The sequence below is a fragment of the Poecilia formosa genome, unplaced genomic scaffold (genome assembly GCF_000485575.1).
Source record: "Poecilia formosa unplaced genomic scaffold, Poecilia_formosa-5.1.2 Scaffold153, whole genome shotgun sequence".
NCBI classification, from domain to species: domain Eukaryota; kingdom Metazoa; phylum Chordata; class Actinopteri; order Cyprinodontiformes; family Poeciliidae; genus Poecilia; species Poecilia formosa.
Genome location: NW_006800092.1, coordinates 687,757 through 759,845, shown reverse-complemented (window position 1 = coordinate 759,845; position 72,089 = coordinate 687,757). Strand labels below are relative to the sequence as shown.

Genomic DNA, 72,089 nt, shown 5'->3' with positions numbered 1-72,089 from the left:
ACTGCAATGATGTTTAAAATATATACATATGAAGCAAAGCATATATGTAGATATAAAAAATAACTTCAGAGAGATTTGACTTCCTAAATTGACACTTTGAAATTGAGTTCTGTGTCTTTAAGAAGCTCCTGCTCTTTCCAAGACTCCGCCTTCAGCATGTCATCACAACAGTGCTCCTCCATTATGTTGTCTACAGCCTTTCTTAGGAGTATTGAACTGAAAAGTAGTTTGTAAAAAGTTAATTTTTCATAATACCCAGCTCAGGTTTGGGCAAAGTATTTCTTAATGAATTAATTGAATTTCTAAAAAATCAGCTGCCAATAAAATTGTGCAAACTTTTTGCTGTCTTTTAGTTAGGAGGCCTTTTCTTCCCAAATGTAAGGAACCTTTCACACCTAATGTAATGTGAATAGATCAGAAAAGTTATAATTTATGTCCATTTGGAAGAAACTAGGTACACTATTAGATGACGAGTTGAGAAATTTTGGTCAATCAGGAATCAATATGTATCCTACATCAAAATGTGCAGTTTACTACCATTTCTGATTGTCCAGATTGTTTGAATACTCAGTTCTTAAATTATGTTAAGTCTCTGTTTTGATTGGTGGATAAAATACATATAACAGGACACACCACACATAGGACAAAACAGCAGAAGTACCGCGCTGATGGCATCAACTAAAACATGATTGTGGCTTAGGTCAATACTTTCTCCGTCTCCTTATAACATCTGCCTCTTTTCCTGTCTAATCACATTGCTACCCTGTGCTACATAATGATTAAAAAGCAACCATAAGTGATAAAAATGGCCAAAAAAACAAGGAGTGTAAATTGTGCCTGTGGCAGTAGCAGCATCATTGTGAGCTGATGGGGGGTAAAAGACATCCACAGATGAAAGTAGATTTTGAACAATTCTGCAGCCCAGGGGGGCTGCTCTTTAATGAGGCAAAACTTTAACTACTGAATAATAAATAATAAAAATTGACAGTTCATTTAGCTTTCAGTGTACCTCATACAGAAACTCATTACATGCCATTACTCTTACTGTCCGTGGCATGATCAGTAACTATGGTGGAATAGAAAAATACACTGAATTAGACGGCATCGCTGAGAGGGTAGCTGTGTTATTGTGGAAGAGAGCATTTCTGCTGCCTACAACTTTGTTTTTAAAGACGGTTTTTACCAAACTACTTGAGTGGCAGCTGTGTTATATTTGTTTCAAGTTTCCAGCTCATAGATGTTAACTCAGAGATTATGGAAAAAGTCAAATTTATTCATATGATCGATTATTTGTCTGTCCTTAAAATACTTTCTAGCAAACATGTCACTTTGCACACTAGACATGGAGAGTTATTAAAGTCAGTTGAATCTGATCGTTTGTCTTTAGGGACAAACATGAATTGGATGGTTTGATATTTCACCTACATGGTGCACAGATATAACAACAATTAATTAAATGTTGTTTTGATGTATTTTCATTAATGTACTCACATATGACAACATAGCTTTGAGTTCTTCGTCACTTCTTACAGTAATTCTGTCTCCCACCTCATCTTCATCTAAACACAAAAGGGAAACACAAACAGAGAACAGTGAGTGATAGATTATAAGGCTAAGTATATTAAATTAAGCGCAGTAAAAATTGAGCCTCCACATACACACTTTGAGAGCTGATGATTATATGCAATGACTACCGCCTGCTCATATTGTTCCCTGAGGAACTGATGCAACATGACAGTTATGGCAGTCAAAATGATAATTAGAACATCAATGGAAAAAGAGGATAATATGGAAAAGTAAATCTTATCTTATGCGCCAGACTGAATTAATTATTATGAATGTGTTTTCTTTACAGAACCATGAAGAGAAATAAATAGATAAATATGCTATGGGTATGAAACGGATGTAGGTGCACTGCTGCGGTATTATGTGATCTGCTGAATGGACTTTCTGAACTTAGACAGATCGTCTTTCTGCTGTTTTATCAAGTTAATAAATGTCTGAGGAAAGTTTTAGATCAACATTTGACATACTGTCTGTATACCTGTTTGTGTTCATCATGCTGACTTTGGGCAACATTCTGCTTTTTTTTTTTTTTTAATCTATTTACAGATTTAAATGTGAATGCAAATTAACCAAACTCTTACAAACTCATACATAATATTTGCAGTTAATACATGCATATGTTGTAACAATGCCTGTATTGATCAAATTCTGAGTACTGAGTTCACATTTTTATCCTTAGGATAGAATAAAAATGCATGCTTTTCATTAAGTTATATAGTAATTCTGCACACTACGACTGGTTCCCTTCTCATTTAATTTACACAAATTCTTCTACAGTAAAACAACACAAGGTTCCGTATTTAAATATACAGATCTGAAGTTTATTGCTTTGGATACAGAGACCTGCCATTGTTCAATAATAAAAGCAGTCCTCAACAGTACAACTTGCTAAATAATTATGCACACAGTGTATTTTGTAAAAGTACAAATTAGCTGGACTCTTTTGCTGGTGTTGTTCTGCCACTCAGTGAGAGTCTGTCAGCACACTAACACTGTTAATGTATGTAAGAACTGATACCGATCCAAAACCATTATAAAACAAAAAAATAGCAATGTCACAGTAATATTCATACTGTTCGATACAGCAAGACAATAGACTTCAATGTCATTTGGTTTTCCTAACCTCTTCACAAACATGAATCTCATTTAGTGACAGATAGTTAAGCATCATGCATAGGCAGAAATATAGAAATCTGAGCTATCAAATAAACTCGAATAATTTTATGATAGTTATCTACACAGGCTGTTTCCAGAATGGAATGTTTTAGTCCTATTTGTAGTTTCCAATAGTACAAATAGAAAGAGGAACTTACATTCAAACGCCGTGACAGTGGCTTCAGGCATCACGTCTCTGATTGCGACCTAAAATGTTTGGCAGAGTGAATTACAAAGATTTTAACTAGAATAGCAGCGACTTATTATATAATGACACCTCCTGAGATTTTACAAGTCTAGAGAAAAATAAATGTACAAGAACTCGATACGCTCATATAGAACAGATATAGGTGTGTTTGGGTCTGGATTCAAATGACATAAATGTAGAGAAACTGTGATATCTATTAGCTGACTCACCAGCAAGTCGTTGAAGTTCAACACAGATGGATAGTCCACAGACGAGTCCATGTCCCCTAAAGGTGTCTTTATACGGATTACTATCGGCTCGGTGTCCATTTCCACAGGATGATTTAAAATGAGCATAAAAACGGAAGCATGAACCTCATAATCCTCCTCGGTTGTCAGGAAGCTAGCGAGCTAATTTCCTGCAGTGCTTCTCCCCAATTAAAGTGACGTGAAAATGTAAAAGACGGAGCTGACTCACGAATGTCGCGACATATCGCCTGGAAACCCTCAGACTGGAAACTAAATATGTTTTTCTTTTGGGCTCCGAAGTAAACTTTTATGTAAGAACACAGGATATGTTTTGCTAGGCAGCTAATTTTAAGGAAACAGCACGTACAGCGTTTCCGAATCAACATCCGCTCAGGGAATTTCAAAATAAGAGACGCATTTGGAATATCTAAACTTTCTGAAGTTCTCTAAGGTTTTTTAAATTAACAACATAGCTCAAATTTACCTTATCTTCAGTTTGAGATAATTAAAAGAATGTTTTGAATAATTAACCTTTTTATTCTTAAAAATACATTATTGGGAATAAATATATTACATTTCACCTCGGTTTTGGAGTTTTTAAATTAATAATTTCTGAAGTTACACATTGTACCTGAGTAAGAAACACACTGTAGCGCAGCAGTGTTAAACCGCTTTGTATGATGATCTGTGTTGAATTTTCTGACTTAATAGTGTTCCTTTTGCATTTGGTTGTGACTCAAATGGCTCAAAGTTACTCTCTTCTTCTACTTATTTCTTCTTTAGTTTTTAATGGCAGCTTGCATCCAAAATGTTGCACTACTGTCATCTCTTGGGTCAATGGTTTGGTTAATTATGCAGTAATGTATTTTATCTTAATGGTATTACCCACTGTATGGTGTATCTCTAATTTATCTCCTGGTTGTTTATCTTCTGTCCGAAAAGCATACTTGTTAGATAAACTGGACAAACTAAATGGATAAAGAAGGGTGAAACGTTTTGGTCATAACTATAACAGATAAAAACTGTTATCATAAATAAACGGCAATTCTAAAGATGTTTGTGTTGCCTAAATGTTCCTGTTTATCCAGCTGATTGATCTTTTGATGCTAAAGGAGAAAAAATATTTGTAATAAATTCAACAAGCAAATCAAGATTTTTTTTTTCTTTTTGTAAAAATTTGATCCACACTGCCATGGTAAATGCAGTTGAAAACTGCACCAGTTTTTTGCTCCTTTTTCACATCATTAACACAGCATTTGTATTTAAAGGTTTCCACTTGGCATCAGTCGTTAGAGCTTAATTGAAAGTAAAACAAAGGAGCACTTAAAACTGTTGTTGATTACGGCCTTATGATTGAGGAGCAGCGGCTCCGTGCAGCTTTGATTGCACTTCTAACAACAAGGCATCGATCTTTGGACAAAGGGAAGTCTCATCTTGTGTTAATTTACAGCGCACTGATCCCAGATCTGATACCTGACTCTGTTGACCTGGGTTATGTGTAATGATAAGAACTTGTTAAAGCCTGCTCTTTCTCCCTATTCCTCCGATCTGGCAGCGATGTGCCACTTGAAATCGTATCCCTGGAGCTTGTGTGCTCTGCCAGCCACCATGGTAGGTTGGGTTTCAAGCAGGTTACAAAACAACCTTTCCCACCCCTTGGTTGGCCTGCGGATGAACTTTTCAACCAAATGTTTTCATCTCAAGAAACCCGAAAGGAAACATCCAAATTAACTATGGCGTGCACGGTTTCTGTCTACTTACCACAGACTCAAACAGACACACAAACGTTGCGGGTCTATCGACTCTTTCTGAACTAATGTCATCACTTATACCTGTACCAGCAGCTGGGCTAAAGACCCATTGATTTCCATGTAACGCCTGAAATTATTACTTTGTCTAATTGTTACAGGAGAGTAAAGGGGAAACAAGGCAGGGCCATCAAGCGTTCTGATTAATGCCTCCACCAGCAGTGCCCTCTGATGAAAAGCACAGGATCTATATGGCACTTTGTCAAACATACTCTCCCAGGGCTTGACGTTAGGTCCTTCTGCTTTAGGGGCCAGCCAGTACGAAGCGCAGTCAGCAATCCACATTATCAGAAATCAAACTCCTGACTTAGCTCGGAGGGGAAAGTGGAAAAGGAAGGCCAGCATTCGCTGTCTGGTAATTAAGAGCCATTTTATCAGAGCTCCTCCTTTGCTCCATGCTTTTTCCGCCCGTTGCTATTGACAAGCTGCTTAGCACAAAGTGAGTTCAGTTTGACTCTAAATATATGAGGCACACTTATTTAACTTTCTCAGCAAAGAGGGAAATGCAAGTAAACAAGACAGAAATAATGCTGTCCGGCAAGGCTGCCTCTTTCGCTGTATGTTATGTTTTGTTTATGGCCAGGTAGCGTGTGTGTGTGCGCGTGTGTGCGTGCGTGTGTGTGTGTGTGTGTGTGTGTGTGTGTGTGTGTGTGTGTGTGTGTGTGTGTGTGTGTGTGTGTGTGTGTGTGTGTGTGTGTGTGTTTGTGTGTGTGTGTCAGCTGCTTCTTACTTCCTGTCCCCACTTCTCCTGCAGATGGTTATTGTTTCATTGGTCTACATCATATGTATTGGTAGACTTGTTGTGCTTATTGATGAATGAACCACTGTCTTCTTCTTTCACTGTAATGCTACTATAGAAGATCTTGAAATGCTATTTGTCTGCTCATTCAAAACCGATCGTTGCCTCACATATTAAGTCCAGCCTGATAGATTTAACTATGATATTCCCTTTCACATCATTTGTAATTATTCAAGTAAGGTACCATGAAAAATCATTTGCCCCTGCAGATTCTTCTTGTTTGATTTTTTTGTTACACTGAACCAGATCTTCAAAGTAATTTCTGACAAAGATAACTTGAGTAAATAAGACCTCCATATTATAAATTATAATAACACTGATATGGAAGAATTCTGTTATGCTCTTCTTTTACACAAGAGACATAGATTTAAGTTCAGAGAAGGCCAATACAAAATCTTAATTGTGTTTTTTGAGACTTTACCTGTGTCACTAAGTGTTGCTTTTTGAGATATTTTCATGACTCGGACAGCTTTTTCACATCACTGTGAAAACGTTTGATCCCGTTTGCCTCCCAGGAACATTTAAATGTCTCTGGTTCGACAAAAGCGCAGGATTTGATGCAAGCGATGAAAGAAAATTGTGTCCCCGCCATCTGTCTGGGGCCACGTGACGTCCCAACTCAGATATCCAAGCCCTCAAGCTGAAATAGAGATGTGTCTCCTCATCCTTGAAGCCCGAAGCTGGTTGTTTATTGGTGCTGCCAGAGTCCACGCTCAGATCGATACCATCCACCTCAGATGGGCCTTCAAAACACGAGGCTCCAAATTGAGGTCAGGATACGTAGAGGGTTATGGCACTTCACTAGATATGAATTGCCTGAGCTGTTGCGATCATTTGTTATACGTTCCTTTAAAGTTCATCTCAAAAGTTGACCTGTGATGAAGCACGGGGAGTTTGCAAGTCGCCAAGAGTTATGAGGAAATGCTCCAATTCACGGACAAGTCGGGCCTGCGAGAAATGGATTGTGTGACTAACTCTCAGGTCTCTGAGCAGCATGCTTTCCTTGACGTTTCCAGTGTTTCAAATTCACCTCAAAGATGCCCTTTATGGCTCCATGTTGTTTCTAATAAAGAGGAAATATTGGTGCCGTCCTGACCTGCTCATAGGGGCCATAGAAAATTTATGAGGTGTGTCCCCTCCGTTGAGGCTGCTTTTGAACAAAGCTTGACATAAATAACACATCTCACCAGTTAACCTGAGCTCTATTGGTTCTGTTCTCATGTTGTGGTCAACTGACTTTAATACATGTAAGACATATATGCTTCTTATTTTATAGTATGTTTTCACAAACTCGCTCTGAACTATGAATCACGGAGAACGTCTCTCTTCAGAACGGAGCTCAGTTTTCGTGGGAACCCGGTTTTCAGCTTTTCTTGAAGTCTGATTCTGATTCGTTTGAAAATAAAGGAGATTGTTCTCATAAACACATGAAGGCAAATCTTTAAACTTCATCTAATTTTAGTAAGCTCAAAATAAAGAAAAGAAAATGAATATGAATGAATTGTTGTTGGTATATTTCCAGATGGGAAAAAAAAAAAATGTTTTTCGCTATGATGTAGTTGAAGAAGATAATTAAAAAAAAAATAAAAAAAACTGCTTGGCAGTGGATTGGCTCTTGACTGGTGGTTGTTGTAGACTCGGTCGCAGGATCAAATAATTTGTGGCACTTTAAGCTTGAGCTCGCAAAGATGGAAGAACGAAGCAAGAAACACTCCAAACATTCAGGACATTAGTGGGAAAAGCAACAGGAGGAGAACTGTGGAGAGAACAGTCTAGGCTACAAAAATCACAGGAGACGACGGGATCCAGTTGTGGAAAAAAAATTAAAGTGGAATAAAACTGATGGATCTGGCAAAGGGCTGACTAAACTGAGAGGTGTTATGTGCTGGGGAGGGTGATGACTGGAAGAAGCAGCAGGTTGAACTCATTACCAGAAGGAGGTTTGTGGACAGGAACAGTGGCTAAAGATGTCAGCTCCAAAATATCAAAGACTACACTCATAACAAACTGAATACAACACTAAAAGCAAAATCCAACCGGTCATGACATATATATTTATAAAAAAAACATATATTCACTTGATACTTGATATCTTTCCTACTGCAGGGTGAAGTTGTGCTGCAGTGCTGAACAGCATTTATATATCTTATTACTGTTTTCCTCCATGACAATGCTACACCTAACAGTTTTGTTAGCATCCACACTTAACATACGAATCCATAGTTTTTTTAGGCTGACAGTTTCTGTTGTGTTGTGTAAGAAACCGCAAAGTGCTTTATAGGGGGTGCATTAGCTTCAGATATGATTAAATAAAAAAAGAAAATTAAAAAGACACAAAACTAATTAAATTATGTAAATAATAATAAAATAAATAAATAGATTATTCATTACCTATAATATTTCTATTTCATTTCTCCTTAGTAACCACCAGGGGGACCTGCAGCCCTCGACACAATAATGGAAAAATTCAATTCGACTCCCAAAATGACAAGGTTCTGACTATCACTGCATGCAAGATGTTGACTACTAAGAGGTACTCCACATACATTTCTAGCAAGACTGAATTATTCCTTTAAGGTTCATGACCCGTATGCAACTTCCTGCGCATGCAAAAATATTTGTGGTTTTCCAAAAAAAAACAAAAAAAAAACACGGACCTCAGATCTGATTCCAGAAAAGTCCTTTTTGGTCATTCAGACTCTTCTCTGTTTCTAAGCCGTCATAAATCAATATTTCATATGACCGGCTCACTGACCAACGTGGTTCACAAAGAGTGAGAAGCACTGTCAAGTCAAAGTAAATGATCTAAAATATGCATGAACTTTGATGGAAATTACAACACTGGAAAAGCAAAAAAACAAACAAACAAACAAAAAAAAAAAAAACAGGCAACTAAGAATGAAAGTCCTACAAACTAAAAGTAACTAAAACACTCCAAACAGCATAACACTAACACTGTGACACATCCATATATGTGTGTGTGTGTGTGGGTGTGTGTGTGTGTGTGTGTGTGTGACTGTGACCAAGATGCATGACCTCTCTTCAACCACACATTGCTCCGGTGCAGTGTTTCAGGTGGCCTGTTTGTCAGCTGAAATATTCATCAAACAGATCAACGGAAAGTCTGGCTGACTTTTCAGCTGCGAGCAACATGTCAATAATTGATGGAGGATGAGGTAAATGACTTGATGACTGCGTGCTGATGTGTGTTGGGGTCCGTCTCCTGCTGTAAGCGATGCCTCTGACCTTTGCTGTGAGAAAGATCTCATTATGGTCGGCCTTTACATGACATATGTACGGCAATACAACAAAGCAAACAGTGAAAGTAGACAAGAAGTCGGACTTGTCGTTGAAGCGTTTTGTACTTTAGTTTTCTGAGTTGTCGTGTTTTATCTCAGGCTGATGCGGCAGGAATTTCCCGTGCATTAAATGTGAGTTCTCCTGGAAATAAAGAAAAAAACCCATAAAGATATTCTGGTGTGAATTTCTAAAATTGCAAATGTGTCACGGTCACACATAGCAGGTTGTGGCTGGTGAAGTAGGCCGTTATGACCTATCTGTGCTTGTTTTTTAATTCATGACAAACTACCTACCTGATACTGCAGTGAGTCAGTGGAAAGTTGTGCTGCAGGTGTGTGTTGGTTCCGCCTGTCAGACGAGATCGCTTGGGCTTTAAAATTTTTAACCTTCTGTTCGCTGTCTGACCTTCAGTTTGAAACGGTCAATACCGGCTATAAATCACTGCGATGGTTCCTGGAATGGTTCTGCATGCAGCACCTGAAGGATCCAGTGTGTTACCGTTGGCATGAAGAGTTGCACGTTTTCCTGTTTTTATGTGATTTTCTTTATTGAATTTGTACTCTGGGAAGTTTATATCAAAGTAGATTTGTTTGAAAAATGCAAGGGTAAAATGATCCCTAGATAAATTTGCAGAAATGTAAAAAATATGAAAGTTGCACGATTGTACGATGTTTATGTGGCATCGTACAAGTTATTTTTCAGCTTTTTAAAATGTACGACTTGATTATAAACTGTGAGGGTATTTTTCTTGTGATTTATTTAAATACTGTGCATATTAAATGAGTGATGAAAAATACAAAAGGATTTGATATAATAGAGACTGGAAAATGTTTGCATTTTAAGGCATTTCAGTCTAGAATTAGCAAACCTGGCCTTGAACTGCAAAAGAAAAAAAAAATTATCTGTTTTATATTTTTCAACAAGCGAAAGGTAGGTTGTTTTTGTCAAGCACCGTGTTTCATTTTCTAAGTATTTAATAACCTCAGCTGTTTAATCGAGCACTTAATACAGGCTTTGAGACATTTAATTTCTCGTGTTTGTTGAAGAGTCTTTGAAATGATCAAGGATACGTCAGAAAATTTCCCCTTTCTGTGAAAACACGCGAGTGTCTCTATCAGCCGCCGCTTTGGGTTTGATTGTTGTCTTCAAAATGTGTATGCATGAGTGTCTGCGTGAGTTTTTTTTTTTTTTCTTTTTCTGTGCACGCACATGTCCCCTACGCCTCATTGTGGGATGTAACAATGCCCCAGAAACACAACCTCCAGGGGTCTTACCTGAACGTGGCGGCCCCCAATTTTTCATTAAAAATTGCCATCCTGCAGCTGAGGCTTCGGTGCACCACAATGTGACAGAACGCTGGAAGGGCAAACATATGCGACCTGTACCCAACCTTCAAATGTGCCCCAGTAGATGGATGGATCTTTTGCTCCTCTCTATTTTTGCAAGTTTGAATGCAAATTAATGCAAACCATTTCCAAAGAATATTATAGGCCATTGTTGACGGCCATGCTGCGCATCCGCCTCCCTCCACCTCCCGCCTCTTGTTTAAGTATTGAAATCTCTGCAAATTAAAAGGAATATAAGATTTACAAGGCAACCGCTGAGACGTGTTTTTTTTTTTCCCTGTTCAACTTTTTGCCTTTTGTTAAATATGATAATAATGGTTCAACTAGTTTTGTTGTTTGCCTTGAGAAATATGTCAAGGTTTGCTTTAGTTGCCAAAATGTTGCTGTGAGACTGTCTATATCCAGCACAGTTGATGTCTCACATGTAATCTGAGGGGATCAGACCCGCTTAAGGGGAAAAAAATAAATAAATCCTGATTTAGACAGAACCAAACATCTCTGGTGAAATTTGGAAGCGGTGATGTAATTACAGGTCATAAGTTGAGCGCCTCAGTGCCACAGCAGCTGTAGTGAAAGCTGAGCCTGTCAAACACCCTGATGTACATATAGACCGGCACAGTTCTCATTACAGTCACAAATCCGAGCACCACCCGCTCAATGAGCAACCTAAAATCATATTTATTAATTTATTTGCAAAACTCATGTTTAATCGCATATGATGGTGATGATGATCCTGATAAAGTGTTGATATAAGGATTTTCAAGAAGTCTTTCCATAATATAGTATCTCCTGTTGGTAAAATATGTAACCAAGCAACAGAAAAACATACAAAAGAATGAAAAATTGATTGAAACCCCCATACCCAATTGGTGAAATAAATTAAATTAGGTCAAAACTGAATGTTCGCAGTTTAAACAGTGACCAATCTTGAATCGATTTGGACACATCCTCTTGAATCGATTTGGACACATTGAACCGCCCCACCAACCCCTCCCCATTTCGCACTTTCAAGTCATTTGTTATCACCTTGTGGTTGAGCTGTGCAATTGGCCGAGCTCTTCTAGGGTGAGAGGTCAAGCCTTTAAAAGGGAATTACTTCACTGACACAATAAGAGATGACATTTTATTTGACGTCTTACCACCACTTTGCTTCCTCTCCCACATCCAGACTTGCCCTGCATCCTAACTGCCCCCCTGGGAGCACCTCAGAGTGTGTGTGTATACATCGCTCTTTCTTTTTCACCTTAATTTTAGCTATTTGCATCATCTGCAGTGCTCTGATAAAGTATTTGAGTCAGATTGTTTTTGTCTTGGCTTTTTTGTTTACATTTTAATGTTTTGAAAAAGTTAATAATACACCAAAGATACCCTAGAATGCAAACAGTTTTCAAATGTCTTAACATATTTTGAGAATAAAAAGCAATTTAAACATATATGAAAAAATAAATGTCCATCTTGTTTACCGTGATTAGCTCCTGTTTAGAAAGCCGACTTGCATGCTACAAACCACATCCTGATTTCTATCTGACCTGCAGAATCAACATATAATTTAAATACATTTCATAGCAACATGAAATAGGCTAAAATATCTCAAAAGCAACACATCAAGCCTCACTCTCTAAAAATATTCAAGAACAGATGAGAAGCAAAGCTATCTGTCAGTCTGGGACGGGTTACTGAGCCTTCGCTGGCGCTCTTGAACTCCTCAGAACTTTTATCCACAAATGGAGAAAACACTGAACAGAGTTAACCCTCCCCATGTGCACCTGTTCCACCAAAGTTACTCCAAGAGTACTTCGATGACCCATCCAGGAAGATGCCAAGGAATACAGAACGTCTAAAACCCTGCTGACCTCACTTCATTCAGTTCAATTTGTTGCTTTATTCCACAATAAGAAAGGGACTTGGTAAAAAAAGAAAAAAAAAAGAAAAAAAAGGGTTCACAGGACCAAACACGGCTTATCAATAATCTAACAAAACATACCAGCGCGACATTTTGAACGATTTCCAAAATAATTAGACAAGCAAGCAAACTAAGAAAAAAAAGTGACAGCAATGTAGGTTTTATCTTTCCATTACTTCATTTTACAGATACAACAATGATAAACGTTTTCAGCATTCAGTTCAGAACATGATTAAAAAGAACATTCTTGACTGACTAATCTTTAAAAAATGTGATATTCATTTTATTAGCTCCTTTTCATTTGTGTTTGTGTTGCACAAATAAAATATATTTAAGACGAGACCTTTAAATGCAACCTCACTTTGGTTGTGCAGAAGGACAAAGGTTCAAAGCAAACCAGCAAGTCTTCAAACAAACAAAAAATAGATAGTAAATCTAACCAGAAAAGAGTCCATAGTTAAAAACCAAGTAGTCCAACATTCCTCAAAGATGATGTAAGTTGTTTAAAGAGTGTCAGCATGTCCCTGAAAAACTAATAATGTCCAGCCTTTTTGTCTTTACTCAGGTTTGTTTCATTGTGATGTTCTTAAAAAGTCAAATGTGACAAAAGAGCCAAATTTGACTAAATCAATGAGAAAGCCAATCCTTCACACAGAAGTGGGGTGAATAAAGTAACCACGTTGGAAGATGAGGCGTATTCTGTTGTGTATATTTATTTCAGCATCCCTGTCAAGTGTATTTAGCAGGAGCAGACCGCTGATGTGACTCAGGACTGGAGCAGAGGCTCTGTCTCTGCACTGTGTGTGACAGAGAGGGAGTGATTGACATCGGACATGCGCGTCACACACCCAGGGGAATCGGCAAAGGCCGTGCAGCCAGTCTGGCAGGTCATTATCAGTGTGTCACACGGCAGCATGACGGCTACTTCCTCTGAGACAAAACACACAGCGCACGCCGACTCCCTCCCCGACTCATCCAGGAATGCCTATCCAAGCCAATCAATCGGGCGATCAATTGGGGGCCAACTGGCAATCCCGGACAATCAATATAACCCTTGTTGCGTGGCTCCAGAAACGGCACAATGGCTGTGGCACTTAATTAAGTTGTTAATTGCTGCGTTAAGCTTTCTCAGGTACCCTCCCTGGACAGTAATTGAGAGTGGCTGGACAATTCAGCTATCGGCAGCAGTTTGCTAAATTTAATCAAAAAATCCAAGTAATGGAGAGGGCTGTAACACGAGGAGCCAAAGGACATGCAGGAGAAGAGATGTGGCCGCCTGCTGGATCCGAACACGGGTCGGTTGACAAATAAAAGGACACTGGTGCTAACGAGCGAGATGTTTATTGCACCGGATGAGGAGCTGAATGATGTGCTGAAATACCATGAAAAGAATCTCATTTACAAAGCTTGGAGTCTAAAACTGCATTCACAAAAGTTATCCCATCACAAAAGCCATCTGGTTTAAATTTACATTTAAAATTAAATTAGCAGTTCTTCTTTAAGCTAGCATTAGCACTGCAGCACAGCTAGATCCTACAGCAGGTCAGAAAAGTCAAAGATTTAAACTCGCGTATTATTTATTATTTCAGATTCTTACTACTTATTGTGGAATTCAATCGTACAATTAGTTGTTTTTACAGCAGTAGATGCTGTGGATTTTGGGAGATTATTGGCCTCTTGTGGCAGTGATTCATACTTTCCTGCTGCTGACTCATGTAAATGTACTGACCTTCACCGTATAGAAGTTTTGTTTTGAATGCTTTCACAAGGCTTTGCCTTCCATGCATAGAGTGTGAGAAAGACAACGACCAAGAAGGTAATCAAAAGTGATGCTTCGAGGTTTGACAGGTCGTTGCACTTATTTCCAGTCAATGATTTGACAACTGCAAGTGCAACTCAATAAATTAGAAAATCATTAGAAAGGTTATTTAATTCAGTGACTAAGTTTGAAAAGTTATATTTATATATTACGCAAAAGTATCAACAGAGAGTGGACAATTTAAGTATTTATTGCTGTTATGTTTGATAATAATGTTTCATTCCATATGTATTAAGCAAATAAATATGGAATAATTACATAAATACAGGGCTCTCATTTAGAGGCTTCTAATTATGATGTAATTACCAAGTAAGTTCCTATTAAGTAACAGTGTGCTACTATGTAATTAAAACTAATTTTATAGGGTAATTACAATCAAATTACTTTTAACAGTGATTAAACTACCCAATATTTACCACCAGTAAGTTGTGATATATTACCAGGTAAGTATTACAATGTAATTACCAAGTAAGTACCTATTAAGTTATTGTGTATTACTGTGAAATTAAAGTTAATTTTAGAGGGTAAATACAGTCAAATTACTGTCTAATAGTCCCTAAATTACCCAAGTTTTAGCAACAGCTTATGCAATGAATTGCCACATACTACAAAGTAAGAGCTGCTATTAAATTTAACCTGACAGTTAAAAGCTCTGACTTTAGACTCGATAAAACGCCATGGGCCAGCAGAAGATGACAGGACTCATCAAATCATTACAATATGGAGGCAGAGGTCTGAAAGCCATTCAGTGAGAAGTGCAAAGCATGGAAAACCAAAAAGTTGCCTTTGCGTCTTTATTTTGCCACCAAAGGTTACAGATTCCACAGAGGCTGAGCGTCTATGGGCGTCGCACCAACAACAAACATCCCTCCTGGGACATTTCTAAAAGCACAAGCAGTTCCTGCTCCACTACCACATTCAACTCATCAAAGGCGCTTGAATTGTACAATGTCAAACAGAGCTGCAAGCAGAAGGTCACAGGACAGGTCGGAGACAAAAGTCAAACAAAACTTTGATATATTCGTAAAATGTCTTGCACTCTTTAAAACGGCCATAAGTTCATTCCCAAAATATATCATTATTTCTAAGACCGACAGTGGGACCTGAATCACTAAATACATTTAATCCACAACTGGAAACTTTTCACTGCACCTCAAACATTGTAGATTCTGTTCCTCTCTGCTTCCTCCAGGTCCTCAGATGTTGATCTCCAAATGAAATGAAAACTTTACTAAGATGAGCAGCAGTCGAGTTCTTTCTCTCCTAAGCCCAGGTGATACACTTATGATGTTCCCTCTCATTCAGGAGTAGCTTAGCTTAATGGCTATGAATAGTGTAGCCCATATCCTGTAAAAGTCTGGTACAGCGGCCCTGAAGCGTCGACTCCAGTCACTGTCGATAGCTTGTGAATCTCTTAAAACTTTAAATGGGCTTCACAACCCAGTCAAGTATCCCATAGTTCTCATTGCTGGTTGTGCAACTTTTTCAACCAGACTCAACTTTCCACTAATATGCCTCAATAAAACTCTCTCTGCACTGCTAGCTTCTTTAGCGATTAGCTTACCTTCTTTGTAGAAGGCGTTAGTGATTGTCTGCACTGTTTGAACTGATTAACTTAAGTCATGTATATTTCTTTATAATATTAAGTCACTGTGATACACTTATCTTTCCTGAATATGATTCATTTCAATGGCATTTTGCTAATGTTTTGATAAAATTGGATTCTTTGTCTCATATTAGCTTTAGAAAGAGTCCAGATATAAAAAGTCAAGGCTAATACCTGAAGAGAGGCAATGTTGCAGATTGGCTGATTAATCTGTTGCATGAAAACCTTCATGTTCAGAAGTTTTAAAAAAAAGAGAGAGAGTCTTAGTCATGCTGTTCTATCACAAAACCTTTAAGCACCCCAGTAATTGCTCCAATATTAAAGCTCATCTGATCCTGTAGTCGCGACGACCATTAAAACAGCAAGACAGTATGATTTCAAACAAGTGGCTTTTACCTATTTAGCGTATTCTTTTCAAAATGGATCTAATTTAATAAAATATTGATGTTCGTGGGTGACGAAATCAAACAGCCAACCTCCCCCCGTGGGCCAGGCCTTTTATCCGTCTCTCCTCAACACGCGTTCACTCCGAGGGGGGTGATTACCAGAACTGCCTCCGAACAGCGTGGGCTTATGATGGGGAGCCAGACCACCGCTGGCTGGCACTTTTATGGTGTTATTAGCGCCCGTCTCCTCGCCTTTTGTTGCCTAATTCCACAGCTTTTAACACTCGGAGAGGAATTCAGATGGAATGGCGTCACCCCCTCCCACCCCCCATTTCAAGAAACGGATCCAGACGCAGCGGGCGTCGGCGCTCTCATCGTGCTTTGCTGGAAAATTAGAAAAGCACAGGCAGGAGCCAAAACTGCCGTATCAAATCATCATTACCGAGTAGACGCTTTGTGCCTTTTTTTTTTTTTTTTTTTGCCTTACGACATTGTGCAAATATTTCCACCGAGACCCCGGAAGTGTTGCACCGCTCTTCGGAGATTTGGTGAGAAGTGCTGGAGTGTAGTGGAGCAGGAAAAGTTTGGGTCTGCAGCGAGACGATGGGAAGCAACCACTGCTGCTCCAGGCCCTGTGAACAGGCTTGCCATTGATTAAAACAGCAAGGTGTGCAATAAAGCGCAAGGCAAAGTGTTGCCTTCCATATGGACCCCCGAACCCTCAGGCTCTGGCCACCAATTGGGCCTTCCTGTCTGCCGCTGTTTCCCCCCTTTTCTCCTTTCTCTGCTTCCCCTCGGTCCCCAGATGGCAGAAACAATTTTCCAGGCCTCTGTCTCTCGCCTCCGCAGCCCTCTCTGCAACCACAAAAAGGGTCCTGGCCGCGATTCAACCGTTTACTCCAGTAATTAACAGCACCCACACCACAACAACTACAGTCACCAGGCTGCTGCGCCACAGATATACTCTACACTCTGACACTTAGGAAAACGCGCGGCGTTAAACGCGTCACAGTGTGAACCTGAAGGAGAAACAATAGTGGGAAGGTGTGGAAAGCAAAATGGGAAAGGCACAGACTGAGAGGTGAGAACAAGATGCTGGCTCCATGGCAATGATTACCTCATAATTAGACGAGACAAAGCTTTCTGCCTATCTAATGGCACAACACTGTAATTAGTGCCCTGACAGAAAATCAAAGGCTACTTTGTAAGCAGCAGGAAAAATTAACATTTTAGACCCTGAAGCTGTATGTCCTGATTAGAAACATATTAAATCAATGCATTGCTAACTGCTGGACATAAATAAACCCCCCACTGAAGGGGGCTGTAATTGCGAGAGTAGAAAAAAGTGGGTTTCACTATCTCAAGGAAGTGGCATTAATGGTAATGGCTCCATCATGTGGGAAATAAACCATGCTTTCGCTACAAGATGACACATTCAGCAGTCATTTTTCCTTTCAAATCTGTTTCTCGGGTAAAGATTAAAGCTGATTTTATTTTATTATTTTAATGTTTTTTAATGAAGGCAGATGTGATGAATTGGAAATTCAAAACAAGAGCATCTGTTGTTGGAAATTCGGTTTCTTTTTTTTACTTTAGATTTGATTTGAATCTGAATTCATTGAACTGTATTATTATTGGATAATAATGGTTTAAACTTGGATGGATGGATGGATGGATGGATGGATGGATGGATGGATGGATGGATGGATGGATGGATGGATGGATGGATGGATGGAGATGTAGCTGATGGAATAACCTAGGGTGCGCAATGGAGTCAAATGACTTAATCTCTGTTAGACAAAATTAAATATTTGGGTTTATTTTGGTTCATCAGAACCAGAACTTCAAGGTTCTCATTGTTGGGTGTTCCTTGCAACTGTGGTCAGCTGTTCACTGCAGATCAGTAGAGAGTTCGCCACAGCTGCTGCTGCTCACGTCCCGCCCAGTGAGGAACAGAGCAGATAATGGAAAAGCTCACTACTTGGGGTAGACCTGAACCAGATATTAAGTGGTTAGTGCACAAATTGCCAGTGGAAAAACTCTTTAAAGGTCTGACATACTTCATGTGAGATGCCAAAACTGGTGCTTATTGAGCCAATTTCATGACAAAAACTGCTTCATTTTGTTAGTAGAAAGGCTTGTGCCTGCTGAACTCGACACCAGTTCAGCAGGCTCAAATTATTTCAGCAGAGCTCTATGCAAAGTGTTGTCTGATTGGTCAGAGGCTGATGTGGGAATGTGCTTGGATAGCAGTGTTGATAGTTCTCTTTGTAGTACATAAATCTGCACCTCTCCATTGTGAGATTAGTTGTAAGGCGCTGAATGAAAGAAGTCTGCTACAGCTTGGTGCAAACATTGAGACCAAAGCTTGGACCACTGTTTTTATGTGATCCTGATTCTGCATATAATAATTTGATTTATGAATTATCTTGCCTGGGCGTAAATGCTGGTGACGTCATACGCAGTGTGCGCTACACAACTCTAATTAGTTGAATTAGCGTTGTGTTGCTATTTCATTGGCTGCCTGTTAATTTTTAAACTGATTGGTTGGTTGGACTTCGTAATGTGCAAAAAGGTCTCGAGATATTTTAGTCTTGATCCATAGTTTCCTAATTTTGTTTAGCTGCTTTCCGTTTTTTTTTAATTAATTTTCTGTTTTTTAGTATGTACACATCTTTCAGAAAACTGTATGTACTCACACCGTCTTTTACTGCTTCAGGACAACTTTAAAAATGTCATGAATTGTGAATTTATGGATGGACCAAAATGCAGACAGGAGCTTGGAGCACGGATCATGTTGAAACTTTTAATAATTAAAAAAAAAGAGACTTGCAAAAACCAGAGGGAATGCAGGGAGCCGGAGGAGAACAAAAAACATCAAAACATCTTGTTTCCTTTTCAAGGAAACAAGAACTAATGAGGTATGATGGGATCTGACAGGATTAAACTGGAGGAACCAGCAAGGAGGAACTGAGAATGAAATGCATACATACTGGAGATGTTGATTACTGAACAGGGAACAGATGGCTGATTAGAAATGGGTTGCAGGTGTGTAAATCTAACACTAAAGAATAACTAGATCTAAGAAACATAATTAAACTATTTTAGCAAAGAACAACTAAACACAAGAAATAAACATAGCAAATTAGAATAACAAAGAAAGGACTGAGCAAAAGTAAAACAGAAAAAAGCAGTTATCTAATAAAACAAAACTAAGAAATACAGAATAAACAAACCTCAAAACAGCAACAAAACAACAAAAATAACAATAAATTCTGAATTCTAGAAAGCAAAATACAAATAAATGAGGACAACTCTGCACTTTTCCACCATAAAGCACCCAGCCAGACAATTTAATTTAATATCAATTTTAAAAAGAAAATGACACACTTCTATGACCTGCATTATTCATTTATTCACTTATTCTCATGTCATTTTGTTTTGTGCTTTAAACTATACACTCTGTGCTCTTCTTCTTCTTCTTTGTCATAACCAACGACCTTCATCATCTCGTCAAACTTACCGGCTGTACATAAAAAAAGTAATACTGCAGACAGATGTGGAAATATGATATATCTGCATTGCTGGCGTCGACATTTTGTAGTAAATATTTCAAATTAGAGTCCAAAAAAGTCATGTTAATTCTGCAGGTGCCCGACCTCTCGGCCTGCATATGTTGGACACGTGACTCATCAAAAAAGTCTTGTGGGCCGCGCGACCCGCCTCCTCCCTGTGCCCATTAGAACCGACCCCGAAGCTGCCTGTGGGAAAGCCAGCTGATCCCAAACATCTTTAACATGCTCACAATCGGCTCCTTGGGAATACAACTAATTACTTCACATCTGTATTTATTTGATCCACGTGGAATTCTCCCTTCTGTCTGCGGCGCCAGCCCACAGCAGCTTCCACTAACAGTGATTCATCTAATCTGCTCTTCTGGCACACATTCATTCTGAAAAAAAAAAAAAAAAAAAAAAAAAAGCAAACAAACGCCAAAACCAATGGAGGAAACGTGGGGATGATGAGGAGGAATAACTTTTCTTTTTTCTTCTTCTTGTTTTTTTTTTTTCATCCCATCAGCGAAACTGTCATCCAGCAGCATAAATAAAGCACAGCGGCGCTTGCAGGTTTGCTGAATCACAGAGGATGGAAATAAGACACAAGCTGTTTGATGGTGGTTGCTTAAAGAGAGACTTTCTCAAACCACAGCATATTTTTGGGAGCCAACGCTCACAGGTCTCAGCAGGGCTCAGATGCAGAGGATGGGATACCTTCACACAACAGCAGCTCCTGGTGCCCTCTGTTGGTCACCGAAGGAACTGCGCACACGTTCACCTGTGTTGACTGAGAGCACCCCACCTCTGCACCTCTAACCCTGCCTTTGTTTCAGTGCCTGTGCATATCTAGAATGGCATTAAAGCATGCTTCTACCCTACATAAATCTTTTTGTCTCATCCCAGGGAATGCTCATCAGAGAAAAATTTGTTTCTATTTGGAGAAATTCTACTAATTGCATCATAAGTCTGTCATTACCAACAAATTACAAACAAAATCGCCTTAAAATGCTCATAAACGCAGAATGTTTTCCTGTGTGAACACCAGCAGAACGGCTGACAGTAGCGTCCGACTCGGTTGATGAGTTACCGTCTCCCCAGTGAGCCCTCGGGTGTTGTGAAACGTCCCAGCATGAGGCGGTGCAGCCTTTACACTCTGCCTCCCTCCGGAAAACAAACAAAGTCTCTATACATTTAAGCAAACAACAACAACAAGAACAAAAAAAAAAAGTTTGCCTTCCTCTGTCCTCACACTTTTAAAGGCGGTGGCCGCTCTTGGCAAAGCGTTTGTATAATTAATTTGAAACAAATGTACATCATACTCTTGATTATTTAAACCACAAGTTGGGAAAACAGGACTTTAAACTTCTTAATTATTCTTGTTCACACCGCATTTCCCATGCACACTGTCGCCTTAAGTGCAAATAAAGGCGCCCATCTGTTTGTAATTACAACTACATAATTTCCGTCATTGAGTCTAATTATTTTGACTGCACATTTGATTAAAACTACTGCAGCAACGGTGCAAGTTTCCACTTCTCATTTAAACTTTCTGTGTCACATTGGAGGGGAGGCGTTGGGGGTCAATGCTGCAAAAAAACAAAAATATGGCTCATCTGCCATGTGCGCAACACACATTTTCAGACTAATTAAGTTAACAAACAAGTCGGTTTTAGCATATCCACTCATAAACACAAACATTAGACCACCAGCAGGAAAGATTTTGCAAGCTTGATCATCATTTTTTATTGTTTTTTTAAATTATTTTTATTTTTCAAATCCCCAAATTAAGTTAGCAAGAAATTTAAACCCTAATGTCGTCAAGCCCTCACTCCCATCAGGTCTTATTTCCCTGTGGTGTCCATGAAATAGGACAAGCCGGCTGCATAGCAGGCTACTCCAATAAAAGAGGCTCCGAAACGTCATGTAACGCCACTTTACTGCGTCTCTATGTAAGCTAACGACATCATGAACCCCGGGGCAATGGAGGAAGCTAATGACGGGAGGATGATGGCAACACAGTGTTGCCATATAAGCCAGTTTCCAGTGGCTCGCCAGATGTTAAACAGCTAATAGTGCATTGATCAGTGACAGGATGGCCCAAAGTGATATTTTTTATTTATTTTTTTTATTTCCCTGGGAGAAAAACAAGGTTTGACTATGATCAGTTTTGCAGGACTGGGGAGAAACATAAATGATATGATTTAATTACACATGTAAAAGTTTCAATTAATTCAGTCTGCAACACAGGAATAGAAGAGTCTGGCCAATTTGGTTAGATGGAAAGTACATTTTAAAACAAACAGAAAAAGTCATCCTTCCATTTTAGAAACTATATTTTTTAACTTAAAGAGTCAGATTTTAGTAGGACCTCTAAAGGTGATGTGGATCAGGGGATTTTCAGGCTTTCTGAAGATCCTTCAAAAATAATGATTTGGACTTTTTCCCCTCATTATTCCCTTATTTTCAGTCCGAGACACAAATATTTTCACCGGACACTTAACTTTAACATATAAATAATTCAGTCATGAATGAGCACAACTGGACCTAAAACCCAAATATTGGAGAATGTCTTTATGAGGATGTTTCAATTTTGGCGTGATCCCCTAAATATCCCAACAACGTAAAATCTGTTCGTTTCATATCAGCTGTTTCAAACAGGTAGAAGATATAATATGCCGGATTGGAGAACAAACTGACTTGAGTTCTTCTATCCCAGCTGTAAATCTCCAACTTTGCAGTCTCGTTTGTAGAGTCAGTCAAGCTCACGTTAAATAAAGTTGATCACATACGCAACGACATGTGATAATCAGTTTTCTTTACACAGTGCGATGTCATTATTTAATCAAGATAAAAGCTAACCCGTAAATAACGAGCTTCTGGTGCCTCTTGTGTCATCACAATAGACCAGATTCGTTTGAGTGCGTCTGTTTGTGTCTTTCCTGAAGATTTTCCTCCATGTTTGCACGTTTCTGATCTTCCTTCAAAGGTGTCCACTGGTGTTCTGTACGGTTGCAACAAAACAGTGTTAGCCAGAGAAAACAGAATGGACTTCAGGAAAATATGGCAACAATGAAACACAGACAGCAAAGTGAAGTGGCAGTGTTTCATTCTTGATCTTGAGAAAGTCGTAAAATAAAAAATTAACAAGGTGTTGATGAGTTCCATTAGCATCTTTTACCCGTAGGGCTGTGCCATCCGCTGCTCATGCTACTCAGATGGAAATATTCAAGCGGAAACACGAACCGATTCTTGTCCGCTACAGTTATCAGAATAAAAAACGTTTCAACCCAAACGCATCAACTCGGCCGACGCCGACTGGTCGACTCCGTCCTTGAGCCTCTTGTGATGTCATCGACCCAAACTCACGCAAGCAGTTTTTATTTTGCCTTCAGCCTTCATACTTTCCTAAAACTTGCTTTGGGAAACGGTGCAGTGGAAATCCACTCTTCATTATCCAGCTGTGCTTCCATTGCCAGTGTGCACGGATTAACGAGAAAAACACTGGATAAGCATCTTTAGAGTCACTGTCCTGTTTCCCAATTTGTAGCTTGTTGGTATTTATTTCTTAATTATAAGTTTTAAAGTGATAAATTCAAGTGCCTAGCATGGGGTTCCGCTCAATTGAATTAGGTCATTTCTGATTAGCTAATAATCTGTTCCCTAACAATCTGGGATGACATCCTAATCTAAGATGGCTTTTAAAAATGCAGTCCTCCATCGTCACAGGTGCAACATTCAAAGAAACCTCCTGTTTATACCGCTCCGACTCCAGACCGGGGGCTGAGGAAAAACACCTCTGATTTGTGTCAAACTCAACAGCACAAAATATGACAAGCGAGTGACAGGGCCTCACCCAGTAAACACGAAACAAGCAATTAACCCAGCTATTACCCTATGATCATGAACTGACTGTGGAGTTAGCTAGTTCCCGCAATGCTCGTGATTGTCCCCGTGATTCTGGCAGGAGAGGCTTTTGGAGGGAAAACACGGAACATCTGGTGGAAGCAGACAGGGGCTGGCGCTACATGATGGGAGAACAAGTGCCTGAAAGCTTCATTATGTCCCAGCTGTTGGGCTTTCTGTTGCCCTCAGCAAAAACAGCCTCGGCAGGATGATGTTCCTGGCAAGCACTCTGCAGATTATTTCATGCAAGACCCAGGCTTCTTCTTTCTTTTTTGTTTTTTTGTTGTTTTTTAGTGGGGAAATGTGAGGAGGAGCTTGTGGGAGCCTCTTAGTGATCATCACAGTGGGAAGTGGGGGTGGGGAGGATAGATATGTTCATTGCATTTTTAAATACATTGAAACGCTGCATGGAAATTGTTGGGAAAGGTAAGATAAACAGAAGTGTGGAACATGGGAGTTAGAGAGAGAGAGAGGAACAAAACCCTCTGAATAAAAAGCTGGAGTTTGTTCTAGCGCTCTGGAAGTGACGGCACCACGAACAGATCAGCGGCCTGACACAGAACCGGCACGAGCCAGTCAACACTTTGACTTAATATTCATATATGATCCATGAAACGGGGAAGCATGACGGAAACAGCAAAGGCAAAAGTTGTTTTTTTTGTTTCTTTTTCCCAACAAATACTTTAAGCAGTTAAAAAGAGATTTTAATAAAATTAAAATAAATAAAAGGATGGAGCAGTGGGGCATTTGGGGCAGGAGGGTGGCAACCTGTCCAGGATGTCCGACGACCGCTGGAGAAACGAACCGGCTTCCCAGCAAACCTTCTACGATCAGCAGCTGTAGATGAATGGATAACTGAATAGATAGACCTTTGACCCTTGATGGGCTAAAATGTTTAATTAAAGTTATATTTATTTCCCTTTTGTTGAAAACCAGAATGATAACAAAGTGTATTTGTAACATCCAAACATCCGGTGTTTATACCCGCAGCACGGGAAGCGAGGTGAATCTTATTTGGGCCCACAGTTTCCCACTCCTCCATGCTCCCTGCCTGTTAAAGATGCCAACACTTCATGGTAATTTAAAGCTCAAAAGTTGAGTAAGTATTGCATGTGCAGGTGCGTAGTGTGATGGGTGAACAAAGTGATTTCGAGCCGTCAAGTCAGGCTAAGTGTTTGAAGTTCAAAGGTCGGTCCCGAACGCCTACTTTGTTTCCCCATTTGAAAGTTTTCTTATTTCTCTTGTTTCCAGCCCGGTGCAGCTCGGGCGCCAGCAGGAGCTCCAACTCTCTCAGGTTGGACAGCTTGTTCAAGTCGAATGCTATTAGTTCTGGGTCAGCGCCCGGGCTTTCTCCACACCCCAACAACACCTTTTCACCAGCCAGGTATTCCAGCCGCCATTAATCAGAGCGGTGACAGCCCATGGATGTCAGTAAATATGTTTCCTTCGCTGCCTCTTTCTTCCTCCACTTTTCTTTCACACTTTCTGTGCTTTCAGAGCCCCTACACTCGGTCTCCTTGTTCTTCAGGGCTTTGGCAAACGGAAGTGATAGAGAAGCAAGCAGATATAGAAAGTATAGTTGGAAAGCTCGCTTTGCAACATATTGTCGGGAAACGGGAGACGCCAACTACCCAAGGGGCAAAAATTCCCTCGTCCTCCCTTACATTTCGACGCTTTAAATGCATATTTTGTGGTGAACATAAGCGCCGGCCAGGTGCTTATGAATCTTGTCGACACAAAATGTCTTCTCACAACGTGACATTTCCTCTCCTGCGCCTGTGCGGCTGACAGGCGGATGGGCTGTGGCCAGCTCTGTGGCTCCTTTACGTGTGTGTGAGAGAGGGTGACACGCGGGCGCGGGGCCAACAGCAGCCAGTTGGAGGAACTGGGCGCCCATCTTGGTTGGCAAACCCAGAGACAGCTGCAGCGTAGCCACCCGCGGCCGTGCAATCAGGTTGGAGGCTACAGATTGCTGATAATGCTGCAGCCTGCGCCCCCTGACAGTCAAACAAAACAAAACAAAAAAAAAAAAAAAAAACACGAGGCGTTTCTGGGGGAAAGTAAGTAAGTGAGAGCTGGAGCCAAACGACTGGAGGAGGCAGCGCGGGGAACCGACGAGGAGATAAAGTGAGAGGAAACGCCGCGAAACGACTGGTGACCTTTTGCGGAGATGGATTTGTTTACCAACAAGAAACGGCTACTCTGAGTTGACCTTCACAGGAAGCCGGAGCTGACGGCTCTCGTCGTTTCATCTTCTCGCCCACGCGTCTGCTCCCTCCACCTCCGCGGAGGAATGTTTCTCTCCGTCTTGTCAATAGATGGAACCCTATCACATCAGTTTAGCGGCGCATGTTCATTTAGTCATGAACAAATGACCAAACTGCTCCACGTCAACAGCCTTACTACCTAAACTGCTCCACGTCAACAGCCTTACTACCATTAACTGCTGTGCTAAGTGGAAACACTGATGGAGAAAAAAAGAAAGGAGGGTTTCGAACTGCATGCAGTAAAGTTGCATCATTTTTTACCAACATTTCATTGTAGTGTTTTGTGGTGGAAAACTTTTCAGATTATTTGTTTGCTTCCTGTTACATTTTCTCCCTGAAGTTGAGATTGGGGCTCCTCTTCCTGTTGAGAACAACCAGCAGTGTTTCAATGTAGACTTGGTGGATTCTGGGATGAGGGGGTCAAAGGTTAACTGGTTGAGCTTAACAGCACCTGTGGATAGCAGGTTATTATTCGCCGAGATGTATTTGTGAACACACCGAGCTCAAACGCAAACCACGTCAGGATTGAACTCGTAGCGTCAGACTGTAACCGTGGTAACACAACAACCAAACAACAACGATCATTCTTTGGATCTTAGTTTTAAATGCTAAGCAATTAAAAGTATTCTGTTTGATTTTTGTTAAAACCTAATAAACTGATAATAGTAGTGAAAAAAATGAAGTTTGATCCTCCCGAAAGTTGAATTGGTCAGAATGTTCTTACTGAACTACAAGCTGAGAGTTTTTCTGAGTCATTTAGTCAACGTCTGTTGTAAGAAATTATATGGCAACCAAACAAACACTGATTTAATACAATTATGATTAAACACCTCGCAAAACAATCCAACCACAAAGCGAGAAATTAGTGGGAATAAGTAGAACTAACTTAGCGAAGAAAAAAAAAAGAAGTTAGAGCATTAAATGCAATAAAGCACAGTTGATACTAAAGGAAGTTTAAAAGTCGTTAAGCCCAGAGTAGTTTGTGTCCGGGGTGTTGGTCCGTCCACAAAACAGGAGCAGCAACTGCAAAGACCTCCTACTTTCCAGCTTTGATGTCTGAACATTTAAAAGCATCTGTTTAGGATCGAGAAGTATCTTGGCGTCGTGAAAGATTTTTTAGATAAGGTGAGCCAAGCCATTAAAAAAAAGAAAAAAAAAGAAAAAGAAACTAAAAACCACACGATGAAGTTTTAAAACCCACCCAGTAACGGACAGGAAACCAACAGATGGAGGGTGGAGTTACAAGCTTGTTTTTATAGTTCCTGTCAAAGGTCTAGCAGCAGCAGCAGCAGCAGCAGCAAATACAAGCTGCAGACAATAAAGAGATGACTGATACGTGATCCCGTCTATATATGTAGAGACACAAGCAGGAATGACTTTCTCAGAACCCTTTTAAATGAAACACGGCGAGTCTTTACCGTAAGAAATCATTTAAAACTTTGATTGGGGGACAGTTTTTCTCTCATTACATTTTAAAAATCTTTCAAAAAATGTGAAAGTTTTTCAGAAAACAAAGGCTCAACAACAAGTAGCCCAAAATGTCTGATTTAATAAAGAAGGTCACTTTAAAGAGACAGTTCAACAGTTTTAAAGCAAGATTATGGTGAAAGATTATGTTTTTACATATATATTAGTTATGTTGACCAAAAACCCTTTGGGGAAATGTAATCATTGACTTTTTTTTTTCAATAACCAACACGTGCGGTGATGAAATGAAGTTCATGAAATGGCATCAGTGAAAAAAAACTTCAGCTTGGAGTTTTCTGATATATTATATTATATTATATATGTAGGCCTGAATGTTACAATCAGCAAAAAAAATCTTGTAATTGAATATATCTGACACCAGCCAACAGATGGCAGTGTTGAGCTAAGACAACTAAACAGTTTCTTCACAACCTCAGTAGAGAAATGATTTCATAAAGATGTTGACAGATAAAATAAAAAGGGTTTGCAATTTATAACCTTGACTATGACTTTGTGTTTTTATGATGTGAAGCACTTTGAATGGCCTTGTTGCTGAAATATGTGGTATACAAATTAAGTTGACTGAAGACTTTTTTCTTTTTTTCAATTTTTTTTACATTTAAAATAGCGTGTGCCTAAATGTAATCGACTAAATCTGTGAGGTTCCTGATTATCAAAGGACTCATGTCACCGACTGCATGAGAGAACAAACCAGGTCCAGTTAGTTTGAATAAGCTGCTAACAACTGGAAACATTTATATTAGTAATGCTAAGTTTTAGGACCAGAACAGCCTCAATTTCGTCAATCAATTTGTTTAATAAATGTGTTTTTACATAAAAATGAATCATTTAAAGAAACTGACATACACACATTAAATTTATACGTTTGTGGTACATATGTTCCATGTCTGCAGGCAAACTGCTTAGCAGCATAAGAACTCAAAGAGTATTTTAAGTTATTTTATGATCCATTGTAGAACAGAAAATATAAAATACCAACCCATATTAGAAATACCGTCAACTGAAGTTTAATGTATAGCTTTACAAATTTATTTGTGCATTTAGTAAATTATATGCATATTTATGCTGCTATTTTATTTGACTAAAGTGTTCATAAAACAGTCACATTCATATACTTCTTAGATAAATTGCTTATTAAAATACAAAAAACATAAAAGGGGTCCTGAATAATCCCCAAAGTCAAACAGCTTTAGTGTGATTTAAATAAATACTTGATACCCATTTATAATTGAGAGCTACTGGAATGTAAAATATTAACAGCCAAGACCGTCAGTCTGTTTCTGTTAAAAAAGCTCTGCATTGCACACTTACAGTCTGAGTCAATCTTTCATAATTGCCCGGCATTTGACCTCCACAAACTGGAGTTAATTATTGAAGGACTGTCTGACGCTCAGCTAGAAATCCTGCAGGAATCTGTGGTGCAGGCTGAAAGTGCAGGCAAAGCTGCTGCGGCTGCAAAAAAAGGTAAGAAATAAAAAGAGAGCAGATACATTTATAGGCACACTAACAGCCCTTAACACAAACTTTCTTCTGAAAAGCTGCTAAGTAAAAAGGCAAAGCTGTCTGAGAAGGGCTATTCAGAGCACAATAAAAGAAGTCTGCATATTCCTTATGATTTAGTTCTAACTTAAAATTAATGCACGGAAAATTAAAATTTTAACTACAACATTTTTGAAGAGGTGTAAAAGTGGCTTGCAAAAGTGTGTATGTCTTTTGGAATACAGCGTCCTGATCTGACTCGAATCGGGGTTTTTAACGCTGCAAATTAGCAACAATGCTAATGTTAGCTTCGATAGCTAACCTTAGTAGCTATTGAAAGTACTAGCATGAGGACAGAAAGAACCGTACAGCAGGCCTGCTATGGAGAAACCTGCTGCAAAAAGCCCTGAGAACTAAAAACAGACGGTGTGAGGCAGCACTTGTGCAAAACGAATTAAAAAATGATTTAAAAGTTAAAAAAAAATGTGATAAAACAAAAAACGTTCCAATAGTCCCCGTTTCTCTGAAGATTACAGCTGAAGTTGGTAATGATCTGCAGGTTTCTGAATGCTGAGGAGGAAATAGAGCTTTGGCTCAGCTTTGTGCAGCAGAAACATCAGAACAACAGGAAGTTCACGATTTACATTGAAATGAAATCCAAACCGAACATTTCATGGAGCTCTAATGGCTTATCTTTGCATAAAATAATCAAAAATAAAGACAACTTTATTGTGCATTTCATAAATAAGCAATTCATGGATAGACTTATATTATTTAAAGATGGATCAAAAGAACCAGAATCTACGGAGATTCACGAGTTTTAATAAATTGAGAAATGGGACTGGATTCTGACGCTGACACCAGGAAATGTGGTTTGGTACTTCCTGCAGCAAGTCCTCAAGGCTTTTAAGTCAACGGTTGAGTTCAAGAAAATTGGTAACAAACGAGTACAACAAAATGGTCGATACAATGCTCAAACGAGTACAACAAAATGGTCGATACAATGCTCAACGCAGGAAAAACACGATAGATGAAGATGATAAGCACTTTATGCTTAAATTTATTGTTCGGCATTTTCCTAAAGGCAGATTTTCATAAGCTCGTATTAAGTCATTATACTCACCCACATGCTCATAGACGTGATATTGATCATGCGTCTATCCCGATATATATTTCTTGATTTATTGCCCAGTCCTAGTAAGTACAGTAAAAAAAAAGCCATGCTTATTACTTTCTGATTGCACCACACATCATCAGTGTCAGAAAGCAACACCGAAATTGACCAAAAACACATTCTGTCAAACTGCAGTGTTTCTGGGTGAGTGTGGATGACACGAAGTGGGTGCTTGTTGGCGTGTCACAATAAAAATAATAAAATAAAAACTTTTCAAAGGAAAGAACTTGATACCTGAACACGGTTCAAAGAACGTGAGACATGGGCTGCAGGGGTAGGCCCTCAATGCTGCATCTGTTTTTGCTGTGGAACAACGGATTTGTCAGTGTTCGTGACTAATGGAGACAACATGGTCTGATGTTTTTTTGTTTTTTTTTTTTATAAAGGAATGCATTCATTTATTTTCTCTCATTTGATTTTCTCATGCAGACAAACTGTGACTATGGTGGACTGGCTCAAACCGTGTCTGGCAGTGCACTTCACTGTCTATACCTGAAGGGCATCAAAACAAAGCCAGCCTTTATGTTCCACATCAAGTCAGTCTTTTTTTTTTGTGACACAAGCTATTATGCATTCAACTGACTAGCTCTACAGACATAAGAAACAATAGTGTCTGCTGTGGGTTTGTAATAAGTGGGTTTTTTTATTCTTGGAGACTAAATTATTCACCACAGATGAGGAAATATTGTACTCAGTCTTTAACTTACTGTGTTTAAAGGTAGGAGTTCCCAGATTATATTTTTGGCTTTGATTACATTTTTCAAGCCTTTGTGTTTCCATGGTGGCAGGATCAAACAAGATAAAATTTAAGTAAGAACTGGAAAGCCTGGACTTTTAAGCGTAATCCACATATTTTTTTATAAAACTTTATCCATTCCAAACTCAGTGTTCATGTGTGCTGATTGAGTCAAAAATGTCGTCATTGACTACAGGGAAAGTTGAAGAACTTTCTAGGTGGCTCTTCTTTGTCATTATTCTGTCCACTTTGTACAACTCTGGCAGCAAAACCTTGACTCCGCCAAACACACTTCTCATCGTGACCAAAGAGCTCAATCTTTGCTACATCTGACCATAAAACCGTTCTCCATTAGACTTTTTGGTTTATCCATGTTAGCAGCTGAAGGTTTCAACTGTGCTTTTATGTGTACATTGTGAAGTAAGGGTCTTTTTTGGGGGGTCAGCAACTCAGTAAATGATGCAAAACTAGCTTCACGGTGGACACACGCTGCTTTTGGAGCTTTTGACAAGTGTGATCTTTAACAGGACGATCTGGACCTGAAGTAATTCGCTGTTTGTTGTACCCAGGCTGTTGTCTGGTGCTGGTGGGGCTGATGTGATGAGTCATCAAGTCCATAATGAGTGGCTGTAAACGTCTTATTGTGCCCTTATGAGCAAACAGGATCTACCCACAGCACATGGAGTGATACAATCTAGTCGGTAGCTCTGATTATTAATATTTAATTCATTTCTAGATTGAGTTCAGAAATAAACTAAAAACACAAATAAAATATGCTGCATCCGCAATAAGTTTCAGCTCAGGTTTGAGATTTTATTTGTAGATCAACAGAAATACATAAAAATGCAAAGCATCACATCTACTTTTTTTTTTTTTTTAGCGGGGGCAAAAAATGGAAAGGAAATATTTATACAAGAAATCTAAAAAGACCAATTCAGGACCGTAAATTGCCTCTAATGATTACAACAGAAACTTTGAAATGGAAGAAACAAACATGACAGCTATAACCTTCAGAGTGTGTAAAAAAAAAAAAAAAAGGACAAATTTGCTTTCAAAACTTTCCCTACAGGGTAATTACATCAACCACAAGGGTTTTAAGATCCCAACAGAATCAGGGCTGCTGCGTTCAAGGACACGAGAAGCTCTACGGAGAGCTGGCTTGTTCCAGACTGGTAGATGCTACTGTTTCTGAAACAACCCAACACTTTGAAAGTTTGCACGATTAAAAATGATCGCTTAGGATCGGCCCGCGTATGTGTAATGGCACTATGTCGCTGCTTTTTCTGCTGTTGCAGATTAGCACCAATGGGGTGCCATTAACATCAAGAACCAGGTTCATGTAAATAAAGACAAAAAAAAACAACAACATATTGTTCATGCACGCCCACTGAGTCTTTGTCTAGTGTTATAGAACCAGAAGGAAATTGATCCACTTCCACTTGAGTGGGTGGGTGAAAGAAAATGGGTTCAAAGCTGTGACTGTTTTTACAATTTAGCAACAGCTTTTACCAAGTTTTCTTTTTTGTTGTTTTTCTTTCATTATTTGTTCTCCTGCTTCTAAATCCATCAAAATTTTGAAGGTTAATGGTCACAATTAAACACCTTAACGTTGTATATGTACAGACCTGAAAATTATAATAATAATAATGAAAAAAAAAATTAAGACACTACTGTTATTTACACGCTGCTGTTGAACTACACGTTTCCCTTTATAAAAAGCTTAAAAATGAATCTGCCTCATGTTAACATGTTTATAAAAACAAAAACTACAACCCAGACCTGCCTGCAGTGTTTTCTATCCTCCAACACACAACTTGGACTTGGGCTAAAAAAAAAAACAAAAAAACATAACATTTGCAAAAATAAATTGAAATTCTCACAAGTTGGTTAACTTCTCTTTCAGTTATTTATGATCCAGATGTTTCTGTTTTTCTCCAGTCCTGAATGTGCAAAAAGTCAGCGTGGCTAAAAATACGACCAAAGGTTAAATCGCCAACAAAGCAGAGGCCTCTTCCTGCTCTCTGAACACATCAAAGCTTTCTGCAGAGTATTCACATCACACTTACGAGTGTGCAGCTCTGTCATTGAAAAGTGTGAAGAATACAATGTCTGTCGTTTTCAAGTCCCGTTTCGGTACGCATTACATGTACAATCGAAGATGATGCAAACATTATGCAACGTGGAGAGGCTTCCTGAAAGTAACGCATGTTAAACATCTAATCTCTAATTCTACATGCTGGAATATTGATTTTATTTTTTTTTATATTTTTTTCAAACACAAGTGCATTTTTCCTCCTGGTGACCTTTGGTGAGATTCACTGTCTCTTAGTACTCCTGTAATGTTTTAAAGAGCTTTACTTCCTATTCTCTCCTCATGAATCCTTCACAATCTGACTTATTTGTTGCTGGACTGACTGACATTTTCTGTGCTGGTGTAAATCTTCAAACTAGCAAAGCTGACTCCTTTTTTATTTTATTTTTGATGCTGTTTACACCAAAAATCTATTTGTTTCTTTACCCAAAATAAGACCTGCAGCATAAAATGAAAGTATAAAACCGCAACAAATATTTCTACCCTCTTTGCAGTACATTCCTACAGACAGTGCTAACTTGTGTATTAAATAAATCACGTTCAGTCTGTCTCATTGTTTTACATCTACAGAAGTCTTCATAATCTAAGAAATGCCCCAAAACAAGAAAGTCAAGTGAAATGTATTTACCATGATCTTACATGTTTTTTTTTTCCTATTTGGGACACAACAGTAATAATAATAATAATAATAATAATAATAATAAAAATTATTTATCAAATCTACTGTTCAATTTAAAATCTGTACAAAAATATGAACAGCAAATTTCAATCAAGCAAGAAAGAATGAAAAAAACCAAAAAACAAACACAAATGTAAAGTTTCTGGCTTGCGGATGAAAACTACCATCAAATTAACTCGGACAATGTGTTGAGATCCTATTAACGACTTTAATGCACTTCGTCCCCTTTTTGCCACTAACACAAAAGTGTTTCAAAAAAAGTGCTTCTGACAGCAGGTGTGGAGGTGGGGGGGAGGAACAAGGAGTGTCTGAATGAAGGGAGGGACTGAATGAAACGTTGGGATTGGGGGGAGTTGCGGACGTGGCGTGTGAGAGATGAGTGGACGAAGGACGTCCCTAAGAGACGCTGGAGCATCGAATGTTCGGGGAGCCCATTTGAGTGAGCACCTTGTCGAGCCACTGCAGTGGGCCGTTCAGGTGCAGCTCGATCCAGCAAGGGGTGCTGGTCACTGTCTGCCGCCTGCGGGACACAAAGGGAAGAAGAGGATGGACAGACGTTAGCCCTGCAGATCCAGCTGTTTGGAGGCAAGTCAAATAAAATCTAGAGAGTTTTATTCAGTTCTGCGCAGAGATGAGAGAGACACATGATCTATTCCCCCAGTGAATGGCTGCATATTCCCAAAGTCACAAAGCTGGGATCAGTGCATGAACGGAGCTCTGGACGAGCCCCCAACACACGGCCGAACGACGAGTTCCTTCAGGTTTTCCTTTGCAAATCTGCAGAGAAATTTGTACATTTCCTACTGCTGTTTTTATGTATTTCTGGACATTTACAAAGTGCTGATTTTAAACCTGCTTAAATAGTGCCTGAGTCTTATTATTTGTTGGTTCCACAAATTATGAAATAACACAATAACCAAAAATGTGTTTCCAGACCGTGTATGCTGCCTTTGTAGCAACAGAAGTGGCACACCTCCGATTTATTTCAACATCTATAACTTTGTCAAATCGGAAATGGTGAGTCAAAAACTAAATACAGATTATTTTAAGCATGCTTGTGGGTTTCATAGCTTCGTTTTGTTTGTAAAAATACCCCAAAAGAGTTGTTTAAGTGATGTTTGATATTTTAGAACCAGGTTGAGAAGCACATGGCCACATTTTTTTAGTCTGTTAGTGAGAAAAAAAAATACTAATGAATGTTTAAATTCACACTTTAAAACCTGAAAAAGTAAGAAACATGGAACTAGCATTTATATAAAAAACATTTTTACTGTGTTACTTCACAGACACACTAAGCACTAAAAAATATAACTGATCTGGATGAATGTTTTTTTAAATGTATTGTTTGAGAAAACTGAGAATCCTCCTTTTGATCCAGATGGATATTTAAAACATCTGTTGTCACATTGAACATTTTAGTCCCAGTCTGACAACTGAGAAGGTCTTAATTTACTTCACAAATAGTGTGAAGGTTTTAAAAGAATCCCTGTTTATGATGGGATAGCCCTGCATAGGCTGGGCCAGCCTAAAGCAGTAAGATTTTGAGCTATAAATGTTCTTATTGCACTTACAGTTGGGAGGTTGCCTGCGATCATTTAATTATATATATATATATATATATATTTTTTTTTACATAATAGAAAAGTGTGTTAATGTGCTGTGACCTGCAGACAAACGCTCTTCAAAGTCAGATCCACAGTCCATGCACACTGATTACGTCTTAACAGTCGATGACACGTCCAATAACGTTGCGGAAAACTTCCTTTGCTACTTTGCTTCAGCTTTCTTGTTTCTGCTTCTGTTGTTCGACATGATTTTCTTAAAAGCCTACGCAGATCTTCAGCTATGAATCACAGCAGGAAATGCTCTACAAGAAACTCAGTGCAGATGCTTAGATCTTTTTCTGAATGACTGAAGAAAGAAAAAGTAGCAAAAAGAGGCATCAGTTCAGGTAGATTTACACACATTTTTAAAGGCTGGAGTAATAAATGTTTTCTTAGTGTGAGAGGAGAGACTAAGCCAGTGTTTTAAAGCACAAACCAAAATGTGGCACAAGAGGAGTTAGATAGGAGAAAACTTCAGCATTGAAGACGCTTAAAGAAAAGATCGCCTGCAATAATCCGTTGTGTGTGTGTGTGTGTGTGTGTGTTATATAAAAGTTTGATCTATTAGTGCTGGAAGAACCACACCTGCTTCCTCACTCAGCCAAAAGCCTCTCTGTTAAGACGCCGCAGAGATGTGACAACTCTGACACGTGTCATTTCCCTTTTCCTGTCGTTTGCATTTCGCTCTGGTTTTTATGAATTGCTTTTCTTTAGCTCTTTGTTCTGTTCGATACTTTTTCAATCTTTATGCTAAAAAGGATTATTTTTGCATGTTTTTTTTTTCCTAATTTCCTTCCAATATTTATTTCAATTGTTCGCCCCTCACCCCCTCAAAAATTTTTTTTAACTGGAGCAAAAAGAGACAGAAGGGTTCAAAATGAATGACCAGTAAAAACAGAGAGTGTGTAGGAGGCAGAGAGAGAAAGGCAGGCCTGCTTGATCATGTAACCTGAATCCTGTTTTTAAGTGTCTCCACATGTCAGCGTTTGGTCGGGACAGGAGTGGTGAGCAGTCGCTCACAGCACCAAGGTCTTTCCCTGGTGGAAACCGTCTCTGTCGGCGCCAATTTCCAACCAATCCGTCCCACTATCAATGAGTCAGAGTGTGTGGAAAAACGAGAGGGGACTGAAGGAGGGGAAAGTCTGACATCTCTTTTTGACATAGCACGTGTGTGTGTGTGTGTGTGTGTGTGTGTGTGTGTGTGTGTGTGTGTGTTTAAAAATAGTCGGGCGTGCCAGCAAGGGGCCTGGCTGTATTGACGAGGCCTCAGTGATGTCATGCACCGGATTCACCAGAGTGTGAGCAGATGTGTGTGAGTGGGGGCGGCTGGATTGTGGGGTGTGATTCACAGTCTGTTCCTATTGTCTCCATTCACACACACTCGCGCGCGCGCGCACGCACACACGCACACAGGCTGGCTCTAACAGGGAGTTAATCCTCGCTCTGCAGCATTTACAGAGCTGAGATAATAAATAAGAGATGATTTATCACTTCAGTAACTCGATCGTCATAAAACTGTCAACAAAACTCCAGGGACAAAGATGAGGTTTGTTTAGAATAAAGTGGGAAATGTAATTAAAACCGGTTTAATATTTATATCTGTGAAGATTAAACTGTTAACACAATAAGTTTGTTTTACTGCAACTTTTCTAACTCGAGAAAATAAAAATGAAAAAAATCCAGTTTCGGTCCATGTATTCATTTTTAATAAACCCAAGTATTTTGTTCCTACCTTTAATGCCTATTGTAGAAAATGCAAAACATTTGGGCAACTTTTACCTTAATAGTAATTTTTCCATTTTCAGCAAGAATGCAGATATTACAGATGAGTTTCACTGACCTTTTTTCAGACGTTTTAGCCGTTTTTAGCAAAATCTGCACAACTGAACTTGTGATTTTGATGTTTTCATGAATGCTTTTCGGACAAGAAACAATTTTAACAGCCGGTTAAGCTCTGGTTCACCTGTATTCGGCTCCCCAGCCTTTGACGAAGCTCATGCGGATGGTGCACATCCTGGTGAGCTGGTAGACGGCCTCGAATCCCTGGTTGACCGACTGAGCCAGCAGGGCAGCAAACTCCTGGTTGTTGAAGATCTTCAAGTTGCATCCTGGAGACAAACAACAAGCCGAGTTACGTTGAGGAACCAAAGGCAGCCAAAGCCCGAGCGCTTACAGCTGGCTTGATTCAAATTCAGAAAATAATTACAAGCTGGCATGTGGGAAGCCGCCCTTTGCATAAAACTGGCAGTGACAAGTGTTTCTCCTTTTGACTTATTCTTTTGTTTTTCCTGACTGTGCTCTATTTACCAGTAAGACAAATAACTAGTAAGTTCAGCTTTGACGTATTAAGAAACACTTAAAAATCCAGGCTCAATCCAGGCACTAGTGAAACGGAAAATGTTGTTTAACGAGAGGAAACCTGAGAGGGTCTTTTGGATTAGTGCTGCTCTGGACTTGGACTTTTATAGTGGGGGTGATGTGTACACACCGCGTCTGTTCTGCATCATCCAGTTTACACAATTAGATTAGATTAATCACTGTTTCACTAATGAGACGCTGCAGTGTTGTCGGCTTTGCTATGGATACTGAGAAGTGTTTTAGAAAAGGACATTTACAATTAGAACTGTGTAAACTTCTTGCTTTTTCAATTGGAAATGTTAAAGCTTCACTATAAATTTGTGGCCAGTAATTCTGCAGTCGTCAAGACTTTGAATAGAGAACCTGCAAAACAAACATGATGTAAAGATGGGCTGAAATGACTAATAGATTAATCAGAATGAATCGATTACTGAAAGAATTTTCAACTAATTTATTAGTTGATTAATTGTTCAAATAAACTCTAAAAAGTTTATTTTAGGAAAAAACAACATAATCGGAGTAATTAAGACAAAACTGTACAAAATACAAATACATTCTGCATGTGATGTATAAACACATTTGTCTGAAAATATGTATTACAGAGAACTTGTGGCATAGCCTTAGCTTCAGTAAAGGAATTCTATGTTATTGCATTTGGGAACAATTTTTTTTTTTCATTTAAAAAAAGGATTTTAATTATTTGTTGATTGCATCATTACTACAGTTTTAATACTGTATAAAAATGTTTCAGAGGTTAAATGAAAAATCTGCAAAATGTGCCAGTTGTCTTATCCGATAATCAATTAATCGTCAGAATAATCATTAGTTGCAGGCACAAACGGACCAAACGGTCCGTTTGTGCCTGCAACACAAAATTCCGGACCAAACGGAATTTCAAAACAATGGACCAGTAACGAGGTCCAGAAAACAAAAGAATTTTCCATATCTAAAATTCTTCCCAAACATCTGTTAAATAGATCTGAAAAACACTTAAATCAAATTCCAGGCCTTTGCAGAGTTTTTGGGAACAATTAAAAGCGCAGAGCGCGCCTGTGAAAGGTTCGTGGCTGCCTGGGCAGCAGCGTCTGTGATCTAATCTGTGACGAGTGAATTTTTCCATCCACCTCCTCCTGGTTTTCTTCAACACACTCCATTCACTCTTTAGTTTTTCCACAGACTCTGTGGAGTTGTCACACACCAGGGGGGATCTTGCAGACCGTGGCGGGGTGCCAACCGTAACGCTGATTACAGTTGGGGCTCTGGACGAAGATAGCGCTGTCGCTGAGACACTCTGCAAACACCTCTCCTCCGATGTAGTACAGCCGCACGCCACGACCTTAGAGGGAACAGAGACGGATGTCACGGCGACATTAACAGCGGCAGCAGACGTTGGACTGATTTAGAGGGGAGCGATGAGGCCCACCTATGTGTCGGCGTGTCAGCTCCACTGCTGCATTGCGGTTGACGTTGGACAGCAGTCCCAGGCAGAAACGTTCGGAGTTGGAGGGGTCTGTGAATCCGTCCACCGTCAGCGAGGGCTGCGAGGCGTGGAAGGTCTCTCCTACCCGCTGGTTCAGCTCGTAGTACGAGATGGAGCACCAGAAGGCCGGCTCACAGTACGTCACAGGGTGGAGGTCTGACACAGACGCAGAGGAAGAGCGCTTAGTAAAGCAATGCCAGGAAGATGGCTACACAAATTTAGAGATAGAGAAGAAGGTGGACGAATGAAACAGGCCGCCAACTCAAATTTAAAGAGTTTATACAAATAAAACACCTATAAATGTATAAAAGAAATGCTTTTTTTTAGGGGCCTAAAACTGATATTCCTGGGGTCTTTTTGTGACTCTTGGCAGCAACTTTTTTCCACAGCCTTAAAGCCTTACTAAGCTTTTCTGCACAGAATGCATGTATTCTCGTATGGACTGGGCCAGCATTTAGCCACCTGCCAATGAAATTACATTCACCCATGACAGGCGCTAAACGGTAGCTAGCTAACGTTAGTAGCTTGTTATTGTTGGCCTTAACCACCTCAAGACACAGTGAGTGACGAGATCTGCACGCAACTCAAACTTTTCCCTGATTGAAAAGTTCCGTAAGAAAAAACAGTACAAAGCCACGACAAAACTTAAGACCTATGATTAATGTACTTCAGGCCAACTTGCATTTTCTTTAACCAATTCATGACATTTTAAGGCCTTAATTTTAGATATATGTGTTTAAAAATTTTTAAGGATGTGCGGCCATCCCGAGAAATGAAAAATGGCTCTAGCTGGCTGCAGACGGAGAAGAAAAAAAAACCTCGGAGTCATACGCTGCTTCCCAGAAACTTTGTCCAAACAAAGCGAGGAAACTCAACCCTCACAGATGGGATGCCAGAGACAAAAAAAAAGTAAGATTACAGGCTCATCCTTGATTGTTTTCAGTGAAGTCAACTATTTCTGGCAAAATTGCAACGCGGAGCAGCCTCTGAAAGCTTCAATGTGTCCTTCCAAATCAAGTAGTAGGGCAGGCTCCCTGATGTTTTCTCATCCCGACAGAATAAACATCGGGTATCTTTACTGCGGACCGAACACTGCCTTGGTCTGTGCAACTGCTTGGGCGTGAAAGACAAAGGACTCTTTCATCACCTCATTTCCTCTTACCAAAACCAAACAGACAATTCCTGCAGGGGGGGTAAGAAACACTAACACAAACACACACACACCCACACACACACACACACACACACACAGACAGGCGGTTCTCACCGAGGTTACTGTGTGTGGGTGAAACAGGGTTAGGTGACAGGTTTGGGGAGCTCGTGTCCATGCTGTGTGTCATCTGGTGATCGCTGGTCTCTCCATCTTCACTGAGGTAGCCTGGCGGCGGCGTTTCTGAGACACAGGAGAAAAGGTTGACGTGTGGACGCAGAGGCATTAATGCACTTCATTCAAAAGTTAACAGGGGAGGCAACATTTTTTTTCTGGATAATCATTCTTTAAAAATCAAGACAAATAGATTTAAGTTTTTAATTAACAGTTATGTTAACTTTGCAGCTACAGTTCAACAGAGATGAGGTGAAGAAGCTACAGCTTAATGCATTCTGCCTCTTCGCTCAGACAATCATGAACAGCACAGATCTTCTAAGTGAATTACGACAGAGGGGAAAAAAAAAAATCTCCGAAGCAAACAGAGCTAATCTCAATTAACTAAACCTCTAAAAATTAAACGAGCAACTTCCTGTAGAGTATGTTTACAGAGATTAAACTAAAGGAGGTTTCTCCCTGCGCCAAGGTTCCCTTGCACTTTTCTGTCTCAAATTAAAGATCTCATCAAGGTGTTGTAATCACAGCTTTTCAAATGTGCTAAAAATTTATGGTGGAAACACTACTAATGTCTCGTGTGCGTAAAAGGTCCTAAAAGACTTCTTCGGGAATCGGCTACTCAAGAAATTCCTCAGATTGTCTCAAACTGAATCTTACAAGCTTGTGTAGACAGACCATAAACCCGCCTTTGGTGTGAGTCAACTTTGGAAGCTCGCTGATACCTGGTATGTAGTTGCTCTGGGGCTCAATTCCAGCAGGGAAATTGGTGTTTTCAGGGATTGAATGGCTGTAGTCGTCCAGTGGCGGGAACTCGCTGGGGATTTCTGTGTGCCTGGGCACCAGCACCGGCGGGAGGACTGAGACGTAAAAGGAGAAACATGCGGATCAGAACGTAGCAAGAGTTGCATTAAGAATATACGAAAATTTAAAAATAAAGTGGATGCATAGCACGGTTTTGTAACACAGGTCTGTTTTAAGATTAGCAGTCATACCTGGCGTCTCTACTCTCTGGTAGTGGTATGGGTTGACGCACACCTCGTCCTTCTTCGTGTGGAAGGCGTATTCGCACAGCTCCACGGCTCGCAGCTCGTGGTGAGACTGCAGGTCGGGCCAGCGCCACAGCCGGCAGTAGATGACGTGAGGCAGTCCCTTCCTGTGGGACACCTGCAGGCGGCCATCCAGAGACCTGCAGAGAGATGGAAAAGGAGTCCGTCAATGACGCGTCCTGCATAGAGCTAAATTCAGATAAAACGTTGACGAGAAAAGCAAAACTTTGGCTGCTTTTGTTGTTGGGGGTCTAAAAGGAGCGCTATTGAACTCCCACCATGTTTGAAACAAGCAATAAATGTTACATTTTGTCAAAGTCATCAGGCAACTACACATCAAATATGATGATCAATTCTACTAATCAAAGGCAAATCTAAACAGATGGGGTTTCAGCCTCGACTTAAAGAAACTCAGTGTTTCGGCGGTTTTGCAGTTTTCTGGAAGTTTGTTCCAGATTAGTGGTGTATAGAAACTGGATGCTGCTTCTGCTGCATTATGATTTTTGAACCCCCCCCCCACAAAAAAAAATCAATGCAGTTGCTTCAAATAACAATTATCCCTCTTACTCACAGAGCACTGAAATATATTTCTTCCTCCCATCTAGCAGATAAAGCTTGTATAGTCCACTAAAGTGCCAGATAAAGCAAACGTCTGTCATTTTAAACAAAACAAACACCAGTCTTGAATCGGTGCTCAGCGCTCTAAAATGACCTACCCCTGATGAGAACACAGGCTCTCAGTACATTTGATGTGACGTAACGTCTAATAATAAAAGAGTGGAAATTAGATTACAGTATGGACAACAGGAATTTCATTGTCTTGTAAAACATCTGCCCTCATCTGGGATAGAAAGCTACTGGCAGAAGGATTTAGGTCAGCAGATATCATCGGGCTGTTGTTTGACACAATGGGTTCGTACAGCTTCTTCTCTTTGAGCACGATGACCTGTGGCAGAAAATATAAATAAATGAAAAAGCCGCTAAGCTCGTCACGTTATGCAAGAGTCAACGACCGCATCCATGTCACTGTCTCACCCACTGCAGACTAACTATGACCAAGGGTCAACGGCTTTAACTAAAACCTTTTTATAGGGACAAATATCAGCTCCAAACAAAGACCAGGACATTTTCTGAGTTTCTACTGCCAAGCTTGGCAACTTCTACTCAATCCATGCTGTAAAATTGAGTTTAAATTTTTCATGGCAAAAGCTTTTACTCACGCTGCGTGTTTTTTAAAAGTGTTTTAAAAGATGTGTGTCTGTGGAGCTTTAGCTAAAAAATATGCTCTCAAATAAATATAACTGAATGAGATCTGATTTTTACAACCAAGTCCTGGAGTAGGAGATTATGAGAGGCAATTTAAAAAAAAAAAAGGAATCAAACCATGCAGTCACTAAATTAACTATGGCTGCTTTCTTGGTCACCTTGGTGATGAATTAGCAAATTCATCACCAAAACACAACAGTACCTTCATTTATCTCTCTCTCTCTCTTGTGTGCCAGCACTGCTGTGTGTTTGATGGAGCAGAGGAAGCAGCGAGAAAATGTTTTCTGGGATCATGATACCAACACCAGGAGTTTCCTCTGTCTAGGATTTGGTAGATAAGACAGTCTGGCTGACAATATGGCTGCTCTCTGCTCACAGAACCTTAACGACAAACAACTCAGCTCGATGCAGAGTTTGGCTTTGGATTACAGTTTGTGGTAGACGTTGTGATAAATGTGGCTGCTCCTTTGCTCCGCAAAGTACAATCTGTAAACTTTCACCAAGTTGGTAAAATACCCCCAACCTGAGCTGAAGTGCAAAACTCTGCAATAAAAGTTTCCTTTGCAAAACTGCTAAAAGAAAGTGGTAACACATCTAAAGTTAAAAAATAATATGTTGTAAAAAAAATACACTTTTTTAGTGCTAATTTGAATCCTCTTGTGACTGTTGTTCCTCTTTTCTATTTCAGTGATCCTGTTTGGCATATTTTGTGATGAATAATTGAGTCTGCTTCCTTTCACCAGATTTCATAACCTTGTGTTGTTTATGACCGATTGCAACACAGTTTCAGGCCTTTTCGTACCTCTGGAAGTTTATTTCAAACCATATCTACAAACGTGGTTAGTCGAGTCTGTAACAGCTTATGAAAATAATTTACTTCAATCAGACGATGCAGATATGAGACGGCTTTGAGGAGGGCTCCTCAAATGTCACCGTGACATGAGAGCAAACACGTATAAAAGGCAGTGACGAAAAATTTAAATCAAAAAACTCAAACCATCTGAAAGTTCAAAAGGGGAAAGAAGAGGCGTTAAGTCATATTTTAAGCTGCTCTCGCTCTGTTATGATAAAAACATTAGTCACACAGTGTTGATCTGTTGTCATTACTACATGTCTTGGGTCTGTGCTGATCAAGGAGAGATTTGTTGGCCTGAAACAATCAGCGTTACAAAGGCTGCACATTTCTGAAGTGCTAAGTAGCAGTAGTTAGGTTTCCAGGACACAAAGACAACAATATCCCATTTTGTTTACTTTTATTAGTTGTGTGCAGACAGTCTTTCAAATTTAGCATTTGAGCTGCCGGCACTGATCAGCAGAGATGTCTTTATAACCCCTCGAAGGCATGAACAGAGTAAACTCAGGTATGTCCAGCAGACGACACAGGAAACCATGAACTCGAAGAGTCCAGCTGCTTACTCTGCACAGTCACTTTACCCTCTTATATGTTGGTTGGTTGGATTCAACCAGAAGCCACAGAAAACAATATAATTACAGGCTGAACGGGACCTGGTTGAGAAACACCTCCAGCACAGTATTAATCACTTCTGTTGTTTAGAGAACGAAACAGATTCAGATCCTGCAAAACAGTTTAGGATGATTTAAGGCTCCCTGTTTGCCAGCTATGTCAAAAAGGGAAAGCAAAGGGGAGGGGGTGGCTGTGAGCCCAAATTCCCTGCTGCCCTCTGTTGTGTGTGTTTGTATGTTTTTCAGACTCAAGATTTCCAGGGCAAAGGTATAAAGCCCCCAAACACAAACAAAACAAGGTTATCAGATCAAGAGACGATTCACTTTATAATAATTTGCGTGGGATCCAGATGGTTGAAACAAAGTTAGGCAGCAGACATTGTAGGAATGTATTGATCCAATCCAATCAGCCTTTCCTGATTACTGTATTTTTAAATGATTGAGGTCGTTGACCAAAATCAATTTTCTATTCCAGGGACGTCCCATGTGCAAAGGCAACCACCTGGGGTTCAATTCCCAACCGTGGGACATTTTCTGCATGTCTACCCTCTTCCTCTCTCTGACCATCCTCAGTCTGATTGCTGTCAATGACATCCACTCATGCCATGAAATGATTCAAAAGAAAAACAATTCTTCCTGTTGCCACGTCTGTGATTTTACACACTCAGCAATCCTCCCAGTCGTAATTTGACCCTGGAAAAAGAAAAAATTCAAGGCTGTGAACATTTTTGTTGACCTTAAAAAAATCTTGATTTTACTTAAAAATCTTTTTCTTTTCAACCGTAGCACTGACACTCAAATGAAAGACTGTGTTGGTTGTTGCAGTTTCCTGTCTGTGGTGTCATGCGACCAGCTTTCGGTTTAGGAGAGAGCAGCTGAAGCACCAGTGACTGAATATTATGTAATTAAATGCAGAGAGCTAGCCAGGTCTGACTTTGTGAAGGAATTGTCAATAAGATAATATCTTTAGAAACAATGAGGTAGAATCTGAGACTGGAGTCCAGATGATTCATAAATGTGCTTTCAGGATATCAGACAGAGGAATCACTGCATGCAACAACCTCCAACTTAAAGATGTTAACACTGAATCCATTAACTTGCTTTATCAAACAATTTCTAGACTTGAGTAAAAGTTTTGCACATGTTGATGCTTTTGTACTGTCTGTGTTTAAGAATTGCAGAGTCTTAAGACTCTTCAGAAACTGGACTAAATAAAACTACAAAGCTGCAAATGATAAAAAATATTAAACATAGCTCTTGCAAATAGATATAAACAATGCACAATTCTCTAGACTTAGAGTTGAGCACTCAGATTCTGTTTAAGGAAAAAAAACAAAACAAAACAACAACTAAAGAAACCAAAAATGCCCTTTGGAGAATTTTCATTCATAGTTTCATAGTTTTCAAAACTTCTAAATTTGTACCCTGCACAGATACTTGTGCTGAAATGAGAAACGAAGCCCGGAAGCTCATACAAGCGTCACTTCTCCTTTAGAGCATCCTGATTCCCTTTTTTTGAGAGAACAAGAGCTGGAGCTCTGATGCTGCTGTCAAAAGAGACAGAGCGAGAGCAAAATTGATGCCCAAAACGCAGAAAGCAGCAAATTGATATAGATTTGTTGCCAGAGGGAAAACTAAACCATTGTCTGTGTGCTTCATGACCTGAAGCTGAGGGTCAACCTGACCTCACAGTCCATCAACATTTACATATTTGAGTGTATGGTGAGAGTGACATGAAATAACTAGGATTGTTTTTATTAATTAACAAACATGAAACTCGTCAATTTCAATGACTTCTTAAAAAATGAAACAGAAAATAAATATGTGGACGTATAGAGATTAGAGGAGGGACGCATTTTTCATGTTTTTGGCTGACACACTGATCAGACTCAGACAGAGCAGATTGAGCTTCACTAAGCTGGAAATGAGGGGCAGGAGGGGTAGGAGGGGAGGGGGTGTTTCTCAGTTGTGCTCAGAGGCATAACATAGAAACACGGCGTTCGTGGGTTCGGGTTGGCAGTCGCCTGAAACGCACACCTCCCCGTGGGCTTGGACCTTTTAACATAGGTTTTCTTTTTACAACTGTGCCAAGCTTCATGCACAAATCATATTCCCAGATCCCTGAAAGATCACAGAGGATCCGGTGACAAACTCTGATCCGCAACTTTTCTGCAGTCTTTCAGGGCTCAATCTGAACAAAATGTATGTAATTCAAAGGGTAAAATTGATTTTTAAAACTGTTACAATCACATGAACATCACTACTAGTCACATTCTGCCCCATAAGAGCAAAAAGGGTGAAGGGAAACAGCAGGAGGTGGATGGGGGGAGGAGGGGTGAGGGACAATAACTCTGAACAGCTCAGGGCAGCTCAGAGTGTCTGTGACTGACCCCCACCTCCAGAGCGCGCCGTCTGTCCCCCGACTGAGGGACGAGGGTGGGGGTAGAAAGCTGGAGTGTCTTTTGTGAATTTTATGTGTCTTTGATTAGTCGGTCAAGTTATGACCCACAGAGCTGCAATTCAGAGAGGTTTTCTCAGAGACGTGAAGAGATAAATCATGAAATGACAGTCTGGGTCCGATAAACTAAACTCATCGCTGATGTTCAAAGCACTTCAGCGGCTATTTCGCAACATTCGTGTTCTCTAAAAAGTCTCTCCGTCTGAACCTCCATTTGCTAATAACAATCTCAATGTTTCCCCCAGAAAATATGCGAAGCCCGACGGTTGGGTGGTTGAGCAGTCATTCATCCAGCGGCACGCTGTGTTTTTGAGTTAAAAAATGTTTGAAGTTGACAGGAAATTTGAAAATATCACTTGATAATAATGTGTTATTGAAAGATCAACACCTGAATACCATCTCTAACATCTTAAAAAATGCAAACATTTAAAACCTGGTGGCCCACCAGGCTTATTACAAACTGGGGGGAAACCCTGAATCTGATGTCAGTGAAGATAAACTGACTCCTATTTGACTGAAAGTTTAACCCTGCATAGCGCGATCCTTCAGAGAACTTCAACCGAAGTATATACTCATTAACATCCTTCACAAAATGTTAAATATGAGAATTAGCAGAGTCTCTCCACTGTGAGGATCTCTGAAATTGTTAGTCTTCTCCTTTACTCTTCTGGGATAATTGAAGTTATTCTTTTAATTGTATTTTAGCGTCATATCTACCTTGCAACCAGTAGAAGTGGTGTATGTGTAAACAGGTTTTTCCAAAGTGTGCACATGAGTAATGGCAACTTCATCACAAAGCAGGATCACAACAATAACAAATAATGCCAGAGACTTTAAAAAAATCCTCTCACTAATACAGTGCATGTAATGCCACCTGGATCTCTACAAACGTCATAGAGAACTTTTTGAACCGTCTTCACCATGTAGAGGAACTTGGATTCATCATGTGCAGGATCTACTAATGAACATTATGAAATATGATTACTTAGCCATCTTAAACCATATAATTCAGTAGCATAATCTGTCACAATAAAGAAGTCAACATCACTTTCATATTTTTTAATGATGCATTTCCTATGTTTGGGTGGAACTATACAACACGTAATAAAAATATTTTTAAAAAAAGGAAATGGAATTTAATGCAGCAGTATGTAAAAAAAAAAATCTTTTTTTTATACATATTTGTTAAAAAGTGTACATGAGGGAGATTGACAGTGGTAAGATCCTCCTCCTGGTTCTGATTGGTTGTTTCTGACAAAGCAGTGGATGGTCATAATTTTGACAGGAAAATTCAACAACTCTGTTTGGTAACAATAGTTAAGTTTTAAACGTTTTGGCTTCCTGGCACAGACAGATTTATACATATATTTATTTTTTTAAACTCATCTCAACTCAAACATCTCATCCAAAAAAAAAAAAAAAAACACAGCTTAATAGAATCAGTAAAAGTCCCAAATTACTATGGCATTCATGCAGATAATGACTGTATGTAAACTTCTGACTGCCACTGTATATCCCAGAGGAATGAGTCAGACCCTCTTTCTGTCTTTTGGTAAATAAGACACACACTCGTATTACAGCAGCCTCTCCCTTCATCGTGCACAGACATACGATCTGAAAGATGTTTTGTCTAGAACGCCAGTGTCACCTGAGCGCTTTGGAAACAACATGTAGGGCCTTTCCTTTTCAAATCACATTTCCAATTAGAAAGTTTAGAGAAAACGCCTTTTTGTCACCGCTAACCCGCAGCAATCAGCATCACTGCTAAAAGGAAGTGCAGGAACCTTGGCTGGTGAAAGCATTCCAGCGGCAGTGAGACGAAAGCAGAGAAACATATTCCAAACACACCACCCACTCTCTCTGGAAAACCCATCAGACTTCTCTTTTTCTAACAAAGGGGGATTTGGGTGGGGGGAGTAAGGGGGACAACTGTAGACTGTGAGAGAAAAGTTTGACTGTGGCACATAGGTGATATCATAGTGTGCTGGGACTCGTGAAGGAGGCCCAAATGTGAAACACAAAACCAGGAGACAGACGATCAGCAAGGCTAGACTACAAATAACAGTCTGGACGCAAAAACTGGGGAGGCAGAGGAGGGCAGGGAACCATTCGTTTTACTGCAAACGGTCAATGAGCTGAGCAGAATATCTGAACAAAATGATAAATTACTTAGTTATATTGAGGATACAAATCATACATCTTTCCATACAGATGGCAGAGACATTAAGTTTTATCCCTACAGCTGGAAATGGTGGAGCCGTGTCTACTGGTTCCCAGTAATTAATGTTTGTTCATTCATTTGAAGTGATGCGTTATCCACACTCCGTCAGCAACTCCCAGTGCGAAGCACAGCACAAAAAAGTTCAGAAATACTGATGGGTGTTTTTACACCTTATGGTTCGGTAGACTCGGTTCAGTCGGGGACCAAAATTGCAACCTTTGTTACATTTTCAGCTGGTGCGGTTCGCTTTCAGACTGGGTCAAACGAACCAAACACTATAAAAAACCTGTTTACCCCCTCGCCTGTGGTGGCGCTGCACCAAGAACTACTGAAAGAAATGACATGAAAACCTTTGAAGAAGACATGAGCGGAGAGAAACTTCCTTCTTCCTAAAAGATCTAAACAAAAATGGAGTGGCATCAGATTTTATCAGTTGGAAGATTTCCCTTTTGTCTTTGGTAAAAGACCACAAGCCATTTCTCTAGCACTAGACTCTTGCATTTGTTTTGGTTGTATTTACCCAGAATGCCCTGCACTACAGTCTGCTTCCTGCTTTTGGAGCGGTCTCCGGTCCGCTTGCATCCACATGCATTCGATAAGCGCCGCAGCTCACTTCAACTGAACCAAGACCTAAGTTTTTAGGAGGACCAGTGTTAGCTTTTTTTAGTCCGCTTTAGTTCGATTGGGCATTCACACCTACCCATGTCCAAGTTTACAGACAAACAAGCTGGCATTAGACTAAAGTGGACTAAAAAGGGCTGGTGTGAATGCATTCTAAAAAAAAAAAGACTTTGTTTCAAATTATGAGTGTAACTACTCAGCTGATATTTGCTTTCCCACGACTTATCACAACTATCCCTTGACATAGTGATTTAAAATCGAGAATTATGCATATTTTTAACTTGTTTTAATATTTGCTGATAAAATCAAGCATTTTCTTACTTTGCTGCACAGCTTACATCATAGACAGAGTATTTTCTGAGCTAACAGAGATGTGAAGCGAATGCCAGAAGGACTTAATCAGTCTGAATCAGGAAGGAAGCAGTTAATTATACAGCAAAAGAAGAACAATTTTGACAATCAATAAGTAAAAGAAAATCATAGGTCTTCTTGGACTAGTATAATAATGTTCTCCATTTATCTGATTTTAAAGATTCAAATTGGTCAAATTACCCAGAAAGCCAGAAGTTAGAAATGTGACTTGGGAATTCAAATGCTTGTTCCAAAGAGTGCTCACAACATATTTCACATTATTACACCCCTACCACCAGTATGAACCACTGATGAAGCAAAGCTGTCATGTTATTTACACCGAATACTGAATGTTGCTGCTGAAAATCAGCTTTCATTAGATCAGGTAATCTGTAACTGTATAGTTTTGTTTAGCCTGTGCATACTAAAGCCTTAGTTTAATATTTACGGATAGGGGTGGCAGGTAGTTTGGTCTTCTGCTGCTTTTTCCCGGTTAGAGCATGCTGAGACTGTCAGGAGACAGACTGGACTGCAACAGCAAGACAAGTGTAATGTCAATCCAAGATCCGACTTCCAGTGTAAATGAAACTCATCATCAGTCAATCTCTCAAATATTCCATATTCTTTATCCAAACAGCTAATATTTATTTTTTTCTGATACAGCCACTAAGATGTGCAGATCTTACATGTCAAGCATAAAAGAAGAACATTTGCCTTTAGATGGCAAAATAAGATTAAATTTCTAATCTGTTCAATGTGGGGTAAAAGTTAACACTGATCTAATTACAAGCAAGGAACTAGCACTCAGCCGATGTTGATTATATGAATGACACACACAGCGGCCTGTTCACCTTCACGGACCTCTGAGAATAAACCCTACTCCACCCAGCCTGCAGGCTGCAGAGCTGTGGGAGGAAACCAGAGCAGCCCCAGGTTCCCAGAAGTCCAGAAAAAATAAGCCAAACACGTCTAGTATTGACCTACTAAAAGAATAAATTGCTTCATTCTGACTATTCTTTCTGCTGCACTAGAAAGTAATTCTACACCGAAATACCAAACTAATCGCAGGTGACCTCCTCTCAACTAAAACTCATACACGTTTCGATTCTTCTCTCCAGCTAATGGATGTCCTTGATGGTTAAGTGCATAGGAAGCTCTCAGCTTTACTTACGCGTCTAGGTCTCTTACTCACAGATAAGTGCTGCTCTCACCTTAAAAGTACATTTCAGTTTAACAAAACAGGGGTTTTTAAACATCTTTCCATCAAATATTAATGCCAGCAGTTCTGCATTGATCCGTCTGAAGAGGGTTTAGGTTAGCGTTGACCCGCTATCTCATCTTCAGTGAAAGATGGCTCCTATTGTCGACTCTCAGCGACATTTACGAGCCTTTTCCGACAATCTATTCCTAAATTGATCCGTTTCTAAGTTCGGTACAATATGACTTAAAAAAAAATACGATTTTTTTTCATAGCACATCCGATTTCAACTGATTTTTCTTTCTCACTTCCTTTCTCTTCTGAAAATGAAGTGTCCACAAAGTGGCTTCTATTTCAATCATCCCTTCTGTGAGTTGTACAACAAGAATATTAGGGCCAGAACATTTTTGTTCAATTATGAGAATGCAGTCCTAATAAAAGACGCAATTTTACAAGAAAAAAAAAAGTCTTAAAATTATGACAAAATAGTCTTAGAAGTCATTAAGTTGCCTTGAACTCAAAGTAATAGTAACATAATTTAATATTAAAAGCTCTTGTTAAGCAAGATGGCAGCTCTGGGTGTCCAGATTTCTCAAAAATTAAATCTTCAAAAAAAAAAATTTGATTAATTAATAAAATCAATTTATCGTCCAACCCATTCTAAACTTTCTTCCTCCTTTTAAACTTTGTTTTTGTAACACATATCCAGCTGTAGTCCTGCAGGTTCTGCAGCTGCAGTAGCAGCCAGTGGAGCACAAAGGCGCATTTGTTGTCTGCTGAACGCGTCTGTGTGTGTTTGTGACTGCACGTGTGTGTGTGCGTGCTTCTGCCTCATGCATGTGCACTCCCCCGCAGATAGTGAGACGGCCAGGGCCAAGTCGAGGCAGAGTTGTCTCTAACCCCTCCACCCATGGTTTCAAGCCGCAAACCAAACAGCAGCCCACGCCCTCCTCAAAGCCCCAGCAGGCACAGAGAGCATTCCTCTGAGCTGACTAACCCCATGCACGCACACACACACACACACACACACACACACACACGCACGCATACACAGACACACACACAGAAGCACGTACAATCACAAAAAAAATATTCTAAATGTTGTTAGTAAATCAGATTTCACACATGTTTACCCAACAGCTTCCAATAAATGTTTTTTTCAGGTAATTTTGTCTGTATTGAAATAACATAAGAAAATAAATATACCCATTTTTAAACATTAGTGCACCAAAAATATAGTCACAAGAAAATAGATTGGAGTTGTAGCAGCTGCACAAGGATGCTGAAGTGCAATTTAATTACTTGAAATAAACTTTAGAAGCAAAAACACAGACAGTTTATGCTTCTCTTCTGACTCAGAGCCATATCTGCCGGCTATCAAGCAAATCAAACAATGGAAGAAATCCTAAATCAGACTGAAAAGGCCAACAGATCACCGTCATCATCAGAGCAGCGAGCCGCACGCAGGCGAGGCAGACAAACACACGTAAACTCTCCGTGACCCGTCGCACACTACGTCTACGTCGAACATCGCCGTCTTGGATGACTCAGGTGTGAGACTTGATCTGAAACCTTGACAAGTGTTGACGGAAAGTGCTTGGGAAAGGTAGAGGAACTGACCACTTTTACCAAACCTATGCTTGATCATTTTGATGTAAGGTAAATTGATAAATCACAACGACATTATTCATTATAAAGCGACAACAACAACAATAATGTTTATTTTAAAGTCAGATTTTACAACTGTAAAGGTATGTGAACACTGAAATACCCTACGAAGCAATTTAAGAGGACTATGCTTATGGCTGACTCAGTGGATTCCGTCAATTACTTCTTTTTCAAGTCAAAAAGCATCTTATTTTTTTCAGCTTGTAACTTCTCCTTTTCATTGTGTTGACCTTAAATTAAAGGGGACGAGAAGCAAGGATGCTGAAAGCAGAAACAGAGGAAACAGAGAGGAACTGTGGGTCAATACCACAATGCCAAAATGACTTGTTATCGAGTGACTGAGGCTTGAAGCAACCAAAAAGGTCACGCTGTGGATTGATTGCTACGTCATGAGACATTGCACGGTAATAACGTGTTTTAAGTGATAAAATAGAGATTGAATGAAATGTTTTCTCTGCAGAAGCTTGACCCGACAACATTCCTTAAACGTTGCTTCCGATTGGATATCTAACACATTCTTCAAACGTCATGATGTGCAAATGAAAATCACAAAGTTACCTTGTGGACAAAGGCAGCAGACTTTTAAAGGACAAGTGCTGCACAGTTAATAAGCATCAGCCATTCAGGCATCCAGACTATGAAGGTATATATGTGTTGTCTCCTTGTTTCAATAGCCACAGTGTGTGCGTTTGTGTGTGTGCGTGTGTGTCTGTGTGTGTTTAATGGTAGTCACCCAGACACACGCAGACACGCTTCTTTTCATGTCAACCTGCCGTCTAGTTGGAAAACAAACCAGTTTTACCTCGGCTATCAGTAGCTTAATTTCTCTTTGCACGCAAACCGCTCCAGCCACAGACTCCGTCTGATAAGCTGGAAATTCGAGGCACTGCCTGCTGCCAGGCAGACTGCTTCTGTCTACTTCATCCTAACCCACATGGCTTTATGCTCCACAGTTCTCTTTCATGTTCCTAACTCAACCCTTTCCTCACATGTTCTTTGCACTATTTTCATCTGACGATCCCCACTGTCTCATCTCCGTCAGTTCAATGCACTTTTTCCTAGTTCTAAGGATGCACAGGCCCCTCCAGCGCCACTCAGAACCATGGGAATCCCGAGCTGCTCGTCAGGACTCTGCATTCCACCTTAATTGCTTACATGCTTTCGCTCGTTCCCCGTCTGAATCAGCATCAAAGATAATAACCACAAACATAGCAGACGGTGCTTTCTGCAACATGATTCCTTGACACAGAAAAATCAACTTATCCGCAAGATTTGTACAGTTTCCTCTGGGTCGATCAGGACTAATTAGGAACCCCAACTTGTTTTTAAAGAGACAGTGTCATTCATAAATCAAGAAATTAACAAGTGGACCAACAAGTAAAGAAACATGGCGGCTGAGACACACTTGACCAGTAAACACTGACATCAGGGTTTCTGCAGGTTTCACCAACTCAAATTTAAGACTTTTGAAGACCTTTATTACAGCAAAATGTACAAAAACAAGTTGCATATTTTATATAAAAGGGCCCAGGTTTTATGTGAGCCTGTGGCAAAGACAAACAACCATAATTATGATAATAGACGCAAAAAAAGCTAGCTGGTAAGCAAAGGTTTTTCAGCACAGCTAGCGATAGCCTCAATTCAAACTTTTACCTATACACAAAAGTAAATAGTCTTTCCATGACAAAATGTAATATCTATGATTAACTTATTCAAGGCCAACTTACATTTTTTTTAAAATATAAATTTAAGACAATTTTAAGGTTTCAATTTTAGCTATATATATATTTAAGACTTCTTAATGGTGCACAGACACCCTGTTTATGGAAAAAGTCTCTCACTTCTCTGGTCAACTTTCATCTCTCTCGTAGATGTACTCATCAGTTTTACTCTTTTACTCTTTCTAGTCTTCACCCCCTTCATCTCCCTCCTGTCCTGACATGCAGCCATGTGAATCAGACTGCACACACTTGTTGCCAGGATAAATATATACAAACACAACAAATGCTCAGCGAAGCCTGAGGGGCTAAACCCAAACTAACTTCAACGAGGCAGAAGTAAGGAATCTGCTCCCACAGGCTACTTGAGAAAGGACAACTTTCTTTAAAATGATTAAAACACCAGTCCTGCTGTAATAAGCTGCTGCTAGATCTCCAAACTGCCCACCCCATTAACAATTTAGCACCAGGGTGAAACGATTTAGAAAGAACCACTTCAACTGTGAGACTGATCTGTGCTTTGTAATTAGGAGTTTCTGCAAACTTCAAACTTTCTAGATATCTCTAGATATCTATTTTAACATTATAACCTTATAGAATAATGTATTGTTATGACAGAAATCAGGTGGAATAGACATGGGTGAGAAATTATTCTATCACTTATTGTTACCAGGGGGAAAAATATGACAAAATTATGATCTATTGTAAAAATGACCAGATTAACAGTGTAGTTTGGCTTAAGTAACATTTTATTTCCTCTGTTGGTTATGTGACATACTCAGTAAATGAAATTATTGCATGCCTTATAAAAGTAAAACTGAATTACTTAATGAGGTGTCCAAGTCGTCTGTGGTATCTGGCCATTTCTAAACCCAACACACCTGAATAAAATGTCTGAATTCACCCAAAAACATTCAGTCCTTGTTTGTTTTCCCCCTGTAAGCAGAAATACATTTGTAGCAAAAAATAATAAATTAGAGAAATTTTAAGTCCATTTCTGCCATTCTTAATAGTTGAACTTAGACATGTTGGATTTGTTTCCCTTCTGGGTTAAATTCAGCCAAACTAATAGCTCCGTCTTTTTGAAATCTTTCATTTCCAGCACAATTTTGCAGCACTTTTTTTGTTACTAGTAAATGTTTATTATTGAAGCAAATCAAACTTAAATGAGTTTTAACATTTTCTAAAAAGGACCTCAAAGAAAACCTTAAAAATCTGCGTTAGGTAATAAAACCCAAACAGTGCATATGATGATGCTGTTTCGCTGTATGATGAATTCAAATGTTTGACTGCTCTAAAGCAGTAATTTCACAGTGGTGATGTTTAGACAGGTTTAAGCCCAAAAGTAACACCACGAGGGTTATGAAAAGGTGAGAAGTCAAAACTACAACAACTCCCCAGCCAAAGTTAGGAAAACACTGTGGTTTGGTTTGGACAGAAAAAATGACTTCCTTAAGGCTAAACGATCCTCATCTTCCAAGTTTAAACTTAGACAAAAATCAAAACCAGAGCTAAAACAAGCAAACACGTTTAGATTTTATAAAGCAGGTACGGGATCAACATCAACCAGCTGCTGACTAGTCCAACAAAGTTTGGGTCAATTTTCCATCTGCTTCCGATTTACAAATACTCAGCAGCTTGTGTAACTTGTGTTTGTGAATCAGTGCTTTAGCTAATCAACTGCAGGAGGAAGACGTTAGTCACGTTTAATCCTAAATTGTGATAAAGCAGCAGATTACCACAGACTGACACATTTTACAAACTTATTTTTGTTACTCATACATGTTTTCAACTCAGAGGAAAGGAGAAATCAAGAGGAGAAACAGAGTAAAGCAGGAGGGAGAGTAGGAAGCCCCACAATGCCAACATTACCCCATCCCCAATGAGTAAGACTCAAACTTGTTAAGAGCTTTGGCTTTCACTTTTTTTCCTATGATGTCTTAAAAAAGTAAAAATGCTCACTGTCAAGACTCAAATAATGTAAAAAAGCAAGAAAATAAGCTCCCCTGTGCAAGATTCAGTCAAAGTCTGAAGCACCGTGTTCCAGCTTTAAATGAAAGTAAGAGTAAACCACTGAGATACCATGAGTGCCTTATCTCTTATGTAAACCTATTAATAGTTCTGTCACTTTAACAAATTAGCTGGATGATAAATTATCCCAGACGTTATTGTGGTAATGTTGTTGTTTGGAGACCATTTTAAAGTAATATAATGGTAATGGCATAATAATCCAAGAACACATTCTCAAAGATCGATAAACTTTATATTCTAATGAACATTTGACAACATTTTAAATATACAAAATAAATAAAACAACAGAATCAACAAATAAAATTAATTATTAAGTCTCTGTAAACAAAACTGTCCTTCAAAAGAAACAGAGCTAGCTGTGACCAAAGCACCAGACTGAAAACTTTGGTTACGCAGTCTTTGGTAGAAAACAAGAGAAAAGAGAAACACAATAAATGATGCAAATGGAAATTTTATTAACTAGTTTATTGCTTATTGCGATATGCCTATGTATTTTTACATAAACTACCCTCATTGACCATAATAACCACCCACATTGATGCTCCAGTTGCTGGTTGAAGACAGACGACTCATTACGTCAAAAGTTAAAGTTAAAACTAATCACCGTTTGGTGAGTGTGACATAAAACGACTAAGTCAGCGAGACATCTTCCGTCGTATTCCGCATCTTGTTCCTTTAAATGTTTCACTTCCCTGTGATGATATGTGATACGAGACGTGCTCTGCTGTTCCACCACCTGATACAGCTTATTGACCCAATCGATACGCAGCGCCGGCTTACTTCCGCACTCAGCATCACCGAGAAACCATCACAAAGCGCATTGGCCTCGACACAAAGTTCATGTGTCATAGATATAGGAGCTGACCTCCCCGCGGACAGGCCTGAACACGCAGGCAGCTGCTGTCAGCATGCCACGGCTTGGGGAATTAATAGAAACAGCAGTTCTCCAGGGACCCTGTTGGCCCAAAGTGACAGTCGGCTCTGGTCTGAGGTCATCTTAATGCACTCTGCCTCTTCCTCTCCGCATTAGCAGTGGGAAACATGAAACCTGGACCATAGCGGACGTTGTTTAACTTTTTGGGTAGGCTTAGCTCAGGATGCTGGCACGAGCTGCTGGTAGCTGTGATATGCACACTTGTGGTGGTCGAGAATGTAGGAGTGCCCTATTAGGGCTTCGGATTTCATCTGACACAGTATGCTATTAAACCTGAAGGAGCGGCCCACCCAGGCAAACCAGATTTTATAGACCCGAGCTAAGGTTTGGACTTTTTTTGTTTTTTACAATAATTAAAATAATTACAAGGAGACCTTAAAAGAAACAAAAATCCTTGAGAAGACGTAGTTTAGAGTCAAAGCTTGACTTTCTCGTTTTAATTAGCTGCAGTTCAACTTTATATTTCAACACTGCTTGAAACAAAGTTTGAGATTACATTAAGACACAAGATATATGGTTATTTTGTGTTTATGGGTGTCTCAATTTAAAGCAAAAATATAAAATGTGTTTTGTATAATAAGTCTTTTCTAACTGTTTAATACTCCCTTCGTAAACATAAGCAATGTGGTAAAACCTGTACCTTAGAATGCTTTTAGAAGCATCTTTACGGGCTTCATTCAGCTTATAAGGGTGGTGAAAGTCTCTAAATTTGCTCAGCCTGTAAACACAGCGTTATTACAGAGAAAGGCCTGGTCATGCCTTTCTGTAACTTTCTGCGCAGCACTAGTGCCCTTCTCGGCCTTCATCTATAGATCCCTATACTGTATTTGCTGTCATACAAAATGAAACAGTTATTCCAAACTTTATGGGTGTCTGTTTTAGTAAAACGTATACTTATAAAATGCAGCGTAATGTTTTCCGCCATTAGGACAACTTGAGCTTGAAAGAAACTCTGCTTTCCTCAACACTGTGAACAAAATGGAAATTGAAATGAATAAGACTTATGCTTTGGCCTCAATTTGTAATTTTCTTTTTAACTCATCTGGTGCGACCTTCAACTTTTATTATTTTATTATTATTATTCGAATTATTCACTTGTTGTTGCTCATCCAGTTGCAACTACAGGTGAGCAACAATGCACTGATGGCAATATACTGAATGCAACCTAACAATTTGTCATCCTGCAGCAGTAACAATAAATTAACTGATGATATCTGCAAACCCGAAACACTAAAATTATAGTAAGAATAGCTGATTTACTTGGGCACGCTCTGCTCCAGGAAAAAAAAAAAAACACCACTGAACACAATGATTATTGTGTACTGTTTGCTCAGTCGCAGTACTTAACATAATTGGTGAAGTAAATTAATGGGGAAGTTTTAATTGGAGTGTTTGTGAGGCTGTGCACTGTCTGCAGTGGTGATTATAGCCACGCAAAAAAAAAAAACTCTGCTGACTTATGTTTGTTATTATAACTTACACTGTAATTGCAAAAAAAACAAAAAAACAGCATTTGCCCCAATCCATGTGGCCCATGTAACTAAACTAAAACCGTCTGATTATGAAAACTATATATTATTTGTACATTTTGGCATGGAGATAATGTGTCATGCTTTGCATAACTCTGAGCGATAATATATGGCTGTGGCAGCTTTTGGAGTAGGGGATTTATAACCTGTTACTGAACCACCAGCAGCAGTAATTTGACTTCACCTATTATTTATTATAAATGATGTATTGACAGACAAATAGCTGCAGGGAGACGCTGAAAGGAGAGAAGATAAAACCATCTCCACAGACTCGCCTACGCACTAGCAACGCTAGAAAGCGTCCCAGATTAAGGCCAAGTTATATAACTTGGACTACATCGGTGCTTTTGCATTGCATGTGTCCTATTGGCCGGTTATGCACACACCAAAAACGTGTTTGGGCAACACGATTCATGTCATAAGGTAAAACTGGGATCAGTTTCAGTTTAATGAAGATACACAGTGCATATGATTGCATTACACTGATACACAAAGAGCCCACAAGCAGGATATTTAGGCTCTGATCTGCAAACACAGAGCACTGTTAGCTCCTCTGCAGGCTCCATGTTGATGGAGGAAGCAAGAGTTTGAAATATCGACTCGAGAAAGGAGCTGGAGAGGTCAACTTCTCTCACAAGAAGTGACGTTCAAAGTGGAATAGTTCGCTTAGCCTGAAGAGAAAAAAGCCTTCATGTTTTGCAATGAGCCTGTTAGAAAATGTTAAAAGCCGACTTGCTAACTTTACGGTCTACATCCCCACAACCCCATCTCCTTACCTCCCCTCTTACCTCGGTATAGTGATGCATTTCGTGTTGATATTCTGCGTGGTGATGGCTTTCTCCAACTCGTCCAGCTGCCCCGTCTTCTTCAGCTTCTTCACAAGACTTTTAACCGCTTTCTCGCACCATTTCTCCTCCTGGCCGTTCTGCTCTCCCTTCTTCCAGCCCAGAAGTCTTTTGACGATGGGGGGAGTGAAAGGCAAAATTGACATCTTTCAGAGTTCAGTCAAGTCCGTCCAGTGTCGGGAAGTCCGCCGGTTTGGACCAAAACCACCTGGCCCTACAACGGTCCAAACGGCGAAGGTTTAATGCGTTGCTTAGCAAGAAAGAAAAAAGAAAAAAAAAAGAAAAGCAGTTTTACTTTATGAAGCGAAGCTGTGGAGCATCTCTAAGTTAAAACTCCCCGGCTGCTGCACACTCCTTCGCCCTGAATCGAGCTAAACAGCCGACTGTGCACCGGTAGTCTGTTGCGCCCTGGACTTACTGCTCCTCCGCCAGAAAAAGTAGTCCGTCGGGATTCGCTCGACACTGCGCTTTTGGAACAAATACGAACTGAAAGCGCATCTAAACTACATCTACGACTCGAGTATCAAAAATGAAAGCTGTATTGCTAACACTACCTCGTCTCTGGGAATTTAAATCTGCTGACGGCAAAGTTTTGTGAAGTTCAGAAGCCTCCGCGGGTGTTGTGGTCGCTCGACTGAAGTCTGCATCAAATGCAAATGCGGGAGCTGCTGCTGAGACTCTCCATTCAGACTTCAGACTGCACACTGCAGACCTGTGGCAGCCCAGTCTGAACAGCAGCTGGCCAAATGGGCTGTGCTGATGTTGCACAATCCATGGCTTTTCTTCTCATGCTGATGAACGTCCATGTGGCTGACTAAATATGCGGTCACAATCACTCACAGCTAGACCGCTTGAATCACTTATATAACACTGAGTAAAGTGTTTATTTTATTGCTCCAAAAAGCGTGGACACGCAGTTCTCTTGGATGCCGGTTTTCTTTTTCAAGACAATAGGCGAAATGAGGGCCAGAAGTCTAAAACCACAATTTAGACGTTCACACTGTTGGTGTTGCATTATAAGACACCCAATTAACTGTGTTTGTTGTATAAACACACACCTGAGCACAGAACTTTCCAAGAATTTTTCTTTCCCTGATTGTCTGTCTCCATGTGAGTGAAAAGCAGCACAGATGCAAGCTGATAGAAGTCACTGCACACAAGGCAGAAGATGACACGTTAACTTGCCTCGGCTTGTCGGGTGTACAAACAGAGACTCTTCTGCCTCGACAAGGTGCCAATTTAGTTTATAGTTTGGTTCAGCCTCTAAATTACAGAAACACACACACACACACACACACACACACATGCTCTCATGTGCATAAGTACACCCCCTCCTCCTCCTCCTCCTCCATGCACTCATGCAGACGAGGTGTCAAGAAGTCAAGTGCCAGATGTACAATAGAGCGCAGCAGCAATGGGCTCACCATGCAGAGAGAGAGAGTGATAGTAGTGGGACGGTATGGGGTTCGCCAGTCTTCAAAAAGTTAGCCTTTGCTGCAAACGTAGGAGGAATCGTATTAGCGAGCTTTTGAAAGAGTTGCAAAAGAAGTTGTGATAGCTCACTCTCCGTGTGCACCTCTTTGAGGCTAATGAAACACGGCAGATTCACAAAGGGTGCAAGTGATCGTCAGATATCTGGTAAACCCTCCAGGTTAACCAAGAATAGCAGGGCAGGTCTGTGGCTTTGGTATGCGCTTGTGTCCAGCAGTCACCCCTTCCCTACAGCACACAGGGTGTAGTTTGTGCTAAAAATATTTCAGGGCCACCAGGACAGATGCCTTTCCTTTCATCTATTTCGGTAACCCAGCAGTGTGTATTTTCACAATGAATCCCGAGGTTTATGTTTGAAATCTTCTGACATTTTGAACATTTTACATGCAACACGGAACACATTTGTTTTCACTCGACGGCTTCTGTGCCACGAATAGTTTGGATTTATCATCAGACCCTCATCCATACAAACAGTCTAGTCTCCAGCTGTAAAACTCAGTCTCTCTGGGGTCAGTGGTGTGTCAGCAGGTTGGAGGAGAAGGACTGTGGAGCGTGCTGCCATGTGTCATACATGCTAAGGCCCCGCGGCCCTCTCGACACCTGTTTACGCCCCAGGGGGACCCGACCGGCCAGGACAGCTGGTTTGTTTTGAAGAAGTGCGGAGTGAGGCAGGGCGGATGTAGGGGTGCGGGGCTGGGGGAAGGGATTACATATGTGCTGTAGTGGGGATGGCGGGGTGGGTGGGTGGCGGCGGGTGGGTTGGTGTTTGGGTGGTAGGACAGAGTTTAAGGGGGATTCTAGTGGTGGGAGGGAGCAGCAGTGAGAAGAATTACAGAGCACAAAAGGCACGTCAGCAGTGCTGAATGGGCAGTGACCACGCACGATCCGGTGGATGATAATGACATTGTGCTGCCCTGAACCTCAGGAGACTCAGTGTGTGTGTGTGAGTGTGAGTGTCATGTCAACTGGTGTCCCAGTGGAAAAGAAGCATTCCAAAGAACAGAATCTCTGGGTCCTTGGACGACACCGATAAGAAAGTAGATGGTTGGTGTTTGACAAAATTGTTTAAAAAAACAAAATCATGAAGAAAATCAAAGTTTTTCAATGCAAAGTTTACTAGAACTGTGAAAAACTATCCAGACAATAAAATCTTTAAATAACAGGCACAGCATTTGGCACTGATTTAATATTTGCAAATGTAAATAAACATTTTAAATTGACACAAATATAATCTCTAACATGACCCAAATGTTACAAGGTGGAAAGCATAATGTGAATTTATCTTTTATTACAGGGTCCAACAGATTAAACAACACAACAACATTGGATAATCGATTTAACGGAACTGGTTTTAGAAAGTTTAACATATTAGTAACACTTCTAAACATTGTATTGGGAGGAGGAGGAAAAACAAATTTGATTGACAGGTTTGATGCCAGCTTGAGTACAAACCTCACGTTTTTACTCAACCTAGAGTCTAAAATTCAAGCTGTGCCAGTTCCTAAGTTGTCAGATTGCTGTGGATGTAATTATGTGCATACTTTTGCTTATGTGTATTTTAACTCCTGCTTCTGTCACCATGTAAAAGTGTTTTCACAGAGCTGCTTAAATAACAGGACGCAGTGTTTTCTTGCTGAGACAGCCATCAATCGCTCAACAGCTCATGAAAGCTCCTCCAGCAATGTTGGAGTACACAGTGTACTACAGGCTCAACATCATAACCATCCTTCACACACTCACACGCACACACACACACACACACACACACACACACACTATCACACACACACTCCTGCAAATGCAACCCCTCCTCTTTCACTTTGAGTCTGTACAGTTTTTCTTCTTTTATCTATCTTTTAAATTTCTTTGCATTCCTTTCTCAAACACATTTTCCTCAAATTTCTTATCGTTCCTGGTAAAGAGTTAGCGATAATCCACTTGAGCAGAGGAAACTGCTCTTGGTTCATGTCGTCAGCGACAACCCTTTTGAAACTTCAAGCCGTTGCACAACTCTTTGCGCTATGAATAACAGGAAGACGGCAATTTTTCTTCTGAGTTTAATTGCCTGTCACCCAGCTAGATCAACAGAGGCAACCTGCACAAGTGCAAGGCACATGAACGGGAACTCTGCTAAAAACTACACACCGTCCTGCGCATGTTCAAAAATCCTCGTCTCCGTTTTTTAATCCTCCGCAACGCTTTTGTCCTGCTTCACGAGAGCCAAGGGGGAAACCCAGGAGGCGAGGGACAAAGAACAACACATGCAGCCGGACCTGAATCACAGCCAGCACACAGAAAACCAGTGCATGCTTTTCCAAGAGATGTTACTGAAAGGCTTGCACAGCTGAGATTTTGAGGACATCCTGCAGTGAAGTAACTATTTTAGTCACCACACCAGCATCCAAAGCAAGACAGTTATCTTTTCTTTTTTTTTTTACAACAGCAACAAAAACCCTTTCCATATTTGCCAATGTCAACACCAAAGGAGCTGCAGCGATTTCAAACAAGTACAGGTTGTGTTTTACAGGTGACAGAACTCCTGTTTTATCCTCGTGTCTGGACAAAAGAAACTATGTAAGAAAACAACACTAAAATAACACTGTGGAGTGCAATGTGGAGTGACAGCGTCATATTCTCTCTCTCTTCAGAAGGGACTGGTGTTTTCTGTTTTCTTTTGTCTTTATCAGAGTGAATGAAATTATGAGGAAATGTCTGTTCAATCTTGCAGATTTGGAAAAAGTGCAAATGAGGTTTTGCACTTTCAATTTTACTCCTAACAGATGCGTTAGTTTTACATTGGAGACATCATAGCCTTAACTATCACCTCGAAAATGCTTATCCAGAAACATTTTAAAGATAAATGTCACACTTCAAGATGGAAAACGTAATAAATGTCTAGTTATGATGGTTCAAGTCTTTTGGGAGAGATTTTTTTTTAATAGTCAAAGCTTTGAGACAGTAAAAGCTGCAACCACAATGTTACCTTAGGCATAAATATAGTTCAAGTACGAACTTAACTTTTCAGGAAGATTCCAATGAATCACTGACTTTCTTCAGATAAACAGATTTAATCTTGAGAGGGGAGGAACATCTCTCACATTTCCAGACAACCAAGCAGCAGAAGGACTTGCCTAAAACACGTCTCCGTTGTTGCCAACTGCTGAAGAAAGTGCTCAAAAATTAAAGCAAAGATTATTCTTTTTTACTGGTCAAACTGATTTTCCTAATCAGTTTGACCAGAACTGGAAGAACAAATATTAAACTGATGCAAAAGTTAGCAAAGTGTATTTTTTCCTCCTTCCAACATACATTGATGCACTACTTTATGTGGATCTATGGCATAAATCCCAGACAATATAAATCAATCAAAATTCCAGGTGTTTTTGGTGTGACAAAAAAAATGAAAACTATAACATTTGATCTTTCATTCAATCTGAATTTGACTGTAAAGCTGTAAGCAGGAGCAGCAATAACAATATTACCAGAGATACGGGTTAGAAACTATGATCACGAGGCTGAAGTAAAACAATTTTTATTATTCAAATTTCTATTTATTTGTTTACATAACAGCCTTTGAATTTAATCATGGTCTGTATCTGTTTAGGCTGGACATTTCCAAATGTAAATGTTTATTTTCTGGCCCTGTAACAGACTCGACCTCGCATATGCACCCAGCCCCACCCCAGAATTAAAACCAGGATGAAGTGACCGTAAACAGAGAGGACAAAGCAAAAGCAGGAAACAACCTAATAAAAACGGCAGCTCAAATCGCCTTTTAGCTGTCATAGTTCCCAGAAATTTCCCTTTTGAAGAAGAAGAAAAAGAAGATGAAAAAGGAGAAGAAACAGAAGAAGAAGAAGAAGAAGAAGAAGAAGTAACCGTTAAAATAGTACAAAACAACAGAGCCGTGTGTTTGTTGCTCATCAGCAATGTGTGACTCTGCTGATGCCACTTCTCCCTAAGACAGCATGAGCTGAAAACGTACTAAACACATGACTCATGGTTCAGGCAGGTGTTTCCTTTCCCCTTATATGGTCAAAGTGAACTTGGTCTCTTCATCTGAAAAAACAAAACAAAAAAACCTTTTGGTTTATCCCACCTCCAAGGCGCTGACTCACCACACAAGAAGATAATCCCAGTGATAACCTCTTGTTCCTGCTATGACTGATTAGAAAAACCCAGGTTTGTCTGACAGCCCACTCTGAGGAATGATCCACCTCTGAGTCACTAGTCACTGTAAATGACTGCTGGTCAAACCCTGAGAGAGCAGAGTTCCCTGTTGAAGGCATGACAGTCAGCATCATCTGAGGACTCTTGCACCAAGAATATTGCTATGGTTTCTGACATGCAGTTATTATTATTGGATTAAAAAAAAAAAAAACATGTTATGTGATCTTCTTAGAAAACAATACAATTCTACCTTTACACTGATGACACTGATTTTAAATTTGAATGAATGACTCATAGTAGAGGGGTTGAACAATGGAGCAGCAAGAAGGTCCTTGGATTTTCTGCATGGAGTTTGCATGGTACTCCAGGTTTGTCACACAGTCCAAAAACATGTCTATTAGGTCAAGTGAAGTGGTCTCTCTAAAGTGTAAGTGTGTGTGTGTGTGTGCATGGTTGTTTGTCCTATGTGTTTGTGATAGACTGCCAACCTGTCCAGGGTGTATCTCGCCTCTTGTCCAATGACTGCTGGAGATAAGCAGCAATGGATGGATGGACAGAACTGAGTAGGTGGTGGAGACATTGGAGTCTTAGGGGACTGAAGACAGCTTCGCAAAGAAATAGTTGCCTGTTATCTTCGTTTCCAACTGTAGGTGATTTGCCACACCGCTGCACACCTCAGATAAATCAAACAGTACTGAGAGAACATTTGATTGTCCCCAGGTTAATGCAGTTGAAGGTCAAAACCAACTACATTTGTTTACTTGCTTGCTGCCAGCCTAACACATTTGTGCGGTATTATGCAATATTTCCTCAGGCTCAAGAGTTTAAGACAGGAGGGAATCCATTGCTGTGGCTGAGCTTCCCAAAATCAACCACATCGATGCAACAAGACTTTCAGTTAACAATTTTTGGAGCCTCCTACAATGTGGACAAGACCCCAGATGACTGGGAAAAATCCACGAGCGCTCTCTGGCATTGGATCATCACTTTGCTCCCTCCTTTTCTACAGGCAGTGCCATTGTAGGAACCACCAAGAACAATTAGCAGAGGGAAGCATGAAATGCTCTAAAGCTTTCTGGTAGTCGGCTATGTTTACATTGGACTTCATTGTAAAGTCCAATGTAAATGGACTTTACATTGGACTACATTGTAAAGTCGATCTTAGTCGATACTGTGGACTAAGATGAGGAAAGGATACGACTCCTCAAATAATCAGTGACTGTAGAAACACTGGACCTCAGGGTTCTGTGCCTCTCCAGTTTTCTTCCTGTCTCACACACCCACAACTTGTAACAAAGCCCACAGAGCTGTTGATTTAAGGAAACAACAAAAAACCTAAGATGACTTATTAAAACAAAGAAATAAACTGCTTAGAGTTATGAGCTGTGTCATCAGTAAAATCAGTGTCAGTATATCAAATAGAATAAGGCCTCTCTCCATCTCTCTCTCTAACTTCATACTATTCTTTATTTGACTCTTTTGGGAGGATCTTGGGAAGATTGACCAGTTGCTCAAAGTCTGGCTCACTGTCACCACCATGCAGCAAAACTGGCATCGACAAACATGAAGAGCTGTCAGAATACTGGACTTTGATTTCCAAATGCAAAATGTATTTTTGTTTGACAAAATCACTGGTGACTCACAGTCCAGTCGTTTTTCCTCATTGGCAAGACGCTCCTTTTAAACAAAACGCACATCGACTGCACCCTCTAGAGTAAATATTGCTGTATTACAACTTTTTGCAAAGTTACATTTAAAGCCAGTTACTTTCGTTCGTGGTGACTCAGTTTGTTCTCACATGTTTTGTTGAACCTGTATTTAAAAAAAAAGACCCCAAAAACAAAGAGTTTGGCAGAAATAAAATATGTTATCTCCAAATAGGCCAAATAGGTGATTACTAAACACAAACTACTTGAAAATATGCTATATAGTAGATCAACTGAAGAATAATTCAGCTTTCCGATGTTTTCAATGCAACCTTCATGGATGTTTTTTGTTTGTGTTTAATGAAGGAGTATAATGGGCTTTAAAGATGTCAAATCTCTCAAGATTACATTTGACAACAGAAGCTTTAACAATGTTCTGTTATCTGTTCTACTAACTAAACTAAACATCACTTGATGGTTTTCTGAAGATCTCCCAGTAAAGAATGGCCTTACATTTAAAGTATTCATCCAACTTATCAGTTTCTCAAAATTATAAAGTATTGCTGATATTCCATAGAAAATTTGTATATTTTTTAACGAATTGTGCTGACGTGTCTTAAAACGTAAAGGACTTAAACCAGTGGTGTCAGGTGATATAATAGTCCTAAATCTACCGCAGATAAACAGTGTTTTAAAGTAACGTCTTACAATTATGTTGCTCATCACAAAAAAAAAAAAACAAAAAAAAAACAATGCTCATAAAAATTGATGGGCCTTGACCAAAAATCTACTGAAGCCCCTTCCAGTCTCTCAGAGTCTTTGTCAGAGACCTTCATTAAGATCTCTGACAATGATCACAAAGACCTCTGGGCTTTTGGAAAAGACATAAAAAAATGTAAAGCAGAACAGAGTAGGAGCTGCACTCATTATGGCATTAAAATATTTAAGTTCTTTTTCTCTGTAATGAGGAAAATAAACCACAACAAATCCCCATGATCTTCTGGGTTACCAGTTGTTCCCTTAATCATATCTGAAATCTCCTTATGATCCCATCTGCCAGACCTCAAGGTTTTTGAAATACCGTTGAGGAGAAGTAGAAAATCTGGGTATTTTAATGGTAATTGCACAATTCATCATCTGCAACACTAACAGTGAGTCATTTGCATTTCTGAGACAACAAATCCACTAAAACGGCATTGAAGACTGTGCGTCGGTCACAGACCATTGCCCTTCTTGTGGTAGATGTAATTTCTCATTGTTCCAAAGCTGATTCACATTCACCCTTTGACATATTATGTCCCTGGGCTACCACAGAGGGAAAGTAGTATCCTGTTTCACAGAAAACTAAATCCTGTGCTATACCTCACCACATTCTCCAAACTTCAAACCGTTTTTGTTTCTCACAATCATTAGTTTTGAACCATCTGACCTAGTCTTGTATCATTGCACACTTTTCTCTGTGTGGACTGTCCTTTTTTTTCTTTTTTTTTTCTTTTTTTTTTCAGAAAGCAAATACTTTGACAAAGACGTCGCTATCTCTCTAGCAGCAAGCGAGTGTGACAGATTCAGATGAGCGAACTGGGTTAAGAGTTAAGAGTTGGAAACAGCGAGGTCAACTTAGGGACAGAAACAAGACACTTTGATTATCATGGCTGTGACAGACTTTCAGGCATCTGAAGGAGAGGAGTGGTGAGCCCAAGTACCCACCTGGGGATTACAGAACAAGCTTCAGGTGTGACTGGTCCCAGGAGACGACCCCACCCATGCAGGAGAGCTTCTGCATAGAGAAGGGCGAGGCACAGAATACAAAGCAAACTACCCACTCGTTCGGATTATGACACCATGATGACCAATTTTTATTCTTATTTTTATTTGTAATTAGAAGGCATCAGATTGTTATTTGAACCGTATATTTCCAGGAGTCCATGATGCCAAACTGTCTAACATGATACTGAGGGTCTTTTGAAGAAAAACAGATTCGCACTATAATGGATTATTTTTTTTATCACTACATTTTTTTCCCCTACTCTAAATACATTTCTTTTAACAGATATATTTTTAAAGTGAGATTTTGCTGCTGCAGTGAAATTTTTATTTTAAAAATACATTTTCACTTAAAATAAGTTTAGAAGGAGAGGTATGTGATTTTAGATATATGTGTCCACATTTTATGCACAACAATAAATAAATTGGCAGTGTAAAGCATGTAAAATGATTTTATATAGAAGTTGTTTTTTTTTTTGTTTTTTTTTGTCACTGTAAGCCTTTAAGCTGTTTTAATGACAACAGATCCATTTAAGTTGGACACTTTTGGTTAATGGGATGTCGTCTTAAGCTTTTTATCTGGAAAGCTTTGTCATGTAGCTCATCACTTCTCAACACTTTTCAAACTCCCTCACCAGACCGGAATAAATAAAATACCACCCTGTGCCACAAGAGGGCAGCAAAAACTACGGAATTGACAAGAAAGAAAATTGACACTCCAGTGACAAGAAATCCTTTGTAATTTTATTTTGCTTAAAGACAGAAGCTGGAAAAATTAATTATCTTTGCTTATGAAAGTCATAACTCATACAAGTCTTTCTGAATTTATCAAATGTGATGGTGGATGTTCTGCGTAAGCGCATATTTTTCTGCAAAGTATAATTTTTGTATGTGTCCTTGTTGGTTTGTATTATCATATTACATATCTTCACTGAATAATGTGTTTCTACAGAAGAAAGAAGGGTAAAGCAGCAGCAGAGGGCCTGAATGTATGTCCCTCCCATCCTTTGGAGCCAGACAGTCTGCCTGCTGGTCTGTCCATCTATCCGTCCATGTCTCTCTATTCAATAATGTAAAGCAGAAGGAAAAGTTAGATGCTTTATTTGAGCCACAATGCGATTTCCAATGTTCAGATTACTGTGGGTGTGTTAACCTAACAGCTTCTTGTGTCTGAATCCCTGTTATTTCTGCTTGCATGACGCCAACATGTTATAAGATCGGTGTTTAGATAAGCATATGCAGTGTGTTATCACATCACCTTTTTTTTTCTTTTAGACATGTGTGGACTTTTTTTTCAGCTTCAGACATGAGTGGGTATTTTCATATCTGACTAACTTGCAGTTCAGATGGGTTTTAGTTCAAAAGACCACGACTTTACAATTAGTGGGTGCAGTTACAGACGAGAGAAATCCTCCCCTTGTCCACAGTGCTGTTGTTTCCTGGCAGATTTAGTTCTGTGTTCATTGTATTTTGTTGGTAATGTTTTACTTATCTTGATGTTTGCTTGAATTCACTTCTTTTTTTTTATTTAACCAAAACTGACTAATTCTTCATAAGACTAAAACCTCCATCTGAAGAAAAGATAATGGGTTTCAGATATAGTGTTAACCATTTCAGCCAATAAAACACATTTCAATTAAGTGATTTAAAAAATAATGTAACTTTTGGTCACACAAACTGAACCCCTGAAAGTTTGAAAAACACAAAAAATTGTCTCTTTCGGTCAGAATTATTTTCACTTTAACCACTTTGTGTCAAGTGTTCAGGACATTTTAAGTAAAGTCAATCACTGTACCAATTTAAAAAAAAAATTATAGGGCTATGTCAGACCATTTCAGACCTGTGGCGCAAAAAGGTGCGCTTATCTCCATAGATCTAGGTAGGATTCATATTTCAAATTACACACAAAAACTGAAATAACATCTGTCATATGGACAACATGGCTTCATTCTTTAGGTGTAATGCAAACCCACTTATGTGGTTAGCAGGTTGTTTATTTTAAAAACCTGGCAAAGTGTCAAGGTTGTCTAGATTTTCTGGACTTAGAATTAAAAAGCACGAAAAACATGACAGAGCAAAGAGCGTGGTAGCGGAGGGGCTGTGGGGGGAGGAGGGAGGGGAGGTCCTAAGGTAAAAGTAAAGGCCGACAGCAGCACTGCAGGGCCTGCGCTGACAGCATCTTCTGCTATCTTCAGAACATCAGCAGACGTGATAATGCTCCCTTCGGGGCTCAGGCTGGTACCTGCAACATCGCCACACTGACAAGCCGTCACATTTTTCTCACCTCAGTCCCAGCTCGACTGACAGGGAGAAGAAAAAAGAAAACAAACTCCCCATTAATTCACTTTGACAGCACGAAGCCGAACTCAGATGCAGCAGTTTCCCTCTCGCTGCTGCTGTTCAACAGCCATACACAATTGAAAAAAAAAAAAAACAAACAAAAAAAACTATCTGGTTACTGCTGCAGAAAAACAAAAGAGTTTTGTTGTCTTTTAACAAAACGATGAAGGAGGGGAAAATCAGCTCTTTCACTTCAAACATGTCGCCTCGGCAAACTGTCCTCGAAACGCCGCTTTTGTGATACAGAGACGGGACCTCTCGGTTCCACCCTTTTATTTTTTGTTTTTAACACCTTGTACCAGAGACAAAAAGACGCGGGATGAGAAATGGCCCTGCGCTTCAGACTGGTAAAAGATGAGGTCGGACAATGAGGCTTTGTGGCCTCAGCCAGCCGCCAAAGTTCAATAAAGCGCTTTGATATGAGGAATAATGTCTGCGTGTGTAAAAGAGAGAAAGAAAAGAAGAAAGGAAAAAAGATGAAAGAGTCACGTTTAATGTCTCCAATAGTTTGGGGTTTTCTAATGATAGCCTGCACGTTTTATGTCAAGAGGCTGTTTAATCATGTCGCCAAATAAAGTCGCAGGGATCAAGCATGTGGTCTTTTTTACAGCAAAGAAAGAAGTTGTCCTCACTTGCCAATTGTCTTTTCATTGTGCAATTGAATTTTGAAGCGCTTTTCATGCGAATGTGGATGGATTTTCCCATCAACGTCTGGAAATATGCAAAACGTGAAAACTCCCAGTGCTTGTGTGTAACAGATTTGTTTTAAAGCTAATACCACAGTACTTTGAATGCATTCTGGTTGGTCAACAGTTGTCTGTGTCAAGCAACGGGAACAAAAATTGTTTAATAAAATGCCAAAATGGAAAAGGATCAGAAACGCTTTGAGATGTTTAGAGAACTTCTGGGAAGAATTGCAAGGCTATTTCCAAAATATGAGGTCCAGCCTCCCACAGAGAGAAAGCTTGCTCACAACTTTCAAACATTTCAACCTGGGTTCTGGTTCTGCTGATATGATCTTTCTCTTTGCCAAAGTTGTCGTGAAAGAAAATCTTTGGTTTTGA

At 39.7% G+C, this 72,089-nt stretch overlaps 2 protein-coding genes across 3 annotated transcripts in view; both read right to left on the bottom strand.

Moving 5' to 3' along the window:
- map2k5 (mitogen-activated protein kinase kinase 5) overlaps positions 1–3,546 on the bottom strand; it is a 65,980-nt gene extending 62,434 nt beyond the window's left edge. Inside the window, exons 1-3 of the mRNA XM_007563964.2 lie at positions 3,139–3,546; positions 2,880–2,928; positions 1,492–1,559 (exon numbers count right to left, since the gene is read on the bottom strand). Of these exons, the coding sequence (XP_007564026.1) occupies positions 1,492–1,559; positions 2,880–2,928; positions 3,139–3,264 (243 nt within the window). The 5' untranslated portion in view covers positions 3,265–3,546. The remainder of the gene's footprint in view (positions 1–1,491; positions 1,560–2,879; positions 2,929–3,138) is intronic.
- Positions 3,547–33,552: 30,006 nt separating this feature from the next.
- Positions 33,553–60,364, bottom strand: LOC103146174 (mothers against decapentaplegic homolog 3). Of its 2 annotated transcripts, XM_007563963.2 has the most exons (9): positions 59,910–60,364; positions 59,558–59,828; positions 41,257–41,450; positions 40,987–41,121; positions 40,208–40,333; positions 38,884–39,096; positions 38,659–38,796; positions 37,066–37,210; positions 33,553–34,018 (listed from the first exon to the last, which is right to left on the bottom strand). In XM_007563963.2, exons 2-9 carry the CDS (start codon positions 59,758–59,760, stop codon positions 33,895–33,897), a joined length of 1,278 nt encoding a protein of 425 aa, XP_007564025.1. In that variant the 5' UTR covers positions 59,761–59,828; positions 59,910–60,364; the 3' UTR covers positions 33,553–33,894. The 2 variants fall into 2 exon arrangements, with proteins under 2 accessions (XP_007564025.1, XP_007564024.1); XM_007563962.2 differs by having other exon boundaries at positions 59,558–60,363.
- Between the last annotated feature and the right edge of the window lie 11,725 nt (positions 60,365–72,089).

What these genes read in the sequence shown, in the direction of transcription:
- LOC103146174 (XM_007563963.2), bottom strand. Translation starts at nt 59,760, where the DNA reads ATGTCAATTTTGCCTTTCACTCCCCCCATCGTCAAAAGACTTCTGGGC. An exon ending in AAATGCATCACTATACCGAG is followed by an intron (nt 41,451 to 59,557) that starts GTAAGAGGGGAG and finishes ATCTCTCTGCAG; the next exon opens with GTCTCTGGATGGCCGCCTGC. An exon ending in CCAGAGCAACTACATACCAG is followed by an intron (nt 40,334 to 40,986) that starts GTATCAGCGAGC and finishes CCTGTGTCTCAG; the next exon opens with AAACGCCGCCGCCAGGCTAC.